At 39.9% G+C, this 72,089-nt stretch overlaps 1 protein-coding gene across 1 annotated transcript; it reads right to left on the bottom strand.

Moving 5' to 3' along the window:
- Positions 1-58,340: 58,340 nt before the first annotated feature.
- LOC148037251 (putative fructokinase-7) lies at positions 58,341-67,469 on the bottom strand. Its single transcript, XM_087676178.1, has 7 exons — positions 66,913-67,469; positions 64,734-64,948; positions 63,495-63,707; positions 60,057-60,254; positions 59,785-59,922; positions 59,490-59,606; positions 58,341-59,012 (listed from the first exon to the last, which is right to left on the bottom strand). The coding sequence occupies exons 1-7, from the start codon at positions 67,169-67,171 to the stop codon at positions 58,866-58,868; spliced, it is 1,287 nt and encodes a 428-aa protein (XP_087532304.1). The 5' UTR covers positions 67,172-67,469; the 3' UTR covers positions 58,341-58,865.
- Positions 67,470-72,089: the final 4,620 nt, after the last annotated feature.

Below are 72,089 nucleotides of genomic sequence, written 5' to 3'. Positions count from 1 at the left end.
ACTACTTTCTGCCTTGTCAGATTTCTTCTGAAACAAATCTGCCTTTCCTCTCTGAACTTTCAAAGCTTTAATCTGTTCTTCCAAAATTTCTGAATCCAATTTTTGAATTGTCAGGGTATGTTTTTGCATTTCCATTGTACTCAACAATTCCTTATTTAACATATTCAGATTAGCTTCTGTTTGTGACTCATCCTTAATCTGAATCATGCCATAAGGTTTCTGCATTACCCCTTCCATCTTTTTCTGTATAGAGTCCCAAACCATATCTCCATTTTCCAATACTTCATTGACCAAATGATTCAAATCATTTCCTATCAAGAATACTGCATCTACATCAACTTCATCTGAATCAACTGAACCTTTTAATTGATTCTCCACATCCTCCAACACCTTTAGTCTGTCCTTCAGTACACCACATTCTGCCATTAACCTTGTGTTTTCTTTTGACACTTCAGTAAGCTCATTATCAAAGGTTAACTTCAGATCTTTTATCCATTCCCTCACTGTATTTGCTTTGATTTCTGCTTCTGACAGCTTCCTGTTCATCATTACAATGGTCTCTTCTTTTTCAATAATCTGACTTCTGAAAAACTCTCCTAATTCCTCAACTTTTTGTGACAACACATCAAAGTTCACAGTTTTGGCTCTTTCATCTTGCATCATAGACACCAATGCTGTATTTGAATCCTTCAACCTCTGAACAGTCTGATTCAAGTTGTGAATATGAACTTGCTGTTTTTCAATGAACACCACAAGTTCTTGTAGTGATTTAACAGCCAATGAAGCTGTCAAATTCTCTTGATCCTTCTTATCCACATTTACTGAAATGTCCAAGTCTTCAATTTTCTGTTTCCCCATCAAAACATCTGATTTCTTCACTAAGTCCGTTTCAGGCTGTACATTTTGCTCCTCTTTCTGCTTTTTGCCCAATCTGATTGATATTTTCTTCACAGGAATCCCCTGTACTTGGCCTTGCCTGCTAACAGGTCTTTTCTGCCAACTGACTTTTCAAATCTGTCCCCCATTCACCTATTTCTTCAGTCTGAATCTGAACTTCACTCCCCTGATCCACAGATTCTATTTTCTGATCATGCTTCTGACTTTCAACTGCTGTCTCTGTCTTTATCTTCTTGGTTGGTGGTTCTGACTCATCAGGCACAGAAGTAGAGATAGAAGTTCTTCTACTACCCCTTGCCTTTCTGTTTTTACCCAAACCAGAACATGACAATGCTAACTGAAAAGAATCCACTTTGGCCCCCTCAAAAATCGTTCCTAGAATGGCTGGAATTTTGCTATTAGCAGATTGCTTTCTTTTGTCTGTACCGTGTACTTCCATAACTAATCTGTTGTACATGATATGTGCCCAATTGAACATAATGCCGAATTTCACCAGAAGTAAGATCCTCTCCATGAACCGTGTCAGCTGAATTCTTCTGTTTTTACTCTTAACCTTTTTGATTACATAATAGTTCCTGCTTCCTTCTGCAGCTCCAAACTCAGTAACCATCTGCTCATCTGATGCTTTGCTCCATTCTGTTTCTCCTTCCATTGGCAACTTAAAAACTTTCGCTAAAAACTCAGGGGTCACTTCCTTATGACAGGAAGGTACATCAGCTGACTACAAACAGGCCAACTGAGTGGGTGCATAAATGTTTTGTTCATACTTCTCCCATGGCAATCTAGCATACTCAGTTAGCTTCATCTGCTCCAGCCATAAAACATTATCTTCCTGCTCAATATTCATCTGAACCTGAAAATCCTGTAAAGGATACATCAATTTCAAGGCCAAATCTCTCGCGGTGCGCGGTTTCATTTCATAATTGGTAAGATCCTCCTCGCTAGCATCTGAGTCATTTGCTTCAGCCTGTGGTAATTTCTCCTTACCACGAGCAGAACGCCGAACTGGCTCATCAGCCATCTTCTCTGGTGAACTGAGTTTTCTCCTCATAGAGAGAAGCTTCGGAAAGAAAAAAACTCACAAACAAGCACTGAGAACAAAGTAGAAGTATAGCAGAACGTCACAGAAAACGCGAGGCCTTGAAAACGCGGAACGTGAATGAATCCTCTGTGCGCGAGTAGACTCCAGTTCGAACAGCCATTTGCATGCGCCAAACTTTGGAAAACCCACCTCAGCACATGTGAAGACTTGATGTTTGCCATCATCTCCTATTCTCCTTATAATACTGTCCTTCAAAATTAGAACATGAGATCGCTCCCACCAAGTCACATTGCACATCTCTAGTGTCATGAAATACACTAGGCAAGAATTTCTTCAACCGGAAACCATTAACAAGTTTTTTAAGCAAATTCCCCTCCAAGTCAGACAAAATAAATGTTCCCTGACCAATGTCCTGAAAATTTGTATATGGCCCCACATACCTGAGTTTGAGCTTCCCAGGATGCTTGCCCAATTTGGAATTGTACATCAGAACTAAATCCCCTTCCTTCAATTTTTTATTCTTCAGATATTGGTCCAACCATGCTGACCTCCTATTCTAAATCACTGTTGCCACATAAGCACTATGAAACCTATCTTCATCCAAAGTCGACAACTGGTTTAATCTGTGTTGCAATGACTCATCCTATGTCAATTTGTGTTGCACAGCCACTCTCAAAGATGGCACAATGAACTCCATTGGCACTACAGCTTCCTTTCCATAAACCAATCTGAATTGTGTAAGCCCTGTACTGACTTCAAAAGCTGTTCTGAAAGCCCAAAGTGCTGAATTGAGTTTCAGATCCCAATCCTTCCTGTTTTCTGCAACTGTCCTCTTCAAGATCTTGACCAAGATCTTATTGGTACTTTCAGCTAACCCATTTTCCTGTGGATGATATACAGAAGACATCTTGTGACTAATCATATGAGTTTCAGTCAGTACTCTAATCACCTTATTCAGGAAATGAACTCCCTGATCTGAAACCAGTTCAATGGGACACGCAAATCTTGTCATAATATTGTTGTACAAGAAGAAGGCTACACTCCTGGCCTTATTATCCTTCAGAGCCACAGCTTCCACCCATTTAGTACAGTAATCTGTTGCAACCAAAATATACCTGTTTCCTGTGTTTTGTGCAGCTAGTTTAAATGGACCCATGAAATCCAAACCCCACTTCTCAAATGGGCCTAATGGCAAGACAAGGTTTTGAATCATCCTATCCTTGTTTTTAGGGTAACCATCCCTCTGACACTTCTCACAAGTCTTGGCAAACAAATGTGAATCCTTAATAACTGTAGGCCACCATAGACCACTCTGAAATATTTTTATGCTGGTTATTTCACCTGAGAAATGTCCTCCAGCATCTCCTGTATGTGCCTCAGCCAACACTGCAGTTTGCTGACTATTAGGAACACATCTTTTGAGAATCTGATCCACTCCCTTCTTATAAAGATACCCTCCAATGACAGAAAAAGTGATGCTTCTAAGTACCATCTTCCTTCTATAATATGATGTCATCCCTTTAGGAAACACTCCCTCTGTAAGATAATTCAACGTTTGATCATACCAGTCCTCTGATCCAGTTGGCTGAATCTGAAACAGATCGGCATTAGGTAAATCATCTGAAATTCCTTCTGGAGGTTCTCCTGTCTCCAACCTGCTCAAATAATCAGCAACCAGATGTTCTTTGCCTGGCCTATGAACAATAGTATAATCAAACTCCTGTAGCAACAAAATCGATCTTGCTAATCTACCAGTTGGTTCAGGCTTGTTCACCAAATAAATGAGGGCTTGGTGATCCACATGAATAACAATAGGATTACCCAAAAGATAGTGTCTGAATTTTCTTAATGCAAATATTACACCCAAACATTCTCTTTCAGTCACAGAATAATTTCTCTCTGCTCATGTCATCACTTTGGAGGCATAATAGACTGGTCTAAACCAACCTTTCTGTTTCTCCTGCATGAGCACTGCTCCTACAGCTATATCAGAAGCATCTCCAAAGACATGGAATGGCAGACTCCAATCAGGAGGTTGCATAATAGGAGCCACCTGTAATATCTTTTTGAGTAATCTGAATGCTTTCTCCTGTTATTTTGACCAAACAAACTGAACATCCTTCTTTGTTAGCTTAGTTAATGGCACACAAACATGAGACAAGTATTTCAGAAACCTACTATGCCACTTAATCTGTCCCACAAATCTGCTTAACTCCTTCAGATTAGTTGGTGCTTTAGCCTTCTGAATTGCTGCCACCTTTTTAGGATCCACCTGCATTCCTTCTTCTGAAATGATATGACCCAGTAAAATACCCCTTTTAACTGCAAATGCACATTTGGCAGGATTCAGGCTCAACCTAGCCATTCTGCATCTTTCAAAGCACAATCTGAGATGTTTCAGATGATCTTCTATCTTTCCAAAAACACTAAAGTCATCCAAAAATACCCTCATAAAAGTTGTCAAATATGGAGCAAAGACCTCCTGAACCCATTTCTGAAATGTGGGAGGAGCATTCTTCAACCCAAAGACCATAACATTACTTGCATAAACACCCCATTCTGTCACAAATGTTGTTTTCTCCCTATCTTCCACAGCCATAAGTATCTGATTGTAGCCACTAAAACCATCCAGAAAACTATACATCTGATGTCCTGCAATAGCATCCAGCAATGTGTCCTGAAATGGTAAAGGAAATGGATCTGTTACAGTTGCTGCATTGAGTTTCCTGTAATCAACACAGATCCTGAGTTTGCCATTCTTCTTAGGTACCACAACTATTGGTGAGAACCAAGTAACTTTCTCCACAGGATAGATAAACCCCACTTTCAATAACTTGTCCAGTTCCTCCTTGACAACTTTGGCATAATTAAGATTCATCCTGTACCTTTGAGAAATAACAGGAACAACATCCTTTTTCAAATTAATCCTATGCATACAAAAGCTTGGATCTACACCCTTCATATTAGTATAAGTCCAGGCAAAAATATCCTTGAACTCCTTGAGTAATTTGCCTAAATCTGTTTTAAACTGTCCCTGTGCATGGACACTGACTTTTACCATCTTAGGCTCCTGTTCAGAACCCAGATTCATATCCTATAGGTCATCTTCTTGTACCCTAGCTATTTTAGCCATTTGTTCCTCAAAAGCTTTCTCTGCCTGTAAGATCTGCTGAATATGCATCTTCTCTTCCTCCTCAGATAGTTGCTTATTCAAAACTTCCTCCACGTCAGGGGCTTCCTGTTTAATTTGAACTTGTTTTTTAGAAACTGTAAATTTCCTTTGTTCCTTCAGGTTTTCCAAAATTTTGACAACATCAATGTCAAACACAGGTACAATTGATTCATTCCCTTTGAGAAAAGCATCCTCTTCATCATCCTCTACTTCTCCAACCATGTTTATACCCTGTGCATACAAAGCTCTAGTGTATTTTGGCAAAACAACACTAGGTACCATATTTAGATGAATTCATTTCTTTCCCTTCTTGATTGTTACCCTTGCAGCACCCCAATCCTGTTTCACTTTAGCCTGCTTGAACCAAGGCCTTCCCAACAGAAGTGGATAGGGACTATCCCCTTCATCCATCTTGAGCACTACAAAAGTTACAGGAAAGGTCAAACCGGAAATTGTGATTTGCTAATTCTTGAGTATTCCAAGAGGTTGGATCCTTCTTTGATCAGCCATCTTCAATTGAAATGGAGCCTCTTCCAATTCAGGGAGATTAAGCTTTGTATACAGGAACTCAGGTAAAATATTCACACCTGACCCTCCATCCAAAAGTGCTCCCTGTATTTCCTGATTCTGATAAGTCATAGTGATTTTAGGAACTTTATAGTCCACATCCTCAGCTTCAACTTGACATACATCAGGCTCACCAGCCTGGTCATCCTCCTCAGCAAGGCTTTTAAGCACCTGTCTTTTAAATTCGGGCACGAGACTCAATATCTGATCCATAGTGACTGTGGTATTCTTCAGGACTTCTGCTGTTAGATGAGCCTCCTTGGCTTCCTGTTGCAGAATCTCCTCCTGAATATCCATCTGCTTGCCTTTCTTCTGGCCTTTCAAATCAATACTCTCCTTTTTCTGCTTTTTCTGAATCAGATTCAGACATTCCTGTCTAACTTGTTTCTGTGTATCCCAAAAATGAGGGTTTTTCATCTCCTTATGAGAGACAACAAGGTCGGCAACATACTGTGCCCCTGATCTGGTAACTACCAAAACTGGTCCTGCCTTTTCAGGAACACCTTCCATCTGCATACAGTTAGAACAATCACAATGATGCTGAAATAAGCCATGCGCAGTTTTCTGATTCTCTTGCCACCTATCTTCAAAACTTTGCTTTGACTCTTCCACAATCACAACATTGGCCTGTGGAGGTCTATTCTGCTGCACTTGTGCAGGCTGTCTCTGATTATTGTATCTAATAATAGGTATCCCCCTTTCTTCCCTATGCTTGCACCACAGAGGGCAATTTGGACCTTGCCTATGCCCTGTCTGAGCACAGCAGGTACATGGATCTTCAGGTCCTTGCTGGTTGGGTGGCACCCAATTGTTCCTTCCTTGAAATCTTCTGGGGCCTTCCCCTCCTCTGTTCCTGTCTGGTTCCACAGCATTGACAACTGGTCCATTAGCTCTCTGTGCTGATGGTCCAGGATTTGACCTGTTATTAGGATTATACCAACAGTTTGCATCTGTATGTCCCTATTTCTGATAAGTGTTGCAATAGGGTCTCTCCTTTTTAGTAGAAGTAGAGATTCCCATACTCTTCAATGTTGTAGCAATCTGCTTGCTCAAATTTTTCACCTTGGCTTTGGACTTACCATTACCATTCTTATCCTTTCTTGTTTTGCTCCTGCCTTTATGTTTGTGCTTCCTCTTCTTTTTCTTGCTTTTAGTCTTCCTGTCCTTAGTATCAGAACCCTCTGAATCTGAGTCAGAATCCTCATCTTCTGAATCTGTGTCTGAGTCAGTCTCTGAATCTGAATCTGACTCTGTATCTGAGTCTGAATCACTGTCTCGTTTCTTCTTCTTTCTGTATTTAACACTTCCCAATCTTTTCTCTGCTCTTCTGGCAGCTGTTACCAATTCATTGAAGCCTCCTGCTCCCCCAGGGATGTCTGTACTTGCTACTGCAGTTCAAAGAGTGTCTCTCAAACCATTACAGAAATATTCCCCTAACATTTCATTAGTAGGTCTCTCTACTGGTGCCAGCCTCCCATTCAAGTCCAGGAATTGCTGTGCATAATCCTCCACCAGGAGCCTCTTTTGTTTCATTGTTTTCAGTTTTTTCAGGATATCAGTTGGAGTCTTCCACCTCCTGAATCTTGACAAAAAAGCTGTCTGCAAAGCTTGTGTGTCAGGAAAATGTGCTGCACCATACTGTATAAACCAGTTCATGGCCTTACCCTCCAGTGTGGTAGCAAACTGTTGCTTCTTCACATCATCCCCATACAATACTCCTAGTCCACTTGCCTCCCATTTTATGCTAAATTGAGCTACATGGGCATCAGGGTCTTCCTTCTTGGATTCACCCTTGAATGTGGCAAATTTAACTCTGAGATTTGCTGGGTTAATAGGTTGTGCCATTGGTCCTGGTATTACTGTTGCTGCAGTCTGTTTCCTGATCACTGGTTTAGACAATGGATTAAATTTCAGCTTCCTCCTTGTCTGTTTATGAATCTGAGTTAGTGCCAATGCACCCAGGAATCTGTTTTTGTCTCTTTCTTCTGATCCTGGTGTGATTGGTACTACCTGAACAACATGTTGCTGAGAATCCTCTACATATCCTGATCTCTGACTTGGTCCTGCCTCCTCTGCCTGGGCTTCTTGATCACTCAGATAACCCAAATCCAGGGTATCAACCTGACTTCCACTATTTGACTTTGATGCTCCTTCTGTTTTTGCTTCTCTTCTTGTTCTAATTTGGCCTGTAACCTGGTATAATAAGGTCCAAACCCCTCACCTCTGTACTTTTCAGCAGACATGCACTACACATCTTCAGGCTTATCTGTCTTCAGTTCCAAGGAAACAATACTCACAGCAGTGGCAGACACACCCATAGACTTTAGACCAAGGCCTCTTGCACTTTCTAAGTGCATCACTCAAGTCATATGAATGCTGAAATCTGCATAAGCACTGTTCTCCCCAAAACCGTTCCCAAGCTATTTCCAGAGACTCCGTAGGGAATAACTTAAAATGTTTGAATTGTGCCTTCCACACCAGCCCTTTAACTTTTCCGCCAAGGTCTCCAGGCAATTGAGGAAAATCAACGTTCAGAAATACCGGATTATACAATTGAATCGCCTCTTGCTCTGTTTGCCAGTACTCGAATTCTTGCAGCAGGGCTTGGGCAAATTCTTCAAACTGCTCTTCCTCAGTGGTCCAGTACTTGAATTCCTCAAGCCAGGTTCCCATTGCCACCTGTTTGTTGAAATTGAATTCCTGCACTGGCGCGGTTCATTCTCTGTATCTCTGCCTATCGCCCAATGAAGATTTGCAGGATTGCCAAGTGTTAAGGGCTAATTTCCTCCCTTATTATATCCAACGGAAACAGATAATCCATGACAAGTAATCAAAATCTGGTTCTGAATGTTGACAATCTAACTTCTTAGATACACGTTCTGATCACAATACTCTATTCAATATTCACTATTCATCATCATTAACCTTATCAATGGAATCAGATAATTCAAGATACATTACAAAGAATTAAATACACAGACGAAATCAAGTAACATCCTTTCATTGTCAAAAAAAACAGAACTGTCTTCTACAGCAGCGCATTCCCATTCTCTCTTCCTTCCACGAATAGTTACATCCAAAAAGGTTCATGACTCTTCCATTCAAAAAGGTACAACTAACTGATGCCTTTTCATATCTAATACTTCCTGAGGCTCAAACTAAGTACTGAATAATAATAGATAACCCCTAAGGTTATGCCTCTAACAATGCAATTCGTTTTGGACCAAAAGTTCTCAATGAACGTTAAAGAAGGTATGCACAAGTAAAAAGGGAATTGTGGGGAGTTGTAATAGCATTAAAGTATGAACATGAATACTTTATAGGTGCTTCCGTAGTGGTAGAAACTGATTATCTTCCACTCTTGGGCATGATTGCCAACTGCTCTACACCCGACATTGCTATGCTAAGATGGATTGCATATATTAAGTCACTCAACCCTAAATTAAAGCATATTGTAGGAAAGGTGAATCCAATTTCTAACATGCTATCACATGCAAGATATGACAATGAAGAAGAGCTGATGGAAGAAGATGAAGCTGAAGAATCTATATTTGCTGAATTTCTTTCCATGGCTGCTGAAAATACCTTTTCAGTTACTGCATTTACTGGTCCAAAGCTAAAAACAACAAGATGGTCAACTAAAAGCCAGCATGCTCATTGCATTGCTTAAGTTCTAGTTCATTTCGTTGAAGAAGATTATGAAGAAGAAGGAGACTTGGATTGATGAGGAGTTCAAACATATCAAGAGGAAAGCTTATGGATTTGTTTAAAAAGAATGACATCTATGGAAGCATGCAAAGAAGAAGAAAGGAGCGCTTGTCCGAGTTTTAGGTAACAAAAGATTGCAACAACAAGTTATATAGGAATTTCATGAAATCCTGTGGGCTGGCTATAGAGGCATATGGGGAACCTTTAGTAAAGTCAAAGAAAAATATTGGTGGCAAAACATGTATCGAGACATAGCACATTTTGTTGAAACCTGTTATGTGTGTCAAATGTATTCTATGGTCAAGCATCGAGATGGGTTACAATCAACTTATCCTTTGTCTGTACATTATAGACGGGTTATTAATCTTGTAACCATGCCTACAGGAATATGGAATATGCGGTATTTAGTGCTTGCAAGAGAGGATCTAACCAATCAAGTTGAAGGCAAAGCCTTAACAACCAAATCCACTCAAGCTGTTTGTCGTTTTTTGCTTGAAGAAGTGTTTTGTAGATATGGTTGTGTGGGTAAAGTAACTGCAGATAGAGGAGAGTTGGATGATGATGAGGCACATAACCTCTTTGCTCATTTGGGTATTAAGTTGGCTTTAACCTCATCCTACAACCCTGAAGGCAATGGAAAGAGTGAGAGAGGTCATCAACCTATTCTCAAAGCTCTAGCAAAGTCTTGTAGAGAAAAGATCAAATAATGGCCTAAAATGCTACCTTTTGCATTATGGGCTGATCGAACTACTCACAGTTCAGTGTCTGGCTATATGCCAACTGAACTTATGCATGGATAACAACGAATTATGCCAATTGAATAATCTATTCTCACATGGAGTCTTCTACCTTGGGAGGAAGGCATCAGTAGAGAAGAGTTGCTGACTTTGTGCATATGGCAGCTAGAAAGAAGGCCTGAAGATATTCAAGCAGATTGAGAAACTAAAGACAGCAAGACTAAAAAACAAAAGAAGATTTGATAATTGACATTGACTTTGGCTAAGAGAAATTCAAGAAAATGATCAGGTGCTTGTCTATGAGAGTAGCCTAGACAATCAATACAGTGCTTCTAGGAAGATGGTAAAGCGTTGGTTTGGCCCATATGTGGTAAAGGTCGTTCATGACAATGCCACATATTCATTGGCTGAATTAGATGGAACAAGCATGAAGATACCCATAGCTGGAAAAAGAATCAAGTTCTTCAAACGAAGAGAAAGTTCAACATATGAGCTAGAAGACTTGAATATAATTCAAGATCACGAAGACATAGAGGAAGAAGAAGAGGGAGAAGATGAAGACATTGACATGGTGGAAGATACTTCTTTTGACACTGCAAATCCGTAAGACTTTGGCACATGCCAGAGGATGTGCAGGTTAGGAGGGGGTGAATGTCGTACCGCTAGGCGCACACCGTGTAAAAAAATCCTAGAGTGTGGCTTCCTTTTAGATTTAGAGAGCCAATGCCACTTTAGACATTAGTATTAGTGTCCATGGTTCAAAATATTAGATTTTTTTTGGACAAGTTTTTAGTCAATTTTTTTATTTTCTAGATATTATCTCTTGTAAAAATCCATAAAACTATAGACAACTTCTAGATTAGGAGAACGTGTAAAAGAAAGCATGTAGCTTTCAGCCAATTTGAGAGGATTTATGTAAAAAAAGAGATTACTGAAATCGCGCGACGCGCGATCGTTGTTTTTAGGTAGTGAACAACACTCAGAAAGTGGGAGATGAAGAAGGAGTGATCTGGCATGATTCTGGTTAGGTGTCCCGGTATTTAACCCCCCTTTCGGAGCCATCAGAAGCATTAGATTGGTGATCTGAGCAGCATAGAGGAAGGTATTATTTTGTACACATTTTTATCTATTAGAATTATATTTTCTCATAATGCTGAAAGAAATTGACAGGCTTCATCTTGGTTAGTATTCTTCTATATTTTGTAATTCTTTTTGAGAGTATTCTTCTACATCTTCAATCCCTTCGAACCCATTCTCTTCCATCTACTCCTCTCCTTAAATCTACCTACACCCTGATATCTCTTATCTTCAAGAACTTGGCTTGAAACCTTCAACCCTTCTCTTATCTCTACCATCTTAGAAGTCTAGCCTCTTATCTCTACCATCTCCGAAGTCTAAGCTCTTGAAACCCCATACATTCTTCTCTTGCCAAACCCGTGTGGTGACCTTCAACCCTATGCACTGCGACACCATGTGGCATCAATTTATAGAACTTGTAGATCCTACAAAATCAAGTGCAATTACTCGATTATGGAACATGTTGAGAGCATGAGTCAAGTTCCCCAAGATCGTATGCTTGAATATTATTAACTTGTTGACTTGGTCAAACAATGATTTTAGGATCCAAGGAGAATGAAAGAATGTTTAGTGTTATAGTGTTTTAAAAAAACAAGGTGTGCAATAAGTGAGTAAACATCTCACTTTTCTCAAGCATAAAATAGACCTATACTTTTTGAGTATGACTATCAATGAAGGAGACATAATACTTGCAACCACTCATAACTTTAGTCTTTGTAGAACCCCACACATCAAAATGCATTTAAAAAAGTAACTTTTTGTATACATGTGTAATAAGTGAGATACATACTAATTAGGGGGTTAAACACCTAGTCACACTAACTAGGGTATATAAGGTGTAAGAGCCCAAATTAGGGCAACCAATTATTATCAAGAACATACTCTTCACCTTCATCTCCAACTTCCATGGCTTCCTCCTCCCTTCTCCTCTCTTTTCTGTCTTTCTCTCTCCTCTGCTAGTCTTCTTTTCTCTTCTTCTTGCTCTCCTTCTCTCTCTTTAGCTCCATCACAACACTTTCTATTTAAGCAGAAGCCTACATCACCTATTGTTGTTGTTGTACCTGCATAAGCATATTCATATTCTACAGCAACTGTTGCAAAACATCACTGGAAATTGTGCTCAAAGGTTCTCCCATCTTGTATTTCCTTCTTATGACCTTTCACGTTGGGTTCACCAATGTCGAAGGGGTTTTTGTCAAAAGGTCATATGCACCAGGGATCAGAGATAGAAGGAAGTAGAGATAGGAGATGGAAGAGAAGAAAAAGAATGGACAAGAGGTAAACACGATAAAGACAAAGCATAAAGAATCGAATCAATATGTATTGATAGAACCTAGAATCCCTTGTCTAGCACTACTCATAAGAAAACTCCAAGCATTAGATCTCATGGAGCTCCCTTGTAGACCAAAAACATACATCTAAGCAATAGCTTCCTCTCTACTACTTAGAACTCAAATTTGATGGCTCCGTTGGCTTCAAAAGGGGGTTAAAAGCCCATGATACCTGCTCCAAAATCTCCTAGCTCACTTCTTCTTCTTCTTCCAGTTCAAAGTGTTGTTTTCAAACTGTCAACTGGAATCGTGGCATGCATGATTTTTCCCATCTTTTTTTTAAATAAAAAATCCAAAATTGACTGAAAAATAACTTGTTTTTTGCATGCCATCCTAATCCAAAAGCTTTCCTAACTTTTTAGGACTTTTACAATAAATAATATAAAAAATAGGCTAAAATTATCCAAAAATCTAATATTTTTGGACCATTCATGCCACTCACACTAGCACTAATGACTCAGATCACATTGACTCTCTAGATCAATAAGAAAGTCGGATCAATATGGTGTTGGACAAGTCCCTCCCCTTGCCCTTCGAGGCTTATCTTTTTTGGACTCCCTTTAAGTTACCTTATCCCTTCATCTATGTCCGTTTAGACTTTACCACTTGCATAGGAGGAAACTTGGCACTCTTATAAAATAAATTACATTGTGCCTTGCACTTTCTTTGCGAGAGCCCTCGGAAGTTCTCCCTCATCCTTAAGAGAGCCTTGCTAGAATATCTGATGCTTCCCCACCTTCTTTCTAAGCACCTTGCTAGAATATTTGGTGCTCTCCTTCATCCTTGAGAGCACCGTGCTAGAATCTTTGGTACTCTCCTTCCTTCTTTTTGAGCTTGCCTTTCCCTCCACTTTTCATGCTTGGTCAGAATGAGCTTCTTCATTCACTTTTTGACTTGGGATTCCTTGGTCTTCCTCTGCTTTTTTTTTTGTTGCATGGTAACATGTCGTCCAGCAGTGGTCATGTAAGTCGATGATGATAGGGTTTTGTAGGGATTGGTCTTGGGAAGAAACTTATCAACCGGTTGAGGTAGTGGGGGCCGAGAGTGAATTGATTGGATGATGGGGCCTCCAAAGTTGGTGGGTTATAGCATTTTTATTTACCTAAAAAGAAAAGAAGGTGCACTATTTGGGGGTGTGTCTACCAAACCGCATGGTGCATTGTGCTCGTGTTAGTGGAACTAGGAGTTGGGTTGAACCACAAGAAAATCCAGGGTGTTGTCCCACACTTGAGAACCAGGTTTGTGCATTGTTGTAGGTGCAGTGTGCATGGCCTAGGGAGACAAGTCTAATCGCAAGCATGGGTGACCTTCCAAGGTATATACTCCCCTTAATGTGCCTTAAGCATGATGTAGGGAATCAAAAGAGGGGCTAGGGGTTTAGGCATAGAGTCGACTAACCAAGGCCTTGACCAAGGCCATCAGATGCATCTAACTTGAGAACCTGCAGTGACTATGGCCTACGTGCATTTTAAAAAAACCACTCATTGATCTAGTCATTGCACAGATATCTTTACCTACATTGAGGTAAAAAAAGAGTTGTGGGAGGTGGCATTCCTGCAAAGTAGGGTCTTGTCTCAAAAGCGTCCCACTAAGGAGCTGCGACTTGCTACCCCTTTTCAAAACTTGGCCATGTGTCTTTGGTCGGGGCCTTTGCCTCTCTTCTCCCCTATGCTCTAGTGGCTCTATTTCTTTGGCCCCTACAATTTGTGGTTGGACGTGCAACCCATGTCTTAGAGCCCTGTGGGTCATCTCCAACTTTCTCCTTAATAATGACTCAATGGCATTCTCTTTCTCAGATTGAGTGGTGTCCAAGAGAGTGTGGAGGAAGGTGCTTTGTTGGGATCCCAGAGTCACTTATGCAGCCTCTACCCTCCTCTCTGCACCCTATTGCCTTTTGCAAGGGCTAGTCCATGCACTGAGTCACTCACTTTTTCCTCGCTATTGTCCATCCATTCATCTGCTCTTTTCTTCATTTCTTTCAGGCTTTCTTTGTGCTTGCAGGCCAATGCCCTTAGCCTCCTCTCTTGTTCCTTGATTTCTCTTTCCAAGCATTGTTGCTCTCCAAGCTCCAAGGCTATCCTATTTTCTAGATTTTCTATGCGCTTTTGTTGCTGTTAGCTTCTCTCTTCTTCAGCCTTTGATAGCTCATCAATATTGCATGTCTTTTCACTTTAGAATGTGTCTAACTTTATGCAAATTAAAAGTGTTGACGTGGTATTAAGCTATACAACATTGGACAAGGGAAATATTTTTAAAAGAAAATTAGAATTTATGGGTTTGAGGAATGTTAGTTGATTTGATAATGAAAGGAATTAGATAGAACTATTGGATTTATGCTTTAAAGTTAATTCCCGAAGGGACAAAAATCCTAGTTATAGTATTTTAGTGTCGAGTATAGAGATAGAGACGAAGTGCGAGAATATGCAAGTTTATTCGATATTTAGATTAGTTGGACTCCTATGAATGAGTGTCATAAATATTGAGGAATGCTAAGATAAATCATAGAAATTAGTTTTTCAATATTGCCTATTCAGTGCAACAACTCCTAGGAGTTGGCTTGAAAACCTGGTCAAAAGTGGCTTGGTCTTTGGTTGACGGTCAATTGAACCAAGTGCGACACGAGTCACAAACGATCTAGTACAAGAAAATACTCAAAAATTTGATGCTAGTTAAACTAATATGTGACCTTAGTTTACTTTAAGATCCCAAAATTTAGGTTGATTCTTGTGGAAATAATCGAGACCTTCAGTTGCAAAGTGGACTCATGAGAAACTAAGCAACAAACCTCATGTTATTTGAAAGAGTGCTAAGTGCCATCACCTAGGAAAACATGTCGATGGACTACTAAATCGTGCTACTAAGGATGTTTCAGTCGAGCATGTTATATATGGTATCATAGCAAAATCTAAAGTAATGCACATAAAGATTTATTTGCAACCGTATTTAAGGAAAAGTTTAATGCAATAACGGTTCATCCTCTTAGGATTGGTGGAATCTCTTTTAGAATAATGAAGATTTGCAAAAGTTCTTGGTGTTTCAGGAAGCAATGTTTACCTCCACAATGCATTCCTTTAATTTGATTGCTGGGATCACTTCATGAGAATCTTGGAGGGCATGTTTAACCTCTCACCACTGTATTAAGAGCATTGATGGATGTGAAGTTGAGTCTACTATTTCATCAATGCTGATCAACTTACCTATCTTCACAACAACCTTAAAATAATTAAGTGGAGAATAGATTCACCCAAAACTGTTATCTTTATGACCAAATGCTTTGCATTCTCCCAATCAAGTGCATTGTCGTTTTAGGGCACTCACACCACAATAATTATTTAAATATAGTTTTCTAATTTTTTTCTAAAAATACAAAATTCTAAATATATTTGTTGAGCCTCCAACTTACAAAATTATTTGTTTTTTTTAACTTCACAATTAGAATTGTTGTAACAAAAGAAAATCCTAGCTTGATCTTAATAATCTCTACTTGATGTAATAAAGAACATTGGGCTAGCATTATTGCAACCATGAATAATGAAAAGAGTCCCAAATTCTTTAGAAGGTTGTGTACTTTCATACTAGACTAATGTTATAAATGTGAAATTGTGAGCTTAATTACTAAAAAAAAAAAACCTTAAGCGAGAGAAAAAAGTGGTAGCATACAAAATGTATGTCTACTCTTACAAACGTTAACAATCCCAAGGTATTATGCCTTCCATTCCTATGCTTACCCTTGCTGAAGCAGAAGAGAGGAAATTTCTTCTCAAGCAAATCAAGCCACCTAAATTTGATGGAAAAGAAAGGACATTGAATCCAAAGCAAAAATTTGGATTAAATCCATGGAGGATTACTTTGCTGTAGTTGTAGGAATTACTCCTCCTAATCAAGTAATGATTTAAGCTAAAGTTGATAGGTGAAGCTCGGCTTTGGTGAAAGCAACAGTGCAAATATTAAGGGGTTTCCAAATCAACCATCACCTAAGAGAAACTCAAGTTGTATGCGGGTGATACCTCCCATTAGCATACCACACTTTAAAGATGAATGAATCATTTAGTTTGAAGCATGTTGAGCTGAGCTTGGAAGCTTGCTATTCTAGATTTGTATCCCTTTTGAAGTATGCCCCCCCGCCCATGGACATCACCCAATAGGTGTCAAAGTTTTGCCACTGACTAAACCCTCCATTGGATACCTGTCTTGAAGTAATGTGCCCATGTGACTTACAAGACACATTAATTCAAGCAAGGCCCATTACCTAGAGATTCAAACAACACCCAAGAGTGGCAAATTTTGGGGACAAAGGTTTGCATAGATTTCTCAAATGGATCCAAGGACAAAACCATGCCAGTCAAAGGAAGAAAGCTAAAATAAATATAGTTGGAAACCTAATACCTATAGTTGGCAATAATAAAGTACCAAGGTGTTTCCATTGCAACGAGCCTAACCATTTCAAAAGACAATGAACAAAGCTAGGCCAAAAAATCTACCAAGGATAGTTTTGTGGCTAGAATTGAGCAACTATAGCCAACTAAAAAGTTGTTGGAGAAACCTTCAAGGGGATAGAAGAAGGCAAAGATCCTACTTTGGAGGTGGGCATGGAAAGAGCAACAACACATGCTACCCTCAACAAGATGGGTCCAAATTGCCAATTCTTAGTGATCAAAACCTCAGAAACCTACCAAGATAGAGCATTCAAGATTTTGATTCATTGTGGAAGTACCCACGCATTTATCTCAGCAAAGTGTGCAAAAAGACTAAGGATAGACATTGCACTTGCATCAAAGTTGTTGTAGAATTAGTAAAATGGGAAAGGGGTAATTTTTTCTCAACAAACTAAAAAAGTGGAATTTAACTTAGGAGGTAATCTTTCCAACATGAGATTCAGAGTTATGAATCTAGGATCTTACGAGTGCTTGCTAGGACTAGATTGAATGACACTCGTATTCATTGTGGGAAAGGCCAAATCATGTTCAAAGGTAAAAAAGGGGAGTTAGTAACCACTTAGAATGAAGTTAGAAAACCTAGAATCCAACTAGCCAAAGCTTCTCAAATTGTGAAGGGGCTAAGACAATGACTACATGTCTACCAATCAAACTTAATATAGTTAAGAAAGAAAAACTAAAGAAGAACCATCTTGGTTAAAGGAATACATAGATATGTTCCTGGAAAAGAGCTAACCAAACTTCCCCCACAAAGAAAAGTTGATCATAAAATCAAGCTAATACCAAGAGCTACTCCAGTAGCAAAGTGACCCTATCATATGTCTATTCTAGAAGCCATTGATTTGGAAGAGCAACTCAAGAAACTCTTGGATCAAGGATACATTAGGCTAAGTAATTCACCATGGGGAGCCCCGATGTTGTTCCAAAATAAGAAGGATGGGACCCTCCGTCTTTGCATCAACTAGTGTGGGCTAAACCAAGTGAAAATCAAGAACAACTATCCAATTCCAAGGATAGATGAGCTACTTGACTATCTCAAGTTGCAAGGATCTTCTCAATAATGATCTAAGATCAGGTTATTACCAAATAAGGATCAAAGAAGAAGACCTTCCAAAAAATACCTTCAATAGTCTAATGCAAGACGTTTTTCAGCTCTATCTTGAAAACTTTGTCCTTGTCTGCTTCGATGACATACTAACATGCTCAAAGAAAGAGGAGAATCATGAGCTGCAATTCCAAGTTGTCCTTGAAATAATGAGAAAACACAAGCTTCATGCCAAGAAGAATAAATGTACCTTCTTCAAGAGGCATGTTGAGTATGTTGGATTTCTAGTATTTGATGAAGGGATTGTGATGGGCCATACCAAGGTTAAGAATGTGTAAGAGTGGGTGCACCTAACAATAGTTAAGAAAGTCTAAAGCTTTTAGGGATTATCAAGGAATAGTCCTTGATTGTTGTACATCTAATTGATGTACTCAAGAAAAAAATTGCTATTATATGGACTCCCACTAAATAGTCTAGCTTTGAGAAGCTTAAACAAAGCTTGGTCACAACTTCTATCTTGAAACTACATGACTTGAGCCAAGAATTTGAAGTTGTGTGACTGATGCAAGCTCTCTTGCATTAGATTGTGTACTCATGCAAAAAGGCCATTTGATAGCATATTCTTCTAGGAAGTTGAAGTCCCATGAGAAGAATTATGCTACCCATGATCTAGAGCTACTTGCTATGATTCATGTTCTCAAACTATGTAGATACTATTTGCTTGGTAATAAGTTCACTTTAGTCAGCAATCACAATAGTCTCAAATAGATCTTCACTTAACTAAACCTAAACATGAGGCAACAATGATGGATAGAAGTCTTACAAGAGTATGACTTTGAGATCAAGTACATGTTGGGTAAGGAGAATGTTGTTGTAGATGCCCTAAGCCACAAAGTGTTTCTCAATGCCCTCATCTCAAAGGAACCTTCTATGGCAAGATATCTAGTAGCAATGATGTCAATACCCAATAATTTGATCATAGAAATGGCCAAAGAAGAAGCAAGTAAGGATCCAAATTCTCAACAAATGAAAAAAGAGATCCTATCTAAGGAGACACACCCTAAACACAAGCTCAAATATTTGAGCTTCTATATAGGGGAGGACTCGTCTACTTTAAGACAAGACTAAACATCCCAAGGAGTCAAGACCTCAAGAACAAGATACTTGAGAGCAGAGTTTTGAGCACGGAATGCGACTAAAATTTGCCAAAAAATCTGAAATTTAGGGGAACAATCTTCAACATCGAAGGCAACAGCTGTAGCTAGGACGATTTTAAGCACCAAGTGAAAGACGGCTTTTAAAAGGTGCCCGAGCGACACTTGTGGATTTTTTATAAATTTTTTCACTACCGCGCGGATGCTGGGAGCTGCAGTCAGTGCAGGATCTCGAGACGGACACGCTGGATTTTTCAAAGGACAAATCGGAGTCCGAATGCGGAAGATGCCAGAAACTGGCCAAGAATGAAAAGGTGGACAAAAAATTAAGGCCAAAGGGGGTGCCCTTTGGGAGGGAGACCCCCCCCTCTATTTTTCTTCACATAGCGGCAGCATGGCGACGCCATGATCTGCGCGTGCAAAATTCGGGTCCCCCCCCCCCCCCCCCCCCACAAATCATACATGGAGCTTAAACAGAAGCTCATAGAACAGACAATGCTCGGCAAATTCTCCTTCTTCCCTAATCCTATCGCCGGTCTTCATGCGAGATATGGCTGACTGAATGAAGAGATCAGAATCTAGTCTTTCTCTCTCCTCCCTCTCTCTCCTCTCTATGGGCTATTCATGTGCACTATCTTAAAGGAGGAATCGGGAAGGAGATTGAAGAAAACGGTGATGGAGATTGATGGAGATGCAGAAGATTGATGTGCAGCATTGGATTGAGAGCAATGGAGGCTCCGTTCGATGGTCATGCAGTCATTTAATGCGTCTCGGGTTTTGTAAAAACACAGTATGACCATTTTTATGAAGAAAATGAAGGGGTTTTGGTATTTTATGATGGTAATGATGTTTTTATTGGATGACAATTTGTTTGAGTGCTGGTTGCATCATGATTAATTGCTCGTTATTAGAAAATTTTGATTTTGCAATGATTTACATGCGCTATTTAATTCCCCTAAAACCCGAAATGTAGTTTTTAAGCGATAAAATGATAGTTTTGTCGTTTCGGGTGGGTGAAATGTGTTCCTATGGGGGAAAAATGGAAAATGAACTGTCTGTTAGTATGTTGAAGTGATTCAAACAAGAAAAATCAGAAAATAGCATATTTTATTGACAAATAAATCAAGAAAATGGGAAAAATAAGGGAAAAAATAGAAATATGCTTCACAAAAATAAGGAAAAATATAATGATTGTTTGTGGGTGTATGGTAGGGGCAAAGCATGAGGTTAGCCTCATTTTGCCCTATCTCCCTATCAAAGTTTATGATTTATCGCTTTCATATATCAAAACATGACAAAATGAACCTCTACACCTATACAACGAAAGCAATACCTAAACGTAGGGGGTTGGGATGTTTGAATGGTGTGATTTGCATGCTGATTATTACTGATTTTCTGATGCATATCATGATATAGAGTTTGTTGTATTTTAATTAAGAGGATAGTAGCACAAGTGTTGTCTCAGTGCTATCCTTACATCGCCGCAACGAGTTAGTGAATGAGCATTGTAAAGCCTGGTTGTGCACTACACGTTTCTGATTGAAAATTATGTTTGAGCACTTTAGAATCATCCACTTTTTCATGTGCATGTCAACCATGGTATCAGAATACAAAGAACTAGATGCATAGCACCTGTTTTCGATTACGATGACCCACACTTAAGTGTGGAAAGGTAACTTAAGTCATAGGATAGACGTTCGTTTCTTGGGAAATTATTTGGTAAGGACACATGGTATCTCCTAGAATACGTTCAAAATGAAAGAGTGGAGTTTGTTCGTTTGTTCTATATGTTGAGTAGCACATCAAGGGGCCAATCCCTGCGATGTAGGAGAGCTGCAGTGGGGCCGCGATGTTTCCACCGAGAGGTTGCCTCCCATGTATGTGATTATCATGGCATTTATTACCAATGTGCATGGGTTCTCCCTCTGTGGAGTTTATAGAAAGGGAAATGTTGGACTACAAAACTATAAACGCATAGATTAGGCTTTAGGATAGTTTATCATTTATCAGCAGATAGACGCTCTTGGCCCGCGAGGCCATATGGGTGTGTTTGTCTGTTATGAGCATGAGGTCCGTCTAGTGCCATATCCAGTGCCGGCCCATTTGAGGTCCCATCAATGGTGCATCTGTCGGGTGCTGCCAACAAGTGGTGGTTCTCGAATCTAGGGTTTTTAGGGACCCAAAAAGTTAGTTTATGTCCTCTGACAAGGACCTTCAAGCCGAAATACAAAAAGCAGAACGTGCTGAGAGGGCTAGACGGCAGTTGGAGATTGTAAGACGCTATTCTCCTCAAAGGAGCCGCCCAATATGCATAACAGGTAGTGGTCTTAGTAACCCAACTGCTGCACGTAGTCATTTAGGTGCAGGAGGAAGCGCAAGTTCTTCCTCTCTTCCATCAAGTCAACCCACTTCAAGTGGGGGTGTGATCCCATCAGTCCAAACTCCTATTATTAATCCGATTGTCGTCATGGCACAACCCATTTCAATTCCTACAGCGACGCCGGATCTGCCAGCTTTAGGAGTGCCTTTGCCCATTTTTTATGGGTTAGCCGAAGAAGATGCGGAGTTTCACATTTGTGAATTCCAAAGACTAATGTTTAATTACCGCATTCAAGATGAGGGACATCTTATGATGTTCTTTAACATGACATTAAAAGGAAGGGCTGCAGTATGGTATCATAGCATGGAGACTGGAACCATCACTACAATCAACCAATTTTATGCAGCTTTTCAAGGAGAATATGCCCCTGAAAGAGGTGGCCAATACTGGTTGCGTGTTTTGAATGTAACACGCCAAGAACCCCATGAGAATGTGAAAGCCTATGCTAAGAAGCTTAAGGAAGTATTTCGTAAGTTACAAACTTACATTCCTATTCCGTCGGCTGTCCAATTGCAATACTTCTTGCATGGATTGGATTTTAATATTCAGGTACAATTGAGCAGTGTGGCTTTGGCTAATATAGACACCACCATAACGCGGGCAGAAGGAGTAGAGTCACGATTACAAACAACCTACTCCTCTCAAATAAATCTTAATGCGGGTCTAGTACCTGGAGGCAATTTACCATTGATAAATGGAAGTCAAGGGATGCCTATGAATAACCCTAATGGGAGAGGAAGCATGGTTCAAAATGTACATTTGTTGCCAGCTCCTCCCAATGTGACTATGCCTATGGCTAGTCAGTTGGCTCCACCAAATGTTGGAGGCCAAGCTTCGAATCCTAATGTTGTTCCTGTGAGTCAACAACCAATGCCCAATCAAATTGTTAGGCCAATGGAACGACGGATAGACGATCAAGGCTATGAGTCGAGTTCCTCTAATGTCCTTGGCGAAGTTAAGGATATAATGAAGCACTACACCGACATGATTTCTGAACAAGATCGGCAAATAGCTGTTGACGTCAATTTTTGAAGAAGCAACAGAATCTAATAGGGAGTCGACGCCCTAAAGAGGGTGGTCCCTCAAGATTCAGCTGTAAGTTGTGTGGCGGACAACATTTCCCTAGAAATTGTCCAAATGTTAAATGTGATATTTGTGGGAAGTTGGGCCACTTAGTCGCTACCTGTTGGAGTAAGATTAGTTCCCTCCAACAAGGGAGTAAACAGCAAGGTCTAGTTAATCATAGAGCGTAAGGTAATAACCTCCAGCAAAATGATGGACCAAGACAAATACTGCAAATGGGAAAGAACAATATAGAGGAGTTGCCACAAGGCAATGGAGTCAGCCTTATCGAGGCTGTACGCGTCAATGGCACTGAAGCCTCTAACTTACGAGCCGTGACAAGAGGTCAAAAGGCTAAAGAGGGTGATAAAGATAATGCAAAACCAGTCGAGGAAAACCCTAAGCAAGGGGATAAGGGGATGCAGGTCCTGAATCCTGGCATGGAAGGTGGACCTCTAAGGCCTGTTGACAAAAAAGTCGATCCTAAGAAGGATGAGGAAGCCAAGAAAGAAGGCAAGAGCTAAAAAAGAAGCAGCAAAGCCTGTCCCAAGACCAAAAGAAAGAATGGTTTGGCGAGAAAAGAGAGCTTTGGCTACCTATCATGATTTTGATTTAGCAAGTTCTCTCTACGAGGTCAAACCAGATGTAAATCTCTTACAGTTGATTAAATTATCTCCAAGAGTACGCAAGGAATTCAAGAAGATCCTGTGTAGTGGGTATATTGTAGAATCTTTGGGCATAACACGAGTAGGGGAAGATTGGTTTAATCATGCTGAAAAGAATTTCCCTAGGGTTCTAGCATACGTGGATGGAATATTAGTGGAGCATGCTATCGTAGACACCGGGTCCTCCATCAATATCATGAGTTCAGAGTTGATGGAGAGGTTGGGTCTAGGCATCCAAAAAGATGGCTCCACCATTCTTAGAATGCCTGATGATAGTTTAAGGCAACCAGAAGGTTGCGTTACTAAAGTCCATGTTACAGTTGCAAGTGTAAAATGCTTCTTGGACTTTAGGGTGATAAGATTTGTAGAATGTCCTAGCTATCGAGTCTTGCTAGGTAGGCCTTGGATCTTACGAACAGACTGTCAAGTTGATATACCCACCGGTCGAGTGGTTCTGGGTAGAGGTGCTAATCGAGTAATAGTCGATGCTTACCTTGAGTCTTCTCAAAGTGAGAGAGCTCCTTTATCCTCTACTGAATTAGAAACATCAAATGATCCATCTGGTAGTGAGACATCATCCAGCGATGAATCTAAAGAGGGGTCCACTACAGAATATATTTATCAGATAACTCTAAATGAGCCGATAGAGCCGCAAGATAGGATAAGAGATGCGCATGTGATTGAGTTAGACCTTGGCACATCGAATGATTCGCGGCCAATTAAATTAGGTTCCATGCTCAATTTAGCAGAAAGGGAGGACTATGTGTCCTTGATTCAAGAATTCCACGACATCTTTGCTTGGAGTTATGACGAGCTAAGAGGCATTCCTCCCAACCTAGCTGTTCATACTATTCCTGTAAAAGAAGGCAGTCGTCCTATGCGTCAAAAGGTAAGACATGTGCCTTTTGAATTGAGGGACGGGCTGTTTGAAGAGTTATAGAAGTTACAGAAAGCTGGTTTAATCTTCCCTGTACAGCACACCGAATGGTGTTCACCAGTTGTCATCAAGAAGAACAAAAACAACCAGATCCGACTATGTGTAGATTTTAGAGAGCTGAATAAGCAGACGGTTAAGGATTACTACCCGTTGCCATTTATTGACCTGATTTTGGATCAATTAGCGGGTAGGGAAATATATTCGTTTATGGATTGCTTTGCAGGATACAATTAGATGGCAATTGCAAAAGAGGACAAGTTGAAAACAACTTTCATTATTATCTTTGGTACTTTTGTGTACCATGTGATGGCCTTTGGTTTGTGCAATGCACCCGGATCATGGCAACGAACAACAGACAACACCTTTGGTGACATCTTCCCAGATGAGTTGAAAGTCTTTATCAATGACCTGGGGGCAGCCACTGTAAGGGAAAGGATGTTGATTATCTTAAGAAAGTGCTTTGAGCGTTGCATACAACTTTGTATCACTCTTAACCCACGGAATTGTGTCTTTGGAGTGCCTTATGGGCTATTGTTAGGCCTGTCAAGATTTTGGGAGAGAAGGAAGGAGTCTCACTTGTAGCTTTCTTGCTTGCACAATGGGGGAATACACACAAAGGTGGAGGCTGAAAACAGTTTTCCTCTTCTTAATTGTGTAAGCCAAAAGAACTCAAGTACAAAGAAATAGAAGAACCCTATATATGGGTCTCAAACCAAACTCAACTAACTAAGGTGGCATACTAACTGAGCCACGAACTAGAGTAGATAAGGATAGCTGTCATCTAGCTATTATTCATGAGCGGTGTACCAACCGCATCTGCAACTGACATGTCGGTGACATAAATGCAAAACGGTCACCCTGGCATATCACGAGTGGAGCTCGATATCTCAACACTCCCCCTCAAGCTCAATCCCAATTCCTGCACACCAAGCAAGTCTCTGAACTTGCGCAGCTTCTCTGCGCTCAATGCCTTCGTGAATATGTCAGCTACCTGATCCTCTGTGCTGACATAAACTAGACCAATAAGACCTAGTAAAACCCTCTCTCGCACATAGTGATAATGCACCTCAATGTGCTTTGTTCTAGCATGATAGACTAGGTTATTTGCCAAGTGTATACTGCTCATGTTGTCACAATAAATGACAACTGGCCCATCTGTAGACTAATGCATATCATAAAGTAGCTTATGCAACCAAGCTACCTCACATGCAGCCATTGATGCACCCTTGTACTCATCCTCTGTGCTCGACAAGGCAACTGTAGGCTATTTCTTGCTGCTCCAAGTGACTGCAGCACTCCCAAAAGAGAACACATATCCACTGGTAGATCGTCTATCAGAAATACTACCAGCCCAATCAGCATCAGTGTATCCATGCAACTGTATCTGAACCCCAATCACATAAAGTAGTCCATACTACAATGTGGACTTCACATACCTGAGTATGCGTCTAGCCGCATCCAAATGCGGTTTCCTTGGAGCTTGCATAAACTGACTTACCAATCCACTCAATTCAGGCATGTCTGCATCCAACGTAAACATTATGCCCTTCTTCTTTCCTTTTGCTATCAAGCGACCTTTATTTTTCATATCCTCAACAAAGCATCCATGAGGATTAAATCTGGCCTGCAAGCCCTGCTCAACCATTTGACCAACAAAAACCAGATTCTTGGTGATATTTGGGACATAAAATACATCAGACAGGTATTTCTTTTACCCATCCTACATAGACAAAGGAATTTTTTCAATCTGCACAATAGGATGTGCAGTATCATCACCAGTCTCCACAAATCCTAGTTTTTCCATTTTCCTTGCATCCTCCATCCATTCTGCATGACCTGTCATGTGGTTTGATGCACCTGAGTCAACATACCATACATCGTTGCTTTCTTCTGCACTTGCCACAGAATTATTCATGTGCTGCACCATAAACGAATGCTCATTTCCGTCATCACCCTGTCTACTAGAAGATGCATAATTCCCTTGTTGCAGTTTTCCATTCATGATGTCATTCTGCTTTTTATAGTAGTCTTTAGCCATATGGCCCATTTTACCACAGTAGTAGCATTCAACATTACTGTTTGCATTTTGGCCTCTTTGCCATCCACCACGACCTCTTTGGCTCCCCCTGCCTCTAGAGTTACCATGTCCTCCTCCATAGGACTGGTTTTCTTGAGTTTGCTGCATATTCTGATTTCTACCACGGCCTCCTTTACCTCTGCCTCTACCTCTTCCAGCATTTGAGTAGAAAACAACTTCTTTTGAAGTTCCTCCTGAAGAAGATGCACCACCATTTCTCTGCTCCTCAGAAATTAGAAGAGCAATCAACTCCTCAAAATCAGGAAATCTTTCACGGACGGAAATGGATGTTCGGAACTGTGCATAATCCTTTCCTGGACCATTCAAGGTCACAGAAACTAAATCATCATCTTTCACTGGCGACCCAATGGAAACAAGTGCATCTACAATCTTCTTCACCTTCATGTGGTAGTCATTGATGCTCATATTTTCTCTTTGCACATTATGCAACTCTTGCTTGAGCTGCATTTTCCTAGCTTGCGTATTTGTGCTATACATTTTTGACAAAGTATCCGATGCCTCCTTTGGCGTACTTGCATCCTGAATATGCACAATCATAGAGTCTAAAATTCTTATAGACAGCCAATACATAACTTTCATGGCTCTCTCATGCCATGCTTTAAATGCCTGCATTTGCTGTTGATTAGGAACATTAGGAAGAACTGGTTCTTCTTCATTTCCTGCAACAAATTTCCAATATCCTTTTCCCATAAGGAAATTCGTCATTCTAAACTTCCATGCCATGATTAGGAACATTAGGAAGAACTGGTTCTTCTTCATTTCCTGCAACAAATTTCCAATATCCTTTTCCCATAAGGAAATTCGTCATTCTAAACTTCCATGCTTGGAAGTTGTTCTTGTCAAGCTTTTCAATGACAATCTATGAAACAGAATCAGACACCATTACAGAACACTGCAAAAAATTCTGTCACTGTAAAAAACACAGCTTCACCCTTACAAGGGCAAATCTGCAAAATTGGCAAAAGTGGTATTTGACTACACAGTCACTTCCTAGTGATGATTTTGCATAAACAGGAACTAAGGATGATTTTGTAACTCCCAATGTCTCTGGACACAAGCATACGATGCAATTTCTGTGGTAACTTTTCACCGACCTGTAGAACAGTGGTCGCACAGCATAAAATAGGCCCTTTTTCTGAGTGCGTGCAGAAAACTTCCGCCTCCAAAACAGGCCCCAAAATGGCCTCAAATCAAAAAAACAGGGTCGTCAGGGGCTAAAGCCCCTGCCCGCAGCATATACTGCCATCTTGCTTCACCGCAAAGGGTGTCTCAACCTGAGACAATGCACTCCTGCACTTTCCAGCTGTGATACCTGCAGAGACTTGCTCCCAAAACAGAAAATGAGAGCAACACTGCTCCTCTTACCAGAACACTGCGAGCTTGGCTTGCTTTCTTGAGCTCCTTACCACGAACAAGGCTCCGATACCATGTCAAGATTTTGGGAGAGAAGGAAGGAGTCGCACTTGTAGCTTTCTTGCTTGCACAATGGGGGAATACACACAGAGGTGGAGGCTGAAAACAGTTTTCCTCTTCTTAGTTATGTAAGCCAAAAGAACTCAAGTACAAAGAAATAGAAGAACCCTATATATGGGTCTCAAACCAAACTCAACTAACTAAGGTGGCATACTAACTGAGCCACGAACTAGAGTAGATAAGGATAGCTGTCATCTAGCTATTATTCATGAGCAGTGTACCAACCACATCTGCAACTGACACGTCGGTGATATAAATGCACAACGGTCACCCTGGCATATCATGAGTGGAGCTCGATATCTCAACAAGGCCATGTGGTCAGTTCAATAGGGATCGCAACTGACCCTGAAAAGATCAAGGTTATAGTCACTATGAGTCCACCACACACTCCGAAAGAGGTACATAGCTTTCTGTCATCGGTAGGGTACTATCAGAGGTTTATAAACGCCTTGGCAGAAGGGACATTGCTATTAACAAACTTATTATCCTTTAGCTGCCTATTTGTATGGAGAGACCCTTGTAAGGTAGCTTTCGAGGATGTGAAACAGGAGCTAGTAAAAGCACCAGTTTTAAAAGCACCTAAAAGAGGCGAGGTATTTTACATATTTTCAGCAGCCACCATGCATAGTATCAGCTGCTATTTAGCCCAAATCTGGGAGGAAAAGTGGTATCATCCGATAGCTTTTGCTAGTCAAAAATTGGGCATATCAAAAATTAACTACACCTACATGGAGAAGTTGTGCCTTGCCATGGTCTTTGCGACTAAAAAATTTAGGCACTACATCCTCTATGAGAAGGTAGTTTTCTATACGAAGGCGGAAGGGCTTAGATTACTTATGAACAAGCTACAACCGCTTGACCGTCTGGCAAAGTGGTTAATCACTTTGCAGGAGTTCGATTATGAGATTAAGAGTAAGCCACCGAGGTTTCAGGATATTGCGAAATGCCTTGTGGATTTTGGGGAGCCGAAAGAGACTTTGGCTGAAGGAAATGATATTGAATAAATGTTTAAAATTGATACAGCTTCTATCCCATCTTGATATGCTACTATCACGCATTATCTATCAACGGGAGAGACTGGAGGTGGTTTATCAAAATCAGAAAAGAGAAAAATCAAACAACAGGCTTTGAAGTTTTCCTTGATCACAGGAACACTATATTGGCAAGGTGTTGATGATATCTATCACTGATGTGTGATGCCTGACGAGGTTCCTTTCATCTTGGAAGAATGCCATGACTCTACGTGTGGAGGGCACTTCGCTGGACGGTTGACAGCACAGAAAGCTTTAAGAGCTGGATATTGGTGGCCGTCCATCTTCCAAGATTCCTTTGAGTACGTTAAGAGATGTGATACCTGCCAAAGACATGAGAGCAGAGAGAATAGGAAACACCCACTTACACCTATCATGGCTATCCTTCCATTTGAGAAGTGGGGCATTGACTTTGTGGGTCCTATCACCCCGTCGTCTACTACTCAGAAGAGGTACATTATAATAGCAACTGATTATTTTACAAAATGGTCAAAAGTGTGAGTGACGAGGCAAGACAATGCAAAAGAGACTACAAGTTTCCTCTTAGAGCAAATTATCTGTCATTTCAATCCACCGAAGGAACTAGTGTCGACCGTGGAACCCACTTTTTTAATAAAGTGATCAAAAGTCTGACTGAAGCTTGGCAAATCAAGCACAACAAAATGACCCCCTATAATCCGTAAGCCAACGGGCAAGTTGAAAGTACTAATAAGCAGCTTGTGGGTATCTTGTCTAAAATAGTCTCGGAGAAGAAACGAGACTGGGATAGGAAGTTGTATGTGGTAGTATGGGTATACAATACAACGTTCAAGCGAGCTACCAGCCATACTCCATTTAAATTAGTTTATGGGGAAGAGTGTGTGTTACCCCTTGAAATTGAGTTGCCAACCATACGCTTTGCAATTAACCACTCTTTGGAAGACGGGGATGCACTCTTTGAACGTTTCACAACCATAGCCCACCTGGATGAGCTGAAATTGCAGAGCTTATTACACCAGGAGGTAGCTAAACATCGGATGAAGCAGTTGCATGACCTCAAAGCAAAGATGTATACCTTTAAAAAAGGGCAATTAGTTATGTACTATGATGCACGTATGGAGCTATTTCCAGGAAAGATGGAACCTAGATGGGATGGCCCCTACAAGATTGTAAGGATAGGAAAAAATAGGTCTACAGCTCTACTGGCTGATCTGCAAGGAGTAGAATTTAAAAATAAGGTTAATCTTAATAAGATTAAACCTTATTATTTCTAAGTATGCTAACACGGAGAAATGCATTGCAGGTCATGCTGGGGCTGATTTGAGACCTGCAAAAGAGCTTAAAGCTGGTTGATGGGGCGGTTAATTCCTTATTTGGAGCACCCATATCTGGAGCAGAGATACCATCACGGGAAACTTATCTGGTGGAGCAAAGGATACAAAGTGATTGAGCAAGAAGACGGAACCTTTGTGTGGGAGATCAAAGTCTTCTGCCATCACTGCTTACGAATGTTGACAAGTATCCCTGTTGAGTTTAATGAAGAAGGTGGGATGGAGCGGTCAGTTCACCCTCTAAACATGCTAAATTTTGACTATCATAATTACGAATAGAGGAGTTCGTGATGGCAGGCTATGTAAACCCATTGTGAGCGTACACATTATATTTTGACGGAGCGTCCAAGGGCCCTAATAAAAAAGGGAGTATTGGAGTAGTAATCTGAGATCCCCGATGTAGAGTTACGATGAAGTTAGCTGCTTATCTCGGGGTAGGATTCACTAACAACATGACAGAGTATAAAGCCTTGATTATGGGACTGCATATTGCCAAGCAAGGTGGTATTCGGTGGCTGTTAGTAAAAGGGGATTCCCAGTTGATCTTGAATCAGCTAGATGGGACATACACAATGCAGAATCCCATCCTTTGTATGTATCATCGAACTTCCATGACCCTACTTGAGGAGTTTGAGAGAGTATCTCTTCAGCTGATTCCACGTTACTGTAATTAGTTTGCGAATGCACTGGCAAACCTTGCTTATGAAGAAGACCTTTTCTTCAACTATGGTCCTAGTTTGGATATTGCTATCAATAATGAGACAGGACCCGGTCGCTTGTGGGGAATGTTATCACAGCATGCAATATATGGCAGGTGATGGTTAATATGGATGATGCAAAGAGTAGCTGAGACCCATCTACCGTTGTTATCCTGGACCCATAGGCTGATTAGACAACATGTTATGTGTACGCCTCTTGCTATATATGCAAGAGGGATGGGTCATAATCTTATGCATTTAGCTTAGGGCTGCGAGCCCTATTTTTCCTTCTTGGAAATGAGCATATTATTGTATATCTGTACTATTTCGGGGAGGGATGTGTAGGTGCTATTCTGTTTGATCTTGTTAGGCCAAGAGGGCCAGTTCTGCAAGGTTTTAAATGTTTTATTTCACTAGGCCAAGAGGGACGATCAGTTTTTGTAGTGAAATGCTTTATTCATTAGGCCAAGAGGGCCAGTCGTCTATTTAGTACGAGTGCGGTTAATGGTTTCTTCTTTTAGTCCTGTGCTAGACAGGTTTAAAGAAGAGCTTGGAAGGAGCCTATGTCACACGAAGGCTTCTCGTGGCCCTATCTAGGTGATATCTCTCCTTTAAGAGTATCGTGTTTTTTATGCTATATGTGTCTGTGTACTTGTAGGGGATTTTCTTTTCTTGTTGGGAACCGGCGTCCAAGGCATGAAGTCCCAGGTTTAGGTTAGGTATGTCTGAGGGAGGGCTGCGTAGTCGTTGCCTCCTGTAAACACATTGCCAGGCATCGAAAGACCTATTTTAGAAAGCAGTCCTAGTGACCCTACTTTGCTAGCCTGCTAGGCAACCGTTCTAGGAGTTCTTGTTAGTTGTGAGGCAGTTAGAGAAGCCTACCGAAGTGAAAAATGATAATGATAGGAAAAACAAACCCTGAACATCTCAAAGAAAATAAATATATACAAAGGTGTGTAAAAAGGGGTTCTAACCCCTATACAAGAATAACAAAAGGAAAATTTATAAGCAGTTGCTCATCGCCTTGCAAAGGCCTGGTAGGTTCCTGGGGACGAGTCACAGACCCAGGGCCGATGCCTTGTCTTCCTAGGGGTGGCATCTTGCTGGAAAGAAAAAAAAGGAAGGTTGGAGCGAAAATAAAAGTGAGCGTCAGAAAAGGATTAAGTGTCCTCGCAAGGGCTTGGTAGGTTCTTGGATACCGAGACAAGACCCGAGGCTGATGCCCTGTTCTCCTTGGGTCACTACGCTCAGCTCCCTCCTTTTTACATGCACGAGTATGGAAAAATAGAAACCTAAAAGAAGAAATGTGCTAAAAGAAAATATTTCTTGATCAAGCTATAGGAGCCCTCACCTAGTAGGAGGTTTTGGGGTGTGTTGTCCTTAGTTAGGTAGATAGTTCAGACCACCACTTAGGGCGACCGCTTTGATAGTTCTTTTTAGTTTGGCCGTGTTGAAGCAGTCGGTTAGTGACTAGCTTTGGACCTTCTATCAAATTATGCTAGGCCTACTCCTCGTGGATTTCATGCCTTGGTTTTGTTAAGGGGTAGGGTGAGCATTGCGATGTGTTTTAGTATGTATCTATTTTGTATCGGCTTGATGCTTCCTTTGGTTATTAAATTATGATAGGCCTACTCCTCGTGGATTTCATGCCTTGGATTTGTTAAGGGGTAGGGTGAGCATTGTGATGTGTTTTAGTATGTATCTATTTTGTATCGGCTTGATGCTTCCTTTGGTTGTTTTGTGCAGATCTGTTGTGGGATTCGACAGGCTGAGTCACCCTATCTCGTGGTCGCCAATGAGAACGGATTTTTGATCCCGGAATGTGCCTAAAATTTGCCAAAAAATCCAGAATTTAGGTGAACAATCTTCAACATCTAAGGTGGCGGCTGCAGCTAGGACGATTTTAAGAACCAAGTGAAAGACGGCTTTTAAAATGCGCCCGAGCGACACTTGTGGATTTTTTATCATTTTTTCGACTACTGTGTGACCTCGAGATGGATGTGCAAGATTTTTAAGAGGACAAATCGGAGTCCAAACGCGAAAGATGCCAGAAACTGGCCAAGAATGAAAAGGTGGACAAAAAAGTAAGGCCAAAGGGGGTGCCCTTTGGGAGGGGGACCCCTCCCCCCCTCCATTTTTCTTCACATGGCAGCAGCATGGCGACGCCATGATCTGCGCGTGCAAAAATCGGACCCCCCCACCCACAAATCATGCATGGAGCTTCAATAGAAGCCATAGAACAGACAATGCCCAGAAAATTCTCCTTCTTCCCTGATCCTATCACCGATCTTCGCGCGAGATATGGCTGACTGAATGAAGAGATCAGAACCTAGTCTTTCTCTCTCCTCCCTCTCTCTCCTCTCTATGGGTTGTTCATGCGCACTATCTTGAAGGAGGAATCGAGAAGGAGATTGAAGAAAACGGTGATGGAGATGCTGAAGATTGGTGTGCAGCATTGGATTGAGAGCAATGGAGGCTCCGTGTGCTAGTCACACAATCATTTAATGTGTCTCGAGTTTCGTAAAGACACGGTATTACCATTTTTATGAAGAAAATGAAGGGTTTTTGGTATTTTATGATGGTAATGATGTTTTTATTGGATGAAAATTTGTTTGAGTGCTGGTTGCATCACAATTAATTGTTTTTATCAAAAAATTTTGATTTTACAATGATTTACATGCGCTATTTAATTCCCCTAAAACCCAAAATGCGGTTTTTAGGTGGTAAAATGATAGTTTTGTCTTTTCGGGTGGGTGAAATATGTTCCTATGGGGGGAAAATGGAAAATAAACTGAACCTAGTACGCTAAAGTGATTAGAACAAGAAAAATCATAAAATAGCATATTTTATTGATAAATAAATCAAGAAAATGGAGAAAATAAGTAAAAAAATAGAAATACGCTTCACAAAAATAAGGAAAAATGTAATGATTGTTTGTGGATGTATAGTAGGGGCAAAGCATGAGGTTTAGCCTCAGTTTGCCCTATCTCCTTGTCAAAGTTTGTGATTTATCGCTTTTTATATATCAAAACATGACAAAATGAACCTCTATACATATGCAATGAAAGCAATACCTAAACGTAAGGGGTTGGGATGTTTGAATGGTGTGATTTGCGTGCTAATTATTGTTGATTTTGTGATGCATATCATGATATAGAGTTTGTTGTATTTTAATTAAGAGGATAGTAGCACGAGTGTTGTCTCGGTGCTATCCTTACATCGCCGCAACGAATTAGTGAATGAGCATTGTAAAGCCTGGTTGTGCACTACATGTTTCTAATTGAAAATTATGTTTGAGCACTTTAGGATCATCCACTTTTGCATGTGCATGTCAATCATGGTATCAGAATACAAAGAACTAGATGCATAGCACCTGTTTTCGATTACGATGACCCATGCTTGAGTGTGGAAAGGCAACTTAAGCCATAGGATAGACATTCGTTTCTTGGGGAATTATTTGGTAAGGACACATGGTATCTCCTGGAATACGTTCAAAATGAAAGAGTGGAGTTTGTTCATTTGTTCTATATGTTGAGCAGCGCATCAAGGGGCCAATCCCTGCGATGTAGGAGAGCTGCAATGGGGCCGCAGTGTTTCCACCAAGAGGTTGCCAATGTGTATGGGTTCTCCCTCTATGGAGTTTATAGAAAGGGAAACATTGGACTACAAAACTATAAACGCATAGATTAGGCTTTAGGACAGTTTGTCCTTTAGTAGCAGATAGATACTCCTGGCCCGCGAGGCCGTGTGGGTGTGTTTGTCTGTTATGAGCATGAGGTCCAGCTAATGCCATAGCCAGTGCCGGCCCATTTGAGGTCCCATCAATACTTTGGGAGACCCATGATTCTCCTTTCTTAGGACACCCAGGTTATGCAAAACTCTCAATGCCATAAGAAAAAACTTTCATTAGGAAAAGCTCAAAAGAGATGTCCTTCAATATGTCATTGAAAGTCTAAGCTGCCAATGAGCACATTAAGATGCCAAGAAAGCTCTAACCACTTGACATCTCACAAATGAAGTGGAGATTATCGGCATGGACTTTGTAGTAGGATTACCCCTATTCAAGGAGGATATAAGTCAATCCTAGTGATTGTGGATATGTAGACTAAGGTTGCTCACCTTATGCCAATTAAGACCAACCATAATGCTTCAGATATTGTGAGGCTCTTTGTGAAGGAGATCTTTAGGCTACATGGATTTCCTAAAAGTATCACTAGCGATCGTGATTTTATTTTCACTTATGACTTATGGAAGAGCTTGTTTGAAGCCATTGGTACCCAACATTGTTTCAGCATAGCCTATCATCCCCAAATTGATGGGTGAGTCAAGTGGGTTAATCAAGTTATTGAAGACATACTTAGAGCTTATTAGTGTAGGGATCCTAAATGGTGGATACAATACCTACCTTTGGTTGAATTTTCCTACAATATGTCCTATCATCAAAGCATTCAAATGATCCTATTCCAAGCTTTGCATGGGCAAGAATGGCTAACCCCACTAAACTTTTCTGATCCTACCCTAAAGGTAGAAGCTTCCAAGAAGAAGTTGAAAGAGATGGATGAATAAGTTAAGGCTATCAAACAAGATATCCAAGTTGCCAAGGATCAACAGAAAGCATATGTTGATCTAGGAAGACAAGAATGGATCTTCAAGGAAGGAGACATGATTTTTGTTTGTGTCCATCCTAAGAAGAGTTTCTTGTCCTTGGGACAATTCAAGAAACTAAGCCCAATATATTGTGGGCCATACAAGATTCTCAAGCGTCCGGGACTCAATGGTTACAAGTTACAACTTCCTAAATACTTGAAAGTTCATAATGTATTTCATGTTACCCTATTAAAAGGTGATGTAGCCAATCCTAATCATGTACTTGATTATCAACAATTTGACATGTTGAGCCTAGGATCCTTAAGATTCTAATAGAACAATTGATGTAAAAGAATGCACTCTCAAAACCAAAACCCTTAGGGAATATCTCATCATGTGGAAAGACTATCCTCAAGAGGATGCCACTTGGATAGATGAAGATATCCTATGCAAGCAACATTTCTAGTTTCTTTTGAGATGAGGACATCCTAATTTCTCTAAGGAAAGGAGGATGTAATGTTTTCCCCCTCATTCATTGAGAAACATAGATCCTAGAGCAAGGTTTAGCTATGGAGGGCAAAAGTATATGAAAAGAGACATGATGACTAAGACTCGACACACTGACTATTAGTCAAGTGAATTAGGTTCCAAGATAGATTAACTTGGACTCATGATGAAAACAATCTTGAGTAGAGAGGGATAAGACTAAAAGTACAAAGTACAATAGCATTTATTCAAATTATAGTCAAGTACATTGCTTTATAGTTCTATGATGGTAACACTTTTCCACACTGTGCCTATGGGATACAAGTAGCTTCCCCTAGGCTATTGCATGTCCCTTTCCCTACTACTCCATAACAAAGAGGTTGTATTAGGAGTGTGATTGCACAAATCTCAACAACCCTCCTCAAATCGCAACTATGAAAAGTAATATGCATATAAAGGCTTAAGTGTGTAGAGGCTGTAGTGCATAGGTTACATGAGGGTTACAAAGCATAATTGGAGCATTAATGCAAGTACATAGAAGGCTTTAAAAAGTTGATCCAAATAGTGGGAATAGAAGGACTAATGAGGCTTGTCCTTTTGCTCTTTGAGTGTCTTCTTCTTCTTCTTCTTCTTCTTCTTCTTCTTCTTCTTCTTCTTCTTCTTTGGAAGTTTCTAGGTAGGCCTTCTGTGATCTTTTCCTAGCATGACAAAATTTTTTAGTGTCCCATCCTTTTGCAAAAGTCACAAACAATGTCTTTCTTCCCTTTGTACTTGTTATTGGCATAAAGAACCTATTTTTCCTTTGAAGTTATTGCTTCCTCTTTACATTTGAGCTTCTTCTCTTCCTTAAGAAGTGATGCTTTAATGTCCACCAACTTTGGATTTGGCATATTATTTAGTGTGGTGGAGACATTACCGAATTCTTGAGGAAGACTCTTTTGAGCAAGACTACAATGCATATGTCTTCTTCCATTTTTAAGTTAATCCCTGCGAGTTGAGTAAGCAGACTTTCCATATAATTAAGGTGATTTGCAAGGGATGTAATAGCCTTCATATCCAACTTGAAAAACTCAATCAAAAATCCATATTTTAAGGATTTAGATTGGGCACCAAATAGTATGTCCAAATTGTTCCCAAGTGGCATGAGATGTATCACATGCGCCTACATGGTGGATATAATTGTTAGCAAACTCAAGCTTGATGATTGCTTGGATTTGTCATAATTGTTTTGCCATATTGCTATAAGAGCACCATCTATGGGTCTCTTCTCTTGGCCACTAGTTATTGACCAAAGGCCCTTCTTCATTAGGATCAACTTAATCCTTGTCTACTAAGTGTGAAAGCTCGTTCCTTTGAAGAAACATGACAATGAATGTTTTCCTGTATTGGATGTTGGAGTAGCAGCAAATTAGCACCAAAAATCTCAGATCAAACCAACAAATGAGTTGCTTGGATGTGTCAAGAAACACAAGTGCCAAGAAGCACTAATGAGCATCAAAGGATACTATGCTTGTTGAGCTAGATACCGAACTTTGATGGTTGAATCTTCCCCTTTTTTACTGATTTAATGTGAAAATCTTGCTGGAACTTTAGTGGTACAGTGGATTATGTGCCAATGGATTGGTTGAACTTTGAGGAGTGAGAAAATAGAGTGAAAAAAGAGCTTGGGTGAAATTGGCTATGGCTACCTTTTAGGGTTTCCTAGGCGATTGATTAGAGAATCCTAGCAGCTCGTGTCAAGAATTGCATGGTGGGGGGACTTGCTTGAGCTGAGGCCAAAACATTTTCTTGCTTATTTCTTCTTCTTCTTCCACACTATACAATGTACACAAAGTATAGATAAGATATAACATAAAGAAAAGTGGCCTACTAAGTCGAACAATGCATAATAGACTACACTAATCGACTGGCGCTATATCTTTGCTAGCTGTAGGTAGGTGTAACGAACTAAGTACAATAAGTGATAAGTTAGTGGCCATGTGAGTATCATAACAACCAACAATGTGCTAAGTGTAGACGTGCCAACCCATCTAGCTAGGTGGTCCATCATCAATGTTCACAGGTGTTGAGCTTGCTATCTCAACACTCCCCCTCAAGCTCAACTCTATCTCGCAACTCCAAGTAAGCTTCTAAAATTTCAAAGCTTCTCTACACCCAATGCCTTTGTGAAAATGTCAGCTATTTCATCATGTATGCTGACATATACCAAGTCAATCTCTCTTGCAAGTACCTTCTCTCTCACAAAGTGGTAGTGCACCTCAATGTGTTTTATCCTACAATGGAACACTATTTAGATGTATGCTATTCATCCAAATCACCTAATAACTTTTGCAGCCATACCACCTCACATGCTGCCATAGTAGCACCTCTATACTCAACCTTTGTACTCGATAAAGCAACTATACGTTGTTTTTTGTTGCTCCATGTAACTGCTGTACTACCAAGGGAAAACATGAATCCACTGGTAGATCTTATGTCTAACATGCTACCAGCCCAATCTGCATTTATGTATCCAAAGACCTGTACATCCTTACCTGCCTCATAAAAAAGTACATAATGTAAAGTGGACTTCACATACCTCAATATACGTCTAACTGCATCCAAATGAGGCTTTTTAGGCATTTGCATAAACTAACTGGCAAGGCCAACATCATAGCTCAAGTCTAGCCTTGTGATAGTCATGTAAATCAAACTCCCTACTATCCTCCTGAACATAGTAGGGTCTCCTATCTCATCCCCAAGGTCAGCACTCAGCTTCACATTTTGCTCCAATGGTATTGAAAGAGGCTTACATGCTATCATACCATACTTGGATAACATATCCAAGCCATAATACCTTTGGGATAGCCATATACCATCATCACATCTAATCACCTCAATACCAAGAAAGTATCTCAACTCACCCAAATCCTTCATTTCAAACTTCTTCTTCAAGAAGTCCTTAACTTCAGCAATCCCATTGTCACTGTCACCCATAATAATTAAGTCATCCACATAAATGACTATGATGACCAAACCTGCATCTCCCCCACATAAAGTGAGTGATCAGCATCGAAAATACAAAATCCAATATTGACAAGATACTCTCCAATCTTGTCAGACCATACTCTAGGTGATTGCTTCTGTCCATAAAGTGCCTTCTTTGACCTACGCACATATATGGGAAGCTCTAAATCCTCATAACCTACTGGCTACTCCATATACACTTTTTCTTGCAATTCACCATGCAAGAAGGCATTTGTAACATCCATTTTCTGCAAACTCCAATATTTGGCTATTGCCAAGGCAATCACACATCTAACAGCTGCCATCCTAGCAACTGGACTGAATGTCTCTTCATAATCTATGCCATATGTTTGAGCATAGCTTTTTGCAACCAACCTAGCCTTATACATGCTAGTGGAACCGTCTGCATTATTATACTTGACTTTATAAACCCACTTACACCCAATATCTTTCTTACCCTTAGGCAAGGGTACCAAATCCCAAGTTTTATTGGCTTCTAATGCAGCCATCTCCTCATCCATTGCCGCATCCCAATGAGCATGACCAACAGCATCCTCAAAACAAGTGGGCTCAACATCCTCAACTAGTTTCACCATATAAGCATAATGGTGAGCTTCATAACCTTCAAAACCAAATCTTTTAATAGGGTATCTAATCCTACTAGATGCTGAGTTCTTAGTTATTGTGGGCACATAAAGTACATCACAAAGCTTGTTCTCAATCCCATCTTTAAACAAGTGACACACTACCAATATAAGTAATTTTGTGTAAAGTATCATCACCAGTGGCAACATATTCATCATTTTGCATTTGCTCCTTGCTATCAAACCACTCAGCATGATAAGTCATGTGGTTTGTAGCTCCTGAATCCAAAAACCAGTCATTCTCACGAAGAGGGTGAGTCATGCTCCCAAGCACATGCTCCATAGCAAATAGCTGACCTCTGGGTGATCCATCTCTAGGTCCATAGCCTGTACTACCATAAGTGCCTGCATAGTGGCCATATTGGGTCCTTCCATGACCCCTAGACATGGCATTCTGTTTCTGATAACAATCCCTCTCAAAGTGACCAAACTGCCCACAATAATGACAAGTGTCATCTCTTTGTGAAGAAGGACTAGACCGTCCTCTACCTCTGGGGAAAGATCTCCCCCTGCCTCTATGCATGAAGTCACCATGACCAAAGTTACCTCTTGCACGAGCAAAACCATAATTACTACGACGAAGTGAAGAGCCTCTAGCTCTAGATGAGCTACCACAACCTCTCTGGTGATAGAAAACACTGTCTCCACCTGCATTTTTTCCACTGCTAGATGCATTCAATCCCAACTTGATTTCTTCTGTAAAGTAACAGTCCAATAAGCTCCTCAAAGTCAGGCATAGAGCCTCCTCTAACTGAAATAGAGGTATCCAAAGATTTGAAAGCTTATCCAAGTCCATTTAGTGTCACTAACACTAAATCATCATCATCAACAAGTGCATTAATGGATGCAAGGTCTTCTGCAATTTGCTTGATTTCTGCCACACATAGTCATTGATACTGTAATTGCCTCTCCATGAACCATGTAATCTCTGCTTGAGTTGTATCTTACGAGCATCTATACATGTTCCATACATTTTTTCTATGATTTCCCATGCCTCCTTACAAGTACTTGCCTTTTTTATATGAGGAATCAATGTTTCTGAAATACATATGGAGATCCAATGCAAAACTTTCATGTTCTTCCCTGTCCAATCCTTGTACGCTTTCTTTTGCTCTTTAGTTGGATATTCTCAAGAACTTCTGGACATTCATCATCACCTGTTATGAGGTCCCATAGACCTCTATCCATCAAAAAATTTGCCATCCTGTAAGACCAAACACTATAATTGTCTTTGGTCAATTTGTCTCCCACAATCTGAGTGATCTGTGTCGTGTCAAACATTATGGCTACTACAAATTTAGAAAAAGACAGCAATACAAACTATCCACAAATGATATTCAGTAGTATGCCCCAATCCGAAACATCAATTGTCCAATCTAAGACAAAAAAACATCAAACATAGTCCAAAAATGCATGTAAAAATAGCTTCCAGCAATATGATTGTCATACATTCAGTTCCCAACAAGAACCATCCAATTTGGGTCCCAAATGGTGTCCGTATGACCCAAAATGCATCATGGCATCATGACCCAAAATTACAAGTAAATCATTCATTGTGTGTGATTGGGATGTTGTATCGTGGGCTTCTATGATTGTTGGGTATGCAGCACATAGCGATTTTAAATAGGCAGGGCAGTGCCTTGAAGACATGCGACATGAAGGTGTGCAACCAAATGATGTGATGTTTAGCAGCATTCTCTCTGCTTGCAACTATTTTGGATCATTGCAAGAGGGCCAGAAATACTTCCAATTGCATGAAAGAGGAGTTCGGCTTGAAACCAAGTATTGAACACTACAACTGCATGATAGATCTTCTTGCTCGTGCAAGATGTTTGACTGAGGCAAGAGATTTGATGCACACAATGCCCAACTCGCCAAATCTTGTTGTATGGAGGTCTCTGCTTGCAAGTTGTAAGTTTCATAGGAATGTGGAGCTTGCAAGGCAAAGCTTTGACGGAGTTTTGCAACTGGATTCAGTGAATGCTTTAGCATATGTGCTTATGTCAACTATCCATAAGGATCTCCAAATGCAGTTCCCATGGTCTGTTGGCCCTGAGATTTCATGTTTTCTTCTTCCTTCTCCAAAGCTCCCCTGCACTAATTAGGAATCATTTGCAGAAGTTCAATGATGGATTAGGAGTAAGAAATCAAAGTTGTAGGGTATTGTGGAATGTCTTGTGGATTTTAGGGAGCCAAAGGAAAGTCTAGCTAAAGGAAGTGATGTTGAAGGTTTATTCAAGATCGATACAACTTCCATCCCTTCCTAGTATGTAGCTATAACACATTATTTATCTATAGGAGGATTTGGGGCTACTTTATTGAAGTCTGAATCGAGAAAGATCAAGCAACAAGTATTATGCTTTTCGATTATGGTGGGTGTCTTGTATTGGAGAGGAGTAGATGGCATTTATCATTGTTGTATAGTACCTGATGAGGTACCATTTATTCTTGAGGAGTGCAATGATTCATAGCTTGTGCAGGACATTTTGTTGGCCGGCTTATCACTCAAAAAGCTCTCCGTGCTAGATATTGATGGGCATCAATTTTCCAAGATGCTTTCAATTATGTTAAGCATTGTGATGTCTATCAAAGACATGATATGAGGGAGAATCATAGGCGACCTTTAAACCCTATTTTGGACATGTTACCCTTTTAAAAATGGGGTATCAAATTTGTGGGACCAATATACCCTTCATCGACTACGTGCAAGCAATATATCATTATAGCAATAGAATACTTTATAAAGTGGTCTAAAGCTCAAGCAACGATGAAGGATAATGCTAAGGAAACTGTCACTTTCATTATGGAGAAAATTGTTTGCCATTTGGGTCTATGAAAGGAGATAGTGTCTAATCGAGGGACACACTTCTTGTACAAAGTTATAGTAGCTTTGATTGAAGCTTTGAAGATTAAGCATAATAAAACTACCCCATATAATCCTCAATTGAATGGTCAGGTTGAGAGTACAAATAAATAGTTGGTTGAAATCTTATCCAAGTTTGTATCAAAAAGTAAGTGTGATTGGGATAAGAAATTGTGTGGTAGTGTGGGCTTATAACACGACATTCAAGAGAGCTATAGGCCACACCCCATTCAAGCTAGTGTATGGGGAAGAGTGTATTTTGTCGTTGGAAATAGAGCTTCCCAGTGTGCGATTTGCTCTCAATCATTTGTTGGGAGAGGCAAAAGCATTACAATGATGATATACTTCTCTTGCACATCTTAATGAGATTCAGCTTGCAAGATTTACTACATCAAGAAGTAGGGAAGCGAAGAATGAAAGCCCTTCATGGCCTTCGAGCTAAGAAGTACAAATTTGCGAAAGGTTAGTTGGTGATGTATTATGATGCTCCTCGTGGGCTATCCTGAGGAAAGTTGGAACCCAAGTGGGATGGACAATACAAGATTGTATGTTTAGGAAAGAATGGCTCTACAGCCCTTCTAGCAAATTTACAAGGGGTAGAGTTTAAGAAAAAAGTTAATTTTAATAAGTTGAAGCCATAGTATGTGTAAGGGCTAACGGTGGGGCTTGGTGCCTGTGTAGCAAGTCCTTCAAGATTCAACTTTAACGTGTAGTAGGTACCAAGATGAGCGGATGGGATAAATCATTCCATAACTCGAGCATTCATATCTAGAGTAACATTACAACCAAGGTCGAGTGATCTAGTGGCATAAAGGATATCAGGTTATTAAGTGCAAGATAGATCTTTCACGTGGGAGTTTAAGGTCTGTTGCTACCATTGTCAATGAATTTTGACTAGCATTCCTATTGAGTTTAGCAAGGAAGGAGGGATGGCACTTGTTATACATCCTATCTCTTGGCTTGATTTTGATTATCATAAGTATGAGTGAGTGTAGCCTATCACTAAAGACTAGGTTTATACATTGTATTTTGAAGGAGCTTCTAGAGGGCCCACGAAACATGTGAGCATGGGTGTGGTCATTAAACATCCTCGACATGCGATTATTATGAAGATGGGAGTCTATTTAGCCACCTCTTTTACTAATAATCAGGTAGAATACAGGGCATTGATCATGGGGCTGAATGTAGCCTGATATGGTGGTATCCACCGATTATTGGTTAAAGGTAACTCGCATTTAGTAATCAATTAGCTGAATGGGACCTATAGTGTGCGGGATCTCATGTTACGGATGTACCATCGTGCAGCCTTAGATATGTTTCATATATTTGAGATGGTGACTTGTCAAATAGTTCCTTGATAGTGGAATCCTTTTGTGGATTCCCTGGCTAACAATGCTTTTGTTGAAGATGTCTTTTTTAATTGTGGTCTAGGGGAGCCTTTACAAATATCTTCTAACATTAACCCTTGACTACTTTGGGGCCCTCTTGTTGGCAAGTCCTAATTTGGCTACTAGGTTAGTTTGGGTTATGCGTTAGGTAGCCAATGAGCACCTTCCTACTCTGTCATGGACGCATAGAATTGTGAATTATCATATTCATCAGATGCTCCTTGCTATCTATGTAGGGGGATTAGCTAATAACTTGATACACTTATGTAGGGCCTAAGAAGCCTTTATCGTTGGTTGGCTTTCTATTGTCATAGAGTTACATTAGGACCAAGGGTTTGTTTTAGTGGTACATTGTGCTAATTGTTAGTAAAGTGTTTTATTCCCTAAGGCCAAGAGAGTTGTTTCTGTAGGGTTTTAATGGTTTATTTTATAAGGCCAAGAGAACCAGTTGGTTGATTGTGAATTGTTATATTCCCTTAGGCCAAGAGAGCCACGTGTTTGTTAGTTGTGGGTGCATTTAATGATTTTCAATTTTAGTGATTCATCGGACAGGTTTGATGAACTGCCTTAGAGGGAGCCTTTGATGTGAGAGAGCTTCTTGTGGCCATTCCAGGTGGTGCCGCCACCTTTTCGAGTTTTTCCCTTAAGCTGCTGATATTATATGTGTATGTGGGGGTTATTTTCTTTTCTTTGTGGGACCCACAATCAAGGCATGAAGTCCTAGGGTTTGGTTAGGTATATCTGGGGGAGATTCAAGTAGTTGTCTACCTTTTTTCAAGACATTGTCAGGCATTAAAGACTTGTTACAGAAGGTAGTCCTAATGACCCTATCCTTCCTAGCCTGCTAGGTAGTTGTTCTAGGAAGCCCTTGCTAGTGTGAGGTAGATAAAGAAGCCTACCAAAATAGAAGAGAAAAGAAAGTATTGAATATATATAAATATAAAATTACAAAGGTGTGTAAAAAGGGGTTTTAACCCCTTAACCTAAAAAAGAAAAGAAAATGAATAAAAATCCTAAAAGCAGCTGATTATCGCATTGTGGAGGCTTGGTAGGTTCTTGTGGGGGGGGGGGGGGGGGGGGGGGGGGGGGGTTAGTCACACCCAGAGCCGATACCTTGTCTTCCTAGGGGTGGCAGCTAACTAGAATAAGTATAAGGAAGGTTGGAGCGAAAATAAAAGTGAATGCAATAGAAAAGGATTAAGTGTCGCCTCGTGAGAGCTTGGTAGGTTCTTGGGTACTGAGTTAGGACCTGAGGTCGATGCCCTATTCTCCTTGGGTCACTCTACACTCAACTCCCTCCTTTTTACACACTTATGGAAACTTTGAAAGAAAAGCGTGTTAAAAGAATATTTATGATGAGAAGGCTATAGGATTCCTTGCCTAGTAGGAATTCCTGGTCCAATTGTCCTACTTAGATAGGTAGTTCAGGCCACCACTAGGATGAGCTCTTTGATGGTTCTTTTAGCTAGTTTGTGTTGGAGTAGTTGGTTAGAGACTTGCTCTGGATTAGATTATGCTGGGCCTATCCCTTGTGGATCTTCATGCCTTGGTTTTGTCAGGGGGTAGGGTGAGAGCTATTCTTATGCTTTGTTGAGTATTTTTTTTGTAGCAACTTGATGCTTTTTAATGGTTGTTGTTTGTTCAGGTCATCTTGTGGGATTTGACGGGATGAGTCCCCCTATCCCATGGTTGCCAATGAGAGCGTATTTTAGAGACAATTTTTGAAGCACAAAAGAGCCAAGAAGGTCGCAAAATACCAAATTTTCATGCAAAATGAAATGGTTGTGGATTGATGAGCTAGAGTTTTCCTAGTTCGATACCACGAACCCAATGCAAGTCTCAGTTCATCGATCGGAGTTCGTTTGACCCCCCATTTAATCCCCACAAGGTTTTTTGTGGCAGCTCGTGGGATTTGACACAAGTCTCAGTTTGTTGATCGCAGCTATATGATCCAAAAGCCGAAAAGGGTTTCATGGTTGGCTAGATTTATAGACTTCGACATCACAAAGTGAGTCATCTAGACAGATCTCAAATCTGAGCATGTTTGTCTCCTCAAATTGAAAAAACCACTTGGTAGGAAGTGTGAAAGCAAAAACTTGAACCGGTTATTTTAAAACCAAACTTTAAGCTTGGTTTAGTGGCTTGGATTTGAAAAGCCACAAATTGCAAAATGCAGGGGGAGGGAGAGTGGGCGCCGTTTTTTTTAGCGCCCCTTCCATGATTAAAAAGCTAATTTTCTTATTTGCAATCATGAGAGGAATGATCTTGGCTGTAGTCTCTACCATTTTCTTGCTCTTCATTGCCGCAAAGATTTAAAAAAATGATGCATTATACAAAAAGATTTGATTTCAATATTTCTCTCTTCTCTCTCCTCTTGAGGAGTGTTCTTATGGATCAATGTAAAAGAGAGGGGGATGGGCTGAGATGGACGTTTTTGGTCAAAAGATAATGTGCGAGTGGAAAGAAACGTGAATTGTAGTTGGAAAGATCATCAGCGATTGTGGAAGAGCATTAGCGGGCCTCCAATGTCAAAAAACGCATGTCATAATGAGCGGTTTTATGAGAAAAATGTAGGTTTTACTATTTTATAATGAATTCTTGTTTGAAATGGTTAGTAATTCTTGGATTTGATTGCCAATCATTTGTTTGATGAGTCATGTTGAAATAATCATTAAAAATCCATCGTATAATAATTGTATGCAAAATACGCAAAACCCGAGACTAGGCGATTTAAGGAAAAATATGCGGTTTTTTGGGTTTTGTTGTGCATTTGTCGTTCCAATGGAATGAAATATGCTTTAAAAATAATTTTTTATGAGAATAATCAGTCTAGATTTGAAAATTATTAATTATATGTAATTTTATATAAATAAATAAGAAAAAAATTAAAAAATTAGAGAAATTTAAGTTTTTCACGTCATAAAAGTAAGGAAAAACAAGATTTATGTGTGTGATCATATGATGGAGCTGAAGCATCAAGTCAGCCCATTTCCTTGTTAGAGTGAGTAAGGGGGTTGTTGAGTGGTTGAAGTATAGTATATTCTAATGTTTGATGGTGCATATCATATAGAGTTCCCGGTTGTTTAAAATTAAAAAGGGACTAGTAGCACGAGGAAACTCAGTACTAGCCCTAAGCAAGGAAGCATTATCGTAGAAAAAGAAAATAATGAAAAGAATGGTCTTTGCACTTTCACCTTGTTGATTTTCAATGAGCATTTGTTTGAGCACGATAGTCATATTCACACTTGCATTAATGCACCACATGGTATCGTATCGTGGATGCATAGCACCTATTTATATAAGTGATGGACTAACGTTGAAAGTGTGAGGTATCCCAAGGCCTTAGGGCTAGATATTTGGTTCTTTGGGGGTTATTTGGTGAGGTTTACATATAATCTATTGTAACATTAAATTGAAAGGGTGGACTTTGTTTCGAATGTGTTTTATGTTCACGACGCATCTTGGGGCCAATCCCCAAGATGTAGGAGAGGTCAACTAAGGGGTGCTCCCTGTGTGTGTGCTATGTGGTGTATAACATCAAGATGTTTAGGGACTCCCTTTGAGGAGTGGGAAAGAATTATTTGTTGGACTGAAAAATCAGACAAATGCAAAGTACTTAGACAGGTCTTGACCATGAGGCCATGTGGGGTGGTTTTAGGTAAGGAGTAGGGGCCCAATTACTACTTTAGAGCTAGGTGTCAGGCCCATTTTAGGTCGTCCCAACAAGCACCGAGAAAAGTGGAGCATCCTTGGTAGCATCATTGCTAGTGGGATTGGGAGTCACCTAAAATACTAAGAGCCAAAGAAAGATACCCATAGTTGCCAAGAAACTTGGCAAATATCAAGCAAGCAATGACCCCTACAACTTTGTCGAGTAATTTGAGTAGGTGTGTGAGGCTAACAATCTCATGGACCCTACTCAAGAGACGCAATCATTCGACCATTGCTTAGGAGATAAGAGACAAACTTGGTTTACTAGTGTAGATAATATCGAATACAATACTTTCAATGACCTAAATGATCTCTTCATCAAGAAACTCTTGAAGGCAGGATGCTCTGACGACCTCATCGTTAAGTTGATGAATGTCAGCCAAAAAGACAAAGAGGACATATGAATATACATTACTCATGTGAGGAGTCTCTACAAGAGGATAGTTGTAGCTGAGTGACCCAATGAGAGAGCGGTCTCCATTGTATTCATCAATGGGATTCGCAATGAATAGCTCTATAAGGCCTTAGTGAGCAAATCGAATCTATAAAGGGATGTATTAGTGACAAGAGTCTTTGAGGAGGCTATACGAGTAGATGACTTGGTCAAAGAGAGAAGCTCTAGGCCTATGCAGTAAGAGAACAACGTGTTTATAAATGTCAAGAGAACTATAGCACTTAGAAAATCAGCCCCTAACAAGCAAGATAAAGGAAAGAATGTCGACCAAACCAAAGCAATAGATGATCTAAAGTCAAAGCTCACCAAACTACATGAGTCATTGTGAAGGCCAGTGTCACCTCATGTACAGTGTGTGCATTATGGAGGGAACCACTTGCCATCTGAGTGTCTTGATCCTAGGTCCCAACCTTGTGCTAAACTATGGAAGATTTGGGCACGATGCTATGCACTGTCGAGTGCCAAGATGGTTGCCATACCAACAACTCTATGCTCAGCCATACTATCCAAGAGTTAGGTAGCCTAACTTTGGAAGAGGAGTCCCTTTGGCTCTACTCACAGCTAATGATTCAAAGCCTGCCTCTCCAAGGATCCTTGACACATTAGCCCAACATGAATCCCCTGACCACCAGGACCTATAGTGACCCATCCACAAAGTGATGCTCTAGTGTACTTTTTGTAGAGAAACCACTGGACGAAGACTCATACATGAACCTTATGTCTCTTATGACAAGGAGGGTAGTCCCTTACTGGCATATATCATCTCACTGCCTTAAAAAGGAGCAAGAAAATAGAGAGAATACCAACTTGAGGTGTCCCAAATATTGTTTGCTAATTGCCTGATGCAAAAACCCCCCCACTAGTTCAACAATCATGCCATCTGTGCTACTCAGACTCTTTTGTGTTGAGTCACTTGACAACAATGTCACACCCATTCCCATAAATGTCATGACACGAGCCCAAACAAAGCAGGTTGATATTTCATTACATGGACCTAACAACCTAGATGTAGCCTCTATAGGGGAAAGAAGAGCTGGCATAGGAGAAAAAAGAGGATTGATACAAAAATAACACTCAAAACATAAAGAGTGACCACTTTAACAAAGGGAGAGCATGTTACTGATACAGATGTAGAAACATCTGCTCTTAAGACAGGGGAGAAGGGAAGTGATAAAGTTGGAGAGTATCCTGCCCAACTAGTAATTAAAGCTTGTGGATAAGATCAAATAATAGATAAATGAAGCACAAGCTCACTTCTTACAAGATGCTAAGTCTATCATTGAGGACGAGATGAATGAAACTCAACCATGGCCCATTGATCTCTCCCACATACTTGAGAGCAAGAGAGGCAACATCACATATGTATAGCTACATAAGCACAACATGGATGCCATGAATAGATGAATTGCCCAAGAGCATTGGCAAGAAGCCCATGAAGAAAAGGAGGGAAAGACAATTGTCAATTTTCTCACCACACTTATATCAACTCCTATAACATTGCCACTGGGATAATTGCTTAGGAAAAAAGTAACAAAATGATAGACATGAACCACAAGACTTGCCCACAAATGAATGCCTTTTGGGAAGGCATTGAAATGCACACACTCTCACCTATCATTGCCCTAGTAGATACAATGTGAAAGGGGATAGTAGACATAGGAGCAAGAGTTAGTGTACTTAGCCATGCAGTCTTGCAAGATTGGGGAAACCCACTAGTAATAATTGCACGATTCAATGTCACTCTAGAAAATGGGATGAAGGTCAGACCCTTTGGAGTCATGAAGGATTGGCCTTTAAAGAAAGCAGAAATTCGATTATATGTGAACTTCATAGTCATGAAGGAAGTTGATTATGATACCCTGCTAGGCAGACCTTGAATGAGAAATGCCTAAGTGATAGAGGATTGGGGTAATGGTTTGATAATCTTAGGCAATAGATCAGAAGTAGTCCGAATAGAGATGGACACTTGGAAAACCTCATCAATGGATCTAGATGCCATCTTTGCCATGGTAAAGGGTGACTCAAAGGCCAAAAGAGATTATGGACCTCTAAGTATATTCCTTGTCTTGAGGATGAGCGCAATTGGATGCATTTGTTGGCAACCATCAACCTGCCATTCTTAGATGATGAAGATGCTCATGGAAGTTACTATATGTATATCCTCTACACCATGTGTGTTCAAGGACTATTTATAAATATCCTTATGTGTGATCTTTTCCTTAATAAAACATAATCATTTTCTATTCAATCTGTAAATAATCCCTTTATATTGCACCCTTTTGTACGTAAAAAATATATAAAAATGGTATTTTAAAATTACTTATTTTGGACCCATGTGATGCACACATATATTCGTGAGTAACTTACCCAAGTGAAGATGAACATAGGCAAGATATAGAGTTAGCTAGCGAACCCAATAAAGCCACAACTTCTAACCTACCCACAGTTCCCCTATGCATGATGGCTAGGAGTTCCATTAGCCGACCAACACCAATCACCTATCATGTTTCAACTAACAAATTGAAACTCCATAGAACCCTCGAGTACCTATCAAGTGCGCTAGTTGGCAACCCAGCTGCAAACCTAAAGCCCCTCAAGGATCTCATTGGAGAGTAAGGAGTGGCGATAGACTAAGGTGCATGGCTTAAACATGTTATATAACTAGGCTCTCATTACAAGAGAGAAAAAACTTGAGGACAAGAATCCTAAAAACAATGCACAGTCTGAGTACAAGGATTCCAATGATGAGTACAAAGACTATAATTTGTTCCATTAGTGAGGAAAGCAAAGAGCAAATGGAGACCATAGAATATGACATGGATGGAAGATTGATTGAGAAAATCTGAGTAGACTCTAAACCCCCGAGGTCAATGCTTTTAGAGTGAATGAAGGAGTTGCCAAGGTAGATTGTGACCAAACTTGGTTAGAATACCTCGAGGAGTCAATCTCAAAGCTATGACCACCAAGGGAGATAACCTCTTCCAATGAGGATCGTGAGTATAGGTTCGAGTCAACGGTAAGATCTGATAGCGGCCCTAAAATGCCTCAACTATGTAGGACCAAATACACCAAGGGGGACTTCCTAGTCCACCTAAGGTGCAAGAGGCTAAAGGAAGAGAGATGAGGCTGAACCTGAAATGCCTGAAAGGAATCCGAAAAATGATCAAAAAATGGCTCATAAGATATGGACTGAGAAAGCATGCAAGGTGTTACATTTATGTATATCAGATGCTATGGTTATACAGACTACTGGATGCAATTACCCAAAGGATGCATGGGACATACTCATGAAGAATTATGGAAATGTAACACATGCAAGAAAGATTCAACTGAAGCAACAGTTCAATAACATGTCTAGGAATGGCAGAAGCATTCAGGCCTACACTACAAAGATCAAGAACATAGTGGATCAGCTTGCCACCATTGGATCTTCAATGTCTGAGGATGATATGATTGCAATGACATTGAATGGAATTGGCGAAGAGTATAAAGCATTTGATACATCTATTTTTGTGAGAGCTGAATCCCCTGATTGGGATGAGTTGATTGCTTTTCTTGTGCATGAGGAAGTTAAGCTTGGGCTAAATATAGGTTCTAGTACGTCTCAAAGTAGAGACAATGTTCTTTACTCTAGCCAGCGTGGTAGAGGCGGCAAAGGCCGTGGCTCTTTTCGAGGTCGAGGAGACACTTGAAACACTTATGGATAGCAGTAGCAGAATGCTTGGCATGGCACGAATACACATGGCCAGCGTGGATTTGGCAGTTTTCGAGGCAAGGGGAGATTCCCTAGAGGCAAAGGAGGATCGTGGCAATCAAATGATTAATCCAACAAGGACAAGGACTGTCATTATTGCAGCAAATATGGGCATATAGCCAAAGATTGTCATAAGAAGCAGGCTAACATAAAAGCCAAGGGTAGATAGCATGGAAATTATGCTTCATCTAACGAAGTTCCTAATAATCGGGGTGGCATGTTGTTTGCCATCATGCAACATGTGTCTAAGAATGCATCTAGGCACAACAGAGATGAGAGATGGTACATTGATTTAGGAGCTTCAAATCATATGATACCCCATGAAGAATGGTTTGATGAGATGGTTGCAAGTTCACATGGACATGTTTGTACTGGCAATGACACCCAGTATACTATTCAACGTAAAGGAGTTGTACCTTTGTTGATGTCTGATGGCAAGAAAAAGAGCTTGCATGATGTACTACATGTACCTATAATAACCAAGAATCTTTTGTTAGTTGGTGGATAGATGGCAGAACCGAATCTACACAGCTGAGATTTAATAGAGATGGATGCTTTGTTGAAGAATATGGTAATGGCTGCAAATTGATTGCTAGAGGCCAAAGAGATGGCAAAATGTTTACTCTTGGTGCATCAATTCTGGAATTGAGAACATCCAAGTTTACACATCATGGTAGTGCTATACGGGATGTTCAGATATGGCATAAGCGGATTGGCCATGTGAATGTACAAAAGCTGAAATCTATGCAGGAGAAGGAGATTGTGCTTGGACTACCTAAGTTCAAGTATCATAACTTTGGACATGTATGTGATGCATATCAGTTTGGAAAGCAGGCACGCTTTTCGTTTATGAGACATGTACGGAATAGCTCATGACCCTTGCATTTGGTACATTTAGATGTAATGGGTCTGTCTCATAATGCTTCATTTGGTGGTGCTCGTTACTATGTATCTTTCATTGATGATTTCAGTAGCATGTGCACTTGGCTTTACATACTGAAACATAAGGATGATGTGTTTGATGCATTCAAGGACTTCAAAAAGCATGTTGAAAATGAGTTAAGCTATAAAATTTTGTGTCTAGATCAGATGGAGGTGGAGAATATGTCTCTAATTACTTTGACATGTACCTTGCTAAATATGGGATCAGAAGACAGCTAACTTGCAGCTATACACTACAACAAAATGGTGTAGCAGAAAGGAAAAATAGAGTATTGATGGAATCGGCAAAAGCTATGTTAAATGAGAAGAGTTTGCCAAATGGTTATTGGGCTAAAGCTATAGTGACTATTATCTATGTGCTGAATAGAACCCCTACAGCAAGGAATCATGATGTAACTCCATATGAGAGGTTGTATGGTCATAAACCTGATATTTTACACTTGAAGGTATTTGGTAGCATTTCATATGTGCATGTTCCTGATGAAAATAGGAAGAAATTGGATCCTAAAGCTATCAAGAGTCTGTTCCTTGGTTATGCATAAGACCGAAAAGCTTACAAGTGTTATGTACCGTCTACACATGAGACATTGATTAAAAGAGATGTTGTTTTTTATGAGTTGGCATCATGGTATGGTAATCTAGTTGCAGTGGCTACTGATGGATTAGCCAACACTAGTAATGTTGAAAATACACCTACAATGAGTACATCTATGAGTGGTCCTACAGGTGATGGGTCACCTACAGTAAGTCCTTGGTCAGGACGCTTGCGGAGTCGTACTCCTACATCCACTGACACGAATATGTTAGTGAGGGGGAGATTGGATAAGGACTGAAAATGAGACATGGGAATTGGTTGAGTTGCCTGAAGGCAAAGTCCCCATTGGCTGCAAATGGGTATACAAGGTTAAGTGCAAGTCAAGTGGCTTGTTAGAACACTATAAGGCCAGGTTGATTGCAAAAGGGTATGCGCAACAGTATGCCCTTGACTACGAGGAGACTTTCAGTCCAGTGGCTAAAATGGCAACAGTCAAAACTATCATTGCTTTGGTAGCATGCAAAGGCTGGAAATTATGGCAAATGGACGTCAAGAATGCTTTCTTGAACAATGATTTGGTTGAGGAAGTATATATGGAGCAGCCTGAAGGCTATGTTCACCTAAACTTTCCTACACATGTATGTAAGCTAAAAAAGGCTTTATATGGGCTAAAACAGGCACCTAGAGCATGGAATGCTTAGATTAGCAGTTATTATCAGCAATATGGATTTAGATTGGGTGATGCATATCACAGTCTGTTCACGAAGAAGACAGATCATGGATATGTGTTTCTAGTGGTTTATGTAGATGATCTTATCATCACTAGAGATTATGAAGAGGGCGTTGCTGAAATTGAATCATGTTTACAGGCTGAATTTAGAGCCAAAGACCTTGGTGAGTTGAAGTATTTTCCTGGGATTGAGGTAGTCTCTACGCCTCAATGTATATGGTTGCTACAAAAGCACTATGCTCATGACATGTTACAAAAGTATGGTATGACTGAATGCAAGCTTATGGAGACAAATCTTGATCAGAATGTCAAGCTGTAGATTGATGTTGGGAATGACATAGAGAATGTGGCCACGTATCGACAGATGGTAAGAAGCTTGATATACTTGACTATTACCCGTCCTGACTTATGTTATGCAGTGGGGCTGATTAGTCAGTTCATGCAAAAGCCTCGCAAACCACATTTAGATGCAGTCAGGAGGATCATGAGATATGTAAAGGGTACTACAAATTATGGGCTATTTTATGCATATGGAAAATCCCTTGACTTGACAAGGTTTACTGATGCTGATTGGGCTAGTTGTGCCTACGACAAGAGGTTAACCAATGGTTATGCATTTGGATTGGGCAGTAGTATGATCAGTTTTTGGCAGAGTAAGAAACAACCTATTGTTGCATTGTCTAGTACAAAAGCTGAGTATAAAGGAGCTTCCTTAGTGGCTTGCGAAGCAGTTTGGTTGATGAAACTACTGAAAGACTTGGGAATACAACTGGAAAAGCAGAGTGAGATTGCATTGTGACAACCTCAGCAGTGTTATGTTGGCTAGTAATCCTGTCTACCATGCTAGGTCCAAACATATTGAGGTTCACTACCATTTCATCATAGAAATGGTTATTACAGGGCACATTGACTTGATTCATGTGAAGACTAAAGACTAGGTAGCACATATATTTACCAAGTCTCTTGGTAAAGAAGAGTTCATATACTTCAGACAGTTGCTTGGAGTTTATCAGATGGTTTGAGCTTGAGGGGGAGTGTTAGAATATCAAGCTCTCATTACTCTTCAATTAGTCTATCTTTATGTGTGTGACCGACATTAGCTGGATACAATTGTACACATGTGTGACATTCAGTAAGTCAATGTAGTTAGTGACTTAACCACAGTTAGTCTTGGTTAGTCATACCTATGTGTGTAAGTCTCTTTCAGTTAGTATGACTGAAGTATAATAAAAGAAATAGGACAAAGAGCTAAGGCTCATCTTCTGCTCCACTCTGTCTCTCTCCCTCTCTTTCAATACTAGTAAGAGTCCTAGAGCTCTCCTAAGAGGATGACTATACCACAATCCATTGACTAATAACAAGGTTTTAGAAAAGCTCTTACAATCTATCATATGAAGCTACATCAAGGTGCATGACTTGAACTTCGTGTGCAACTGTATATTGTTGGCTAGCTAGCATCTACTAAGGTTAGTAGGGTTTTCCAAATAGTAAGTCCAACATGCTACCTTTGACATTAGAGTTCCAATGGATCAGTACTCTAATATTGAGAGGGTTAATGTTAACCCAAAATAGTGGAGGCTATAAATTTGGAAGAAAAGTAATCAGTGGCATTTAAAGTTGGTCAAAGAACATCAAAGAGAGATTAAGAGAGGTTGAGAGAGCAAGCAAAAGCTTCTCTTCTCCTCTTATTTCTTCATCCTCTTGTCCCCATCTTGTTAAGCATGAAGTGTGTGATGGATCATATTAGATTTAAAAAAAGAGCTTGGAGCTCGTAATGGAAATCTCACATGGATTGGCAAGCATCATCGAAGCTTGAACCAAGCAACTAGACTATATTTGAGTGAGAGATAACAATGAGATAATATTGTCTATCTTCTTTCTTTCATTTCTCTTATTTTCTTGCTAGTAATGGGGTGTGGAAGAAAAGCCCATGAGATAGAGAGAGAGAAGAAATGGTAGGGTCAAAGACTCCACAAAGCCCTTGAAGTTTAATTTTTTAAGGCCAAGGAAAGGGGAGGGGGGGTGGGGGTTCCATACATAAAGACTTAAGTATATCACATGCATTCACTAGAATGTATTTTTAAAACCCCTTTTACACACATTTTACATATAACAGGATACCATTTAATGGGGATATTCACAATTGAACAGGAAAAGGGTACGCTTTGTTTAGGAGGGTTGCATATGTTTAGATCCTTTTGTTCTAGTGTAAACCTCTGTATAGTCTTTTAGAGGTAAGACAATGTATCATGTAGTACCATGGCATTAGTTTGTTGCACTTCAAGGGTGATGGAGGTGTTGTAGGAGTTTTTTAGTGGAAAGTGTGGAGACTTAACTTTAATATGTTTAAAATTTTGGAAGAATAGTAGTCATGGATTACTCCTACAAAGCATTGGATTTGAACATTATCAATGCTAGGTGAAAAATGGAAGGGACACTCTTAGCAAGATATTATGTTTGCATAGGGATTGAATTTCCAAATCATAGTTTCTATTGCGACCCAAATTCTTGTTAGTACATGGAAATCAATTTGTGAAACATATGGATGGATGGAGAATGTTACAACAAATGTGATAGTTCACTACCTCAAGTCATTTGGATTCAAGGAGAAACCTATGACGGATTTGTCCCAATTAAAGAACCAAAATTTTCAATTGTTCTCTTCAACAAAGGTATCCAATGTTGGCTAGATATATGGGATACAAGAAATTCTAGAGTCAAGGAAGGAAATGATTTGGCCACTTTGGTTATTTTGAATGAAGTAGAAACAAAATGGATTAGTAAGATCCTTTGAATGGTTAAGGAATCTCATGTTCTTTGAAATAAGGGGTGCTTGAAGCAATGGGTGAATGAAAAAGGTGGCCAAGCAGGTCTTTTAATGAATGGAAGTGACTTAGAAGAGTCAAATAATGGGTGGACACTCACAACCATAGAGAGTTGGAAAAGCTCTAGGACTATGGTGCATTTTGGATCTGAAAGAGATGTCTGAAGCATGCCTAGAAGTCCACTCCCATGTTCCAGCTATGAGAATAGGTGCTCAATGGGATTTGGCATCATAAAGAAAAACCTTCTCCTCCACATATTTATTTTTGCTAGTAATAATTTAAACCGTCTGAATCCTCCCCTCGCATCAAGGGCCTTTGGCATGACTAGCAACCCTTTTTATCAAATTCAAAAACAACTACATAAGTAGCTCATGTGGTTTGCCTCTATTTCATTGTGACTTAGCCTTGTCATTGAGAGCATCAACAATGTGCCACACCTAGCAAGCTTTCAAGAGTTTACCAAATAAAGATAGTCATACCATGTTTCACTGTGATTTTAAGACTTCAATCACAAAGTTTAGCAAGATGCAAGCATTGACTACCCTAAATAAGTATGAACTTGTATCAATGGGTCTTTGGGATATTGACAAGAAAGGGTGGACATAGGAGGTTGTCATTAGGAGGCCAACAATTATCAATTGATCTCAATCTCTTTTCATAGATTCAATCATACATGAAGACCTCAAAAACCTAAAAGCTCGAGTGTTACACAAACATTATACTTTCTACAATGGTATTTTAACATTTTAACCCTTAGGTCTTAGTGTTGGGGCTGATGTAACACACGGGACTAAAGGTCCCCCCTTTGGTACATGTATTAAGATTCAACAGTGGGGTAGACAATAAAAGATGTCTTGAACTCCTAAATCACTTCCAAACATTTTTCTTTCCATCAATGCAATTAACTTCTTCAAAAGAGAAAAAAAAACTGCAATGCAAATGGTTGCAATAAGTTACCACATATTTTGATATGAATGGGATCTCCCAAAACTATTTTTTAGTAGCCTTATTTTAGATACTTGATATATAGTTGAAAGGTGTAGCTACTTATGTGCTTGGTTTGATACTACTAATGTGATTGGTTTACCAAAAGGCTTTTAATGGACAGCTAGTTCCTTCTTTATTTTCGAAGATATTAACCTTGAATTATTTGCCCGAGATGTTTATTATGCTTTATAATTGTTTGTTTGTTGGTCTCAAATAAAATTTTTAAAAAATTTGCATCATTGCAATTACTTGGTTTATTAGCTATGTTATTGTATTATCCATAATGATTATATTATTACATTATCATGTATGTTGTTCTATGTTATTGAATTGTCCATAAATCAATAGAGACCTTGTATGTTGTGCTCTTCAAAGATGCACCAAGAAGACGTACTCTAACATACAAGAATATAAGATGGCAAGAACCAATATCATTAATTACACATCAATGATCCGTCAAATTTACTTGTCACTATGTATTACATGTGTGTTGTGTGTGCAAAAGGTCTTATAGTGAAACTAGCAAGTATTTATTCTATATACAATTTAGTGTTCACTAAAAGCCAAAGCTAGACGTAAATAGAATTGTAGAAATTTCAAGAAAAACCTTTGAAAGGTAAAGAATAAGGTGTAAAACCTTGGATCTCACATAATTTTTAGGTGCGAATTTGACAACATGTAAGTTGATTCGAAAATCCCTCCACAATTGTGAATGAAAGGTTTTTGTCAAAAATGTTTTTCCTCTGGGGGGGGAACACTGCATATTATTGCTAGTACATTTCACTACGGGACTAAGTGACTATGGTCATAAGGTTTATGTGGCAATCGAACGAGTGGCATGGTTTTTAAACCTGTTCCTTTATTTCTGCAAAGCACTTAGCATCCTGAGTATAAAAGGAATTGATCTGTGACAAGAAATTTAGTACATAAACAAACACCGGCACCCTGTCATCTCCAAAAATGAGAACCCACCGCAAGTAACAGAGAGGATTCGCAGGTGCGCTTCCCCACAGACGTTGCCATTGCAGCTGCAGCTTGATCGGCACGAGCTCACATCCATTCACATGATCAGAATGGGGGACACGCCTGACTGGAATCCAGACCCGACTTCAGGAAATCTGTGTGTTTTGTGCTCAATTAGAAAGCTCGGCTAGAACCTGACTGATCTTCTTCAGCACTGCCTCCCTGTCCGGCAAAGCTGGAATGGCCCCCCTCTCAGTCGTTGCAATCGCTCCGCAAGCGTTGGCGAATTGCAGTGCATCTCTCAGTCTTTCCTCATTCTGCACAATCCGAAGCGGGGAATAACAAAACCGAGGACTCAGAAGACTTGAAACAGTCGCTATGGTGCATGCTGGTCATTGTGCTACACGAGGTTAGTGACCTTTGAATTCTGTTCTTAATTGACGATCTTAATGACAGCTACTATCATCTTAAGGTTAGCGATGCTGCACTTGCAATTGCAGCAGAAAAATTAGACTATCACATAACTTTGTAGCACACATGGTTTTTTTGGTTGTCTGCAAATAGATTGACAGTTTTCCTTTCTCCTGAATATACTTTCCCCACTTGAAGAGCATGACTTGTCCTTGTCCTCATAAGAAGTTTTGCACTGTACAATTTACTTGCCACACTCATCAAAATACTAAAGTTTTAACCACATAGAGTTGCCACCATGTAAGGACTTTCTTGAACCGCTACAGTCCAGGAGACGAGAGTAAAACATAGGCTGTGAAACAAGATACAAAAGCAAAGAATACCTCTAACAATGACGAGTCTTGAACAAGTTGACTGAGTATCCCTGCAACAAAAGCATCCCCAGCACCTGTTGTATCAATTGTCTCTACCTTCACTCCGCTTACTTTGCCACTGAAATCCTGTAGAACGGAAATTTTGTGAGGAGAATTTGTTAAGCTTTGCTATTTGCCCTTGGGTGCATTACGGTTCCTAAACAAAATGTACTGTCCAACTGTTTGTTTGATACTGAATGTAAGAGCTGCATCTATTGCATCGTGCATGTCTCTAATTGATTATGCATGGAGCTTTCGAATCTACCTTTGTGTAATATCTGCAACCAGCCTGCCCTTCGGTCACTAGGAGTAGCTTCAGCTTTGGATGTACCAACTTCCGAGCAGCTTCATCGCTGTAAGGATCACCCCCTTCTGTGAGGAAAGCTATTTCATCTTCGCTTATCTGACAAGGCAGTGAATGAATGGCATTTGTGAGAGAGACTCATCGATTAACAGCATGATTGAAGTGTTCTAAGTAAGCAGACTAATGATATGACCTTTGACTTATTCAGCTTTTGCATTTTACAAGAAACTTACTTTGATAATATCAGCTTCACTCCAGATGCTTAGAATGCCTTCTCGTGCTGCTTCTGCCGATGGCCACAATGGCAGCCTAAGATTAGGATCATATGACAGAAGAGCACCTGCCTCTTTTGCTATCTTCATGGCAGCCATATGAGCACTTTTACATGGCTCAGTTATAAGACTGATAGAACCATAGTGAAAGATAGTTGCCTGTCGTTAAAAATGATCAAGCTATGAGTACATGCAAAGATAGCATTCTCCTCCAAAGCATCAAGTGACATGTCAGGATATCCACCTTTTCTCTTATAAAGACTCAGTTTATATCCAAAAGAGTATATGTGCCTTTTCCCCATTAAAGAGGTATATGTGCCTTTTCCCCATTAAAGAACACACAATCCTGTCCTTTTGAGAGTTGCCATGTAAGCGACAGATATTAGACATTAAACCAGCACAAAGACAGCTTACTAACTTGATCACAGTTTGCGAGTCACAGCTCTCTCTTACATGAAGCAGTAGACGTGCTCATGGTAAACACACAATATGTTAAACTCTGGTTGGAAAAGCCATGCAAAAGTTTGTTGTTTTAACTTTACTTAACGCACCAACACCTTCTGAGCTTGGTTTGTGGATGTTATACTGATTTCTCCCTAGGATGCCATCACTGTAAGGAGATACAGTCATTAACTTATAACAAAGCAAATCGGCTGAATGCTTTAGAAAATGAAATTTCCTTGTATGTCACTACAACTATAATATTTACAGAACCATTATATAATGTTCACATATGAAGTAATTGTAAGAAGCTGCCCATTAATAAGTGATACTATGATTTCCACGATGCAACTTTTCTCTTGGTCTTACCTTGAACGTTCAAATTCTCTTCAGCACACTAACATGTTGTAACAATCATCATGGTAGTATAAAGATGGAAGACACAGGATTTGGAACATGGAGTGGTAAGACATTATTTTGAGGAAATCTCCAGGTTTACCTTTAAGTGTCCATTTGAAGGTGGCATAGTATTAACGATCCGCATGGTAAGATTCTTCTCACCTTTGCTTATGCAGCTTATTCAGTTCATGTTTGGAAAACTCAGGTGACAGGCATGGATCTCTTGGGATCATGTTGCCACTTTGGCTGCAGTGTTAAGCTACCTCGGATTTTTGCCTAAAGTTAATCTCAACTTATGGGCTAATTTCTTATCTTCTCATGCAGGCCTATAACAGAAATTTAGATCGATATTGCCATCAGCCTTTGCCATCATCTTCTTCATGGCCATCTACTAACATCAATCCTTGGGCAATTCCTGCCCTGCCTGTTTGCATGCTGGAGTGCCAGCCGACTGATTGCTGCTGGTATTGTCAGGGGACATGACCTGCTGACAATCATCAGCTAACCCAGCTGCCTTCTGATCAGCTAGCCATGTTTTTGTGGCTGCTCCACCCTCAGGCAACACCTTCCTCCTGCCAGGCAACATATCAAACAGCTGTATTTGCAGTCTCTCACTGCCATACTGCTGGTTTGTGCACCTACATCTTCTCGGTTTCTACATCAACATCTGCTGCATTTTAAGCTTTGCTTGGGTGATCTCATCACTCTGAGCACTGCAGTGTTTTGCAGTCTACAGTGTGTTTCCTTATCCTCAACAACCTCTACACATTTTAGGACTGCTGCTTTGGCAGTTTCTGCTGCCATTGTCACTATCTAGACTATCTACATTAGATTTGTCATTGAGCTTTGATGGTTTGCTGCATCCAGGATCTGTCAGGTATGATACACTCCTGTAGCCTCTTACAGCACACTCCCATGAGAGAGAGTGGCTGTTGGACAGCCCTCAGCTCCTTTTAACATTCCTTGTATCGCATTGCATACTTGGTTTGTTCATTGAGTTTATCCATTCATTTGGTGCCTTATCATTTCATTCCATTCTCTATGCATCCTTTTGCTAGTCTTGTTGATTCACGCACTATGTGATTTTGTTAGCCCTAGGGTTCTCACGTGTGATGCTATGGATTCTGATTGTTAGGTTTCGTTTCCTCACATAAAGCTGTCTTGCTGGATGTGTGGTTGCATATGCTTTCTTTGCATTGGGTCTTGTTGCAGGTTTGTGTGTACCAGCTCAGAACCCATGGTAATTATGTGCCAAAACTTTGAATGAGCAAGCTAGGATACTGAATGGCAATTCCTAGATACCAGCCTCATGGTTGGATATTGTTGACGGGTTTACGAAACCCCCAGTTCTTTGTCAAATCTGGGAAGAGTTGTTCCATACAAAATGGGATCCCACACACTAGATTGGCTAGGCAAGAAGGATGCTAGAGAGCACTTTAACAAATGTCTTGCCTATGGATGGTGCAATTTTAATTATTCTCTTGCCACATAGAGTTTCAAGAAAACAAGCAACAGAAAATGGAATTATGCCTTGGTTTGGAAGTCTCTGTAGAGCTTTTATGGTGCGTTTTGACAATGCTATTTTGATAAGTACTACATCACATTTCAACTGTTTTGAAATAAGACAGGGCACAAGAAAGTGCACTTGAGCATTGCCTTGAAGGAACACCCCCTCAAGCTCTGAGAGAGAGAGAGAGAGAGAGAGCATTAATCCCCCCCCCTGAAAAAAAGAAATGCAATAAAGAGAGGGAAAATAATCAATCTATGAAAACTAGTATAAAAAGGGAGAGTAATGTGTGTCCATGTGTGTGTGTCTCTCTCTCTCTATATTTATTTATTTATTTACTTATTTTTTAGAGAATTCCAAAAAGAAAACAAAAAGGCAAGAAAGAGGAAGAGAGAAAAACCTATTTATGAAAAAGGATATGAAAAAGGGAGAGAGAAAAGTAGATTGCCAAGTGCTCTAGTGGATTTTAGTTATCTAGGACTAACTCCATTACACACACACACAGAGTTTGAGCAAACAGGTGTAGCTCAATTGGCCCAGTTGAATGCACAGTGACCTAAAGGTCTTAGGTTCAACTCCTAGATTTCGCACGGTCATTTAGTATAGGTATAGAAAGTGCAAGATTTGAACCCAAGTTGGTGTGTTAATAAAATAAGTGGCTTACCACTAGGGTAACCACTTGAGAGAGAGACAGAGAGAGAGAGAGAGAGAGATTTTTATGAAAAAAAAAAAAAGAGAGAGAGATTGGTTGGTTGATTGATTTTGGAAAGAAGACAAGAGGTAAGAAAGAAGAAGAAAAAATAATCATTATATGAAAAAGAGTGTAAAAAGATGAGAAAAGTCAACTAGATTCCTTAGACTGTAGTTATCTTGGAGTAACTTAATGCAATGCCAAATACTATTACAGTATAGTCACTGTGGTTATCTTGGAGTAACTTAATTGCTCCATTACAATGGCATTGCCTTAGGGCAATGCTAAATACTATTACAGAATAGTCATAAGCCTTACATTCTGTTTCTTGATGGAAAATGTGGAAAAAGACACCAACTACCTTTTGGATTAGGTCCACATTCAGCTCACTCTCCTTCAGTAGCATATCTGCGCTTGGATTTCGGAAAAACATGAATTCCCGTTCACCATCTGCCCGCAATGTGACGAAAGCTAAAGCAGTTCGAGCGCCCTTATCAAATAGTATCCCTTCATCCTCCACTTTATTTTGCTTCAAAATGTCAGCCAACATATAACCAAACTCGTCATCTCCAACCTGCACAAAAAGGTCCAAAAATAAAAGAGAAAACCCATTGTTATAGCAGGGTTACCATCTATCTCAAAGGAGTATATTCAGCAACCTACTGTGCAAAGCATTTCTTCAAGAGCTGTATATGAGCAACAAATATGTTGATTAGTCTAACCTAAAAGCTAACCTTGAGTATATAAATTTCTTGAAGGATTGGTAAGATGAGAATGTACAAACACAAGGAACCAGATGGAACTTTTAAGTCATTCAGAGAAACATTTCACTGGAAATGATGAAGAGGGATAAAGTCACTGATGGCATTGATAAAAGCTGTGAAATTTTCAAGACTTCACAACATCTAAACTGAAATGTCCTTGGGTTATGCCACAGCCAAACAAAAACCATTGTTTGCTCAAAGCAATGAAATGCAAATATCTAAGCTGAAAACACGTAGGACAAAAGCTTTAATATCTTGGTAACAATTGAAGTCATATATAACACCCATAGATAATAATTACCAGCAGCAAAGTTCATCTTTCATCTAAGGCTGTCAATAGTGGGTGAATGCATGTCAGAGGCCATGTGAAGACCAAGAAGTCTAGCAAATTTGTTTGCATACCAGCAGAAATGATTCTTACGGTCTTCCCAGTTATCAGTCAAGAGGTGGCTGGTAAAGCCATTCTCTTGCTACCTATGCTCACTGGAAAACTTTTAACTTCTGAAAGTGGCTCCCAGGACATATAACAAGGATGCTGAGAAAAGACTCAAGGCAGCATTTGTGCATCTGAAAACTACTGAGGTGTTTCAGCACAGATTTGCAAGAACTACTCTTAAAAGCAGAAAACCTGTAAGCAAACCCTGGGAATATTTTGAACAGCTCTTATTTAACTCGCTAAGTCCCACTCTTTCTCCAATATCAGCCGATTGAAAACCAGAAATGCATGTCAAATTGTTCCTTGCAACATCAGGCAAACAGTGGACCCAAATAAAACAATTCTAATCTTTGGAAAAGAGATAAGAGCAGATATGTAGATGTAAGTTCACAGTGGAGACCTTTCCAATGAAAGCTGATCTCCCTCCCAGCCGTGAAATGCCCACTGCTACATTTGCAGGTGCACCACCAGGGGCTTTTTTAAAAGCTGGTGCATCAGCAAGGGACAAACCAGCAACAGTGGGTACAAAGTCTATCAGCATCTCTCCAAAACAAATCACTAAGGGGAACTCTGAAGGTACCCCATTATCCTCTGCAGATGCAGCTCTCACAAAATCTGTAACACCATATGCAAACCAGAATGAGAGGCAAGCTTTTAGTAATTTTGAACAGGCATTGTGTATGCACTAAAGAACCAGATGGGCATGATGCATGCAGTGAAGAATCATGTTTTACCTTAACAATATAGTGGGCAGACATAATAAATATGCTTACCAGAAGCTAAAAACCTCATTAATCACTCTTGATGCTCAAGACTATCAAACTAGCATCTAGATAAATAATCTGCTTATTTAGTGTCGACTTCCAAACAACTATATCCTTGAAATCTGATCCAAACAACTATAATTTTTTAAACTGATTGTATATCCTTAGAACAACAGATCCTTATCTTTCAGTAACTAGAACAGCTTTAAATGTTTGGTAGGGATACCATGAGATGTTTCAGGACATTTCTTCCAGCTAGCAGAGAGTTTTCTTGAAAAGGTTCTCAATATGCTATAAATACCATCCTTGAAGTTTAGACACATCTCAAATAAATCATGAACAAGGGCTAGGAAGTTGCCTCCACAACTATGCCACAATAACTAGGTGACCTGCCGCAGCCTGACACACACCACACTGCTCCTACCCAACCCACACAATCTGCTCGAAGACGCTTCTATTGTCAAAAACTGAGCCCTTCAATCTGACGATGAGGTTTTAGTAAAAGATAACTTCATACCAAGATGCATTTTGGAAAGCATGAATCAGCTAATTGTAAATGTCACAGCCCAAACTAGGCGTTTCCTGAAAGATCTGCACTGGTTTGCATGAAACTCAATGCACCTGCTTTCTCAGCGAATCCACAAGCATCATGATAGTCAATCATCCAGAACCAGTTGAAAGGTTCACTGCACATGCTGCTTCAAAAATCCCCTGTAAAAGACTGCGAGGCTTAAGAAGTCCACGGTGATCCATGGGAACAGATACACCTATTTTGAGGTTGGGCTTGCTGGAAATAGAAGCTCTCCTGCTAGTTAATGTGGCATGTATCGAACCAAGGCTAAGAAACTAGGCAGTCAAATGTATTTTAAGAAAACGCTTTGGACAGGATCTTGTGTGCTCGAGTACCAGAGGGCTTTCTGTATGTACACTACAGAGTATAATGCAGCATGTTGCTAGACATCTCTACTTTGTCTACTCTTCTAAATGTATCTCGACAGCCTGTACCATTAACCTAAAACAGCCATCAATTCTTAGTGGCAGGAGCAGACGATCTGCACAATCTCTGGCGACACACATTTAGACAGCAAATTTGTGCCCGCTAACAATTGAAATGCAATTATAAGGCATTGTATATGCTGACGGAAAACCACAAATCAAACAATGGGCAGGTGTCCCCTGCTTTCATGAAGTGGAAGGCCTTACTGATTGCTCAGACAATGTCAGAAGTATCACATGGTCAAGATCACGCACTGGTTGATACCAGATCTAAGAAGCAAGCATGATTTTGCTGAAATCAGATTCATCCATAAAGCATGATCTTAATCAAAATGCGGCACTGATGTGGAAACCAGATGTATTACTCAAGCAAGTTATGTAGTCATAACAGTGAGCATGATACACATGCAACATTCATAAAGCACGATCTTAATCAAAATGAAGCTCTGATGTGGAAACCGGTGTTATTACTCAATCGAGTGATTTAATCATAAAAATTGAGCACATTGTTGCTTTTACATTTGAGCATCAAACTGCCCTTCAAGATCCGATTACTTGGTTGATTTTGTTAAGGCAGTATGATTTTTTTTTTTTAAATTTGGGCGGGGGGCCGTCGCGGGGAGATCAAGGACTTCTGTTGATTGTGAAGGATCTTCTGTTAATTAAGATCAAGGACTACTGTTGATCGTGAAGGATCTTCTGTTAATTAAGGCCTAATGGTAAAGGATCTTCGGCTAATTAAGGACTAATGGTGACGGCAACGAGCTAAAAATCAACGGACAGAGGAGGCCGTACAGACGAATACTGAAGGGAGATCACCTTGTTTTCTCGACGAATTATTGATGAGGGCCTGGCCCATTTTCTGTTCGGGGCAATCGTAGCCATGCTTGCGGAAGCTAAGCTTGGAGAAGGATGAGGTGCTCTTGAAGGAGAAGCGGCCACTGGATTTGGTGCCCGAGGACGAATTGGAGGCGGAGAAGCAGGGGACCTGCGCAGAGGAGCTGCTGCTGGTCGGTGAGCTGGAGCTGCACGAGGCGGAGATTTCAGGCGTCATGGCTGTGCCTGTCACCATGTCCATGGCTGCTGATTCGATTTGTTGACACGCACAGAGGCAAAAATTAAGAAGCAAAGAAACAGGAAACTTTCAAGAGGAGGAGGAGGAGGAGAAGGAGGAGGAGGGGACAATTAGAGAGGTCTGGCAGAAGGAATGCAGTGGGCTATGGTTGCGATGGAAGAGAGCGAAGAAATGCGGATCAGAAATCGACATGACAGAGTGGGAACATGGTCATCGCAGCCAGAAAGCGCGCGAGGGGGAGAGAGAGAGAGAGAGAGATCGGTGATGAGAAATTTACGTGAGAGTACTGTGATGTGAAAGTGTGGGGGGCAGGGGGACTATACCGATGAGAATTTGAGAGAGAGAGAATTCGAGTGTGTATTGAGGAGTTGAGAATATTGTGATGAGAGAGAGAGAGAGAGAGAGAGAGGGGGGCTATTCTGATGACAATTTGACAGAGAGAGAGAGAGAGAGAGAGAGAGAGAAAATGGGCAAATCTCATGAGAATTTGAGAGAGAGAGAGGGCTATTCCAATGACAATTTGTGAGAGAGGGGGGGGCTATTCAGATGAGAGAGAGAAGAATGGGCTATTCTCATGCGAGAGAGAGAGAGAGAGAGAGAGAGAGGAACAACGAGTGTTGGTAGAGATTGGATCGAGTGACAAAACCAAGACAAGATTTACTGAACCAACGCTAATTGACACGCCAACCCCCCCCCCGCCCGGGGCCCCTTCTCTCTTTCCACGCACCCCCGCCTCCCAGGCTCCCAGTCAAAGCCCAATTATCCACTTTTTTCCTCGTCCACCATCTGGCATTGCACAAAAGAATACATCCTAATTGATCATTCCCGTGTTTATCACACATATTCTAATTGTGTCATGCCTGGTTGCCACCCTTCTCACACGTGTTTCACGTGAAAGGTCTATTGGTTCCATTACCATCTACCAAGGACCTGTTCCCACCAAGCCTTGTTTTGCAATCGCGACAGGGAACTCGTCGTCGAATTCACACACATCCCCATAGCTCTTGCGCTTGCTCCTGGTCTACAATCCCATTACCCCAACAAGCAACAGACACAAAGTGGAATAAGGCCAACAACAACTTTCATTGGATGATTAGAAGTGCCAATTCTCTAACTTATGGCACGTGGGTGCCTCATCAAAGGCAACTTCTTTCTTTTTCTCTTTTCCTGAATCTCAAATAACTTCATTTCTGATCAACAAAGCTACTTTCAGAAAACCATCCTTTAGTGTATTTTTTCCCAACAAGATTTCTAAAAAACTAGTTTAAATTAAAGTTTGTCTCAATGAAAGTTGGCTATTTTTGTCCTAAAGCCAACTATTTACCTCCCAAAGTTGGCTAGGGTTTAGTATCTTCCTTTTTTCCATTAGGTGGGAAAAAAGTTTCTCGTGAGCATTGAGCAAAGCTGGAGGCCAATTAATCGCCAATTCCAAGTCATCTCTTAAGCACATTGCCTTAAATCCTCTTTGGGGAGTTAAACTAGTTTCATGGCCTTAAATCCTTTTTGGGGTGTCAAACTAGTTTCATCCCTAGTGTACCACCCCACCAAGCTTTTTCCCCCAATTGACCAATATAAGGACCAATTTCAAAAGTAGCGATTCTGATATACAAAATGACCTTTCTATAACTAGAAAACATAGAAATTACAGACTTATTTTGAGTTCATGGTAAAGTTATAACCCATGTGTCACAATTCCAATCAACAAAAATACACGAAAATTTTGTCTTTTTTGAGCACTTGCTTCCTATAAAAGGGTTTCGTGTCATTTGTTTCCAAATGCAAATACCCTATCAAGCACAACTAAAGTGCTTCACAATCGATGGAGGGAAAAATGGTTGTAAGCTAATTGTTTGCCACACCAATTTACTGAAGTAATCCTCAACTTACATAGATGCCTTTAGTGTTGTTTTCCATGGGGATATGTGCACAAAGAAACTATAGTACCTTAGTACATTTCAAATGTCCTTAGAACTCAATTAAACATATGATGTCATTGCACAAGCTTTTGTCTGGAGGAGATGCATTATCATCCAAAAGGGCTCTTCACTTGTTGAATGTTTGATTATAAGCAAGTGCTTGTGACATCTTTATTATCAACATGTCAAATCATCATACCTCTTTTTACAATGATTTATGATGGCTATCTTGTTTACTCCTAAAGCCAAGGATTGCTTTAGTTCTACTTAAGAACTATGTCCTTGCAGAGGAGGTGCAATGTTGTTACATTAAAAGCATCTAGAGGCATTCAAAGACCTTAATCGTAATGGCCTTTACTCTTCAAAACTTGCTTTGTTTTCTCCCTTTTTTAAATCCCTAATCATTGATACAATCTTAGGAATATTTAGCAACTCAACAAAGTTCACATGAGAGGAAACTCTAACCTCTACCAATGCTACTTCACATGTTTATTTTGTTGACTTACACACTTCTAGCCTACCTACCCTTTTTTATACACACTACCTTGATATAGTAGCTCAATGACACATGGATTGTTTAAAAACAACCAATATGTGCATCTATAACCTTACAAGTTCTTGTGAGTTCTCGAGCCAATGACATCTGTATTCAAAAGAGCTAGCTCAAATTCCATGCCTTGCAACATGGAACAAGTGAGGAAATATTAAAATATTTATATTGGATTGATGAGCTAGAAGTAATAACTCAAAATAGTTAGTTAGTTGAAAAATAACTTAGAATGTATGCCACTATATAGTATATTTGCATATGAAAGGTGAAATGTGGATGTGTATGACATTTTTACACTTCATCAACTTGCTTACATGTTGAGAAGCATGTCATAACACTCATGTCCCTTATTAGAAATAAAATCCTGAAATAAACATGATACTAATTTGTTCTAAACTTGTGGGACCAATTAGTAAAACATATGGTTGCAATGATGGTTGTAAATTTACTAGAACTCTAATAGTTCTAAAATGTCCATGATCAAATATCTTATTGATGTAGCAAGTAACTCACATGTGACAAGTCCTTATAATAAATGATAAGCCTTTTCTTTTCAATTTGCATGGTTTGTGCTTGCAAGCTTCATATATCTTTCCTTTGAGTAAGATGTGTGAGTAGCTTCAAACTATGAGTTTAACAATGATTTTAATAAAAGTGAAAGAACAAGTCTACTTACACCATGTTAGGAGTGGAAAAGCCATCTTAGAATATGGACTATAAGACTTTGTTGTAGCAAGTGAGTAGTATTTTGGATGACTTAGAAATTAAAGCCGAATCACATGGAAATGAGAAAAAAATTACATTTGTGGAAGGACTTGCTCAATTAATTAATTGGAAACAACAGCCAATGAGTCTTCAATTAGATTTTTTATGATACTAAAACCATTAAAGAAATAAAAAATGTGCAGGTTTGAGCCCATCCTTTCCCAGCGGCATGGAATTTTACACAGTTAGATTTTATTCAAGGTTTAAATCAATGCAAAGTTGTGGATCTTTTGACTTCATACCATTGAGGGCATTAACAACATGCCTTTCCACCACAATCTTGCAAGTGGGAATAAAGAGCATTGACTTTATTAATTGAGAAAACTTTGGCTTGTACAAAATCTTTTCCAATACATTGTGAAGATGACTCTTAACAAAGCAAAAATAGGCAACTCAAGCAACTTAGAAGCTACCTTGAAGACATTAGGCTTCTTCCCAATATGCTTAAGGAGCTTCAAGATTTCATATGCACTTTTTGTCATGCAATCTATAATGGATTATAAGGTGCCCATATAAATGTTGGACATCTTTTTTTTAAAGACCCAAATTTGTGTAAGCACCACATCCCTATCTATATTCCATAACTTTTTGCAACTTTTATCACCAAAAAGATCAAACAACACATTAATTATAATAATGAAGACCGAATTATCTTCCACATTTCCATATCGTGCTTAAAGAGCTCTCATTTCCTTGTGCTCCCAAAATACGCAACAAATTTGAATATTTAACTCTCTTGCAAAAAAGTCAAAAGGCAGGCTTTTTTGAACCTCTTGGTTATACCTTTGGCGATGAGTTCATTCATAATAATTCTCCATAAAAAGGTGTTCACCTTGTTTGATGTGGTAGATCTCCAAGCTCTTAAAGCTCCAAAGTTCCAAGTTGTCACCTTCCAAAAATGAAATTTGTTCTTGCACTGGTTCCAAGCTTTAACAAGCCATTCATGGTCCACCTTTGCAAGATCTTCACTCTTTGAATGCCTATTCTAGCCCAATTGGTCCAAAACCTACTACAAAGCTCTCTATACATCACTCCTCCTTTTTATCCATTAGAAATCTCACCCGCACTATCCAAATGCCAAACTTGCTCTTCAAAGGTTTAGAAAATAATCCTTAACCACTTAGAATGCTGTTAAAAAATACATCATCATATAGACTATACTATCTAGATCTCCTCTTCCATCCTCTATTTCCAACTACCACAACTTAAGATAAACAACTAAGTGTCCACTAAAGCATGAGCTGGATCAATGTTTTCACCTTTGATTTTGAAACCTCTACATAAAGAGTTTGTCCCAAATGGATCCATCTTGGACATCAAAAGATAATCTAGCATGAGAAATATGAGATCTTAATATAACTATTTATAATTCTTTTGAACCAAGAAAAATGTAATCTTTTAGCTTTATTTTACAACATCTTAATTGCTAGAGCACCCCTTTTATTAGAAACAATCGCTTGATACCATGATATAGAATGCCATAGGCTACTTGGTCCAAAATTCATTGTCTAAACAATTCTTAGTATTTTATAGCATCATTTTTAAAAGGAAATATCTAGGTTGGAAAGACCAAATAATGTGTAAGAATACTTGCGTTTCCTTGCAAACTGAGGCATTGTTGTCTGCTTCCAAATCTTCTTGCTACACTTCCCATGAATCCAACTAAAATGATATACTAGCACCAACCATA

The sequence above is a fragment of the Lygodium microphyllum genome, chromosome 4 (genome assembly GCF_053477565.2).
Source record: "Lygodium microphyllum isolate KBCC chromosome 4, Lygodium_microphyllum_v1.1.10, whole genome shotgun sequence".
NCBI classification, from domain to species: Eukaryota; Viridiplantae; Streptophyta; class Polypodiopsida; order Schizaeales; family Lygodiaceae; genus Lygodium; species Lygodium microphyllum.
This window is presented reverse-complemented; position numbering and strand designations above follow the sequence as displayed.

Bases quoted from the DNA above. Each gene is read 5' to 3' on its own strand.
- LOC148037251 (XM_087676178.1), bottom strand. From the start codon at position 67,171: ATGGACATGGTGACAGGCACAGCCATGACGCCTGAAATCTCCGCCTCG. The intron at 63,708-64,733 runs GTCTCCACTGTG...CTTTTTGTGCAG, and splicing joins GATCAGCTTTCATTGGAAAG to GTTGGAGATGACGAGTTTGG. The intron at 59,607-59,784 runs GTAGATTCGAAA...TCCGTTCTACAG, and splicing joins GTTGCAGATATTACACAAAG to GATTTCAGTGGCAAAGTAAG.